This window comes from Leptodactylus fuscus, chromosome 3 (assembly GCF_031893055.1).
Source record: "Leptodactylus fuscus isolate aLepFus1 chromosome 3, aLepFus1.hap2, whole genome shotgun sequence".
Lineage (NCBI taxonomy): Eukaryota > Metazoa > Chordata > Amphibia > Anura > Leptodactylidae > Leptodactylus > Leptodactylus fuscus.
The window spans coordinates 150542719-150614807 of record NC_134267.1 but is presented as its reverse complement, the minus strand read 5'-3'; the positions used below and the strand labels follow the sequence as shown (position 1 = coordinate 150614807).

Genomic DNA, 72089 nt, shown 5'->3' with positions numbered 1-72089 from the left:
CCCTTTCTTCATCATCATTACAGGATGGATCATTAGACAGTGTTTTCAGGATGATCTGACATCCAATTAACTAGCTGACAGTCTTCAAGTATCTCCCACTGGTCCTCACATGCTCTGTTTACAAACACAGGCTGCTGCCTCACTCAGAAAGGGTTTGCTTCATTTGCCCCTACTGAGCCAGTTTGAGACAGTCCCGTGTGGCTTCTTTCAGGAAGCCCTTTGTGTGCAATAGACGATGCATATTGCTTCCAGCAGTATCCAAGCCACCTGAATGACACCTTTTCTATTTGGCGGGAAAGACTCAGCCGTGCCTGAGGGTGAGAACTTAAAAACAACTAAACACATTTATCTTCTGACCATAGTCAAGAAACGTTATTTATTTTTTCTATTATAAAGATGTAGCAACATTTAAGTTATCTCAACTCTTGTAATGGCTTTTCTTGTCTTTTGTTATAAGATATATTGCAGTAAGTCAAGTTCAGCATTAATACAGTGTGTCTAAAGGTCTCATTACAGAGTAATAACACCAGTATTATACATAGCACATAGTAACTGTAGGCTTTTACTGCAAATTTTGCATCAGGGCCCACAAGCCTTTAGTTATGTCAATGTCTGTATTTCAGTAGTTACCGAATATGACAGCAAATAAAATAAGCATAATAGAGGAAAGGAGATATTATTTAATAATATATCATTTAAAAAGGAGCTTTCACGTCCTCACCAATGTGAGGTATGATATACCGCTAGAAAGTGTTCTGTCTGCTTTCCCAGTAAGTGCCCAGTGCTGGAGATATCTTCCCACTGTCAGAAGGGTGGACCTTACAGCTCAGTGTCATCACTGGGCTGTGGGGAACACCCCCACCCCTCCTCCTTACGTTAGGGTAAGTTCAGACGGGTTTTTTGTTGGTCCGGAACCTGAGGCGGAGGCTGCCTCAGGTTCCAGACCAAAAACCAGCTAGCCGCGACTGAAAGCGACTCAGCCTGAAGAATGAGCGCCTTGCTTCTTTTTTCCAGGAGCCGGAAGAAATGGCTCCCGGGAAAAACTTCTTAGCGGCTCCCATTGATTTCAATGGGAGCCGCCTTTTTGGTCAAGATTTGAGGCAGATACGGCCTTAAAATCCTGACCAAAAATCTCCGTGTGAACTTACCCTTACTCTTGTAGAGACTTTTATAGTCAGTGGTGGCATTCCTTACCACCCAGTGAAGACAGAGTGCAATAGACCACCTCTAAGTGCCAAAGTAGCATAGACCACACCATGAAAATACCTGGATGTTGTATTTGATGACTTCTGAAGAATTGAAGAATTATCCACTTTTACAAAAAGAAAGAAAAAACACAAGCAAAGAATGCTTTGAGATAATTAAAGGTATGAACTTTAGGCCAAGAACAGCAAATGACCCATTTATATGTGAGAACAGTAAAAGATGCTGAGAAGATAAGAAGAGAAGATAGGCTGTGAATTACTCACCTGTAGTCGATAAAAAAAAGCATGGAATTGCTTTCAAACCTGTAGGACTAGGTCAGCAAGACCATTAACCTTGTCTTCATTCCACCCAGTGCCTTGGATTCCTCACACAGAATAATGCTCCAATATTAAGCCCCATTAGTGCCCACCACAAGTATCTTGCCTTCCAGGGGTATAACTAGCAAATACTGGGCCTAATAGCAAACCTTGGACTGGACCCCTCTGTCCCTACACAATATAGTGCTCCCTTTCCTGGCCTCCACTCAGTAAATGCCCCCTTTTCTTCTCCCCCACACAGTATACTGCCCGTTTATTGGTCCCCATGCATTTAGTGGCCCCTTTACGGGCCCCAGTATAGTAAGTGCTAGTTTTTTAGGCTGTCACTTGACCCAGGTTCCTCTGGAGTTTATCCTATTCTTGGATAACCCCTTTTAGAATAATATCCTGATAGTGTCCAGAATAATGTTCCATAATGGGCTCTCCACACTGTATAATGTTCCACAATGGCTCCTTCACACAGTATAATGTCCCACAGTGACTTCTTCACACAGTGTAATGTCCCAGAGTGGCCCATTCCCACAGTAAAATGTCCCAAAGCAGCCCTCCACATAGCATAATATTCCATATTGGGTCCTCCACACAGTATTAAGTCACATAGTGGTTCCTATGGTTTTCATTACGAATTTTATAACAATTTTGGCCTTGGCTGAACACTATTATTAGACTTTGAGGTCTCTTCGGACCCCAGAGTATAATGAGCAGAGGCCCAGAGGAGGTTATTAAACATAATTCATAGTGTTACTCACCTTCCCTGGGCTCCAGGACGGGTCTTTGGGACTCCTGAATGACATCATAGTCTGCTGAGCCCCGTGATTCTGCTATGTCAGTATCATTATGTGTTATCAAGTAAGCATGACCTACGTGACCACTGAGGGCCAATCACAGCCCTCAGTGGTCTCTGACATCATACAGGAGGCCTGAAGACCTGTGGCAGAGCCTAGAAGAGGTGAGTAACACTGTTATTTTTACTGAACTCCTCTAGCCTCCACTCATTATATACCGCTTCAGATCTCAGAGTGAAAAATAGCCGTTTGGTCCTAACAAAATAACCATGTAGTGAGATTCGCCCAACAAATACTCTCGGCCCTGCTTAACAATCCCTGATCCTGCCCATGGTCACCTCCGCTTCTCCCTCCAGCCCCAAGGCCCGTGTACCACCCTGAATAGCTTCAGCAACGTCCTGATGCTCTTCAGCATTAGCAATTTGATATGGGATGGACGAGGCCCCCTGGAGGGCTAAAGGGTAAGTGGAGGCTGCTATGGGCCTGATCAAGGCAGTAAGTAAATAGCAGCAGTTACAATTCCTTTTTTATTACATTGTAAAAGTTGTTTTCATTGCCATAGAATCATATACCATCAATAACATCAGTCAACTCTCAGAAAATAGACTCTAGTGTGTAAGGGGTTTAGATCTTTCGATGATCTTTGGAAAACTCAAAGATGATACAATGGCTCAGAAATTTGTTCAGTATTGAGGCAAAGGGCTTGGTAGTTACAGACAGTCTTAAAGCTAGCATGAAATACACAACAGTCACAGAGACAGTGCAAGTGTAATGATAACGGAAGTATAGGGATGCTTTAACAATAGAGTAAATGGTGCACAAGCACTGGGCCTTATGGCAGCCGGGGCCCCCCAACACCTGTCATTATACTGCATGTACTCACTAAGACTATTGCTCTCTTGCCGCTCTTTAGTGCAGTATAGATTAGACAAGTACTTCCAGTCAGATGCAAATAACATGAAAACACCTTTCCCACACTCTGACTCCAGACACTCCAGACCTGCACAGACTGCTGAGCATGGGTAAGAAGCATGGACAGGGAGGACAGAGATAAATGAGGAACATAGGAGCGAGGCTTTAGCACTGTAGTATACTGGGAACATATAGCTAAAGAGAGTTCAATAAAGTGGACAGCTACATCAGCCCAACATGGGTCTCCTTGTTCTTTCACCCATTAGCCTGTTCCCCTATTAGAAGAACATCATGTAAAGTTATTTGATCCATGTCTGGATATAAATCTGCTAGGGTCGTCTCTCTGTTTAATAGCTGATACTGATGCTTTGCTGTGATGTGGCCAAAAAGTGAACATAAACGCTAATACTATTACAACCATGTGACAGTACATGCTTTTGCTTGCAGTTTTTGGCCGCATCTCAGCATAGCATCAAACTAGTCTTATTGACACCACTCTAAAGTTATGTTCTGAGCCCACCACCTTATATTCCACCTATCCCTTTCTTTCTTAATAAGGCAACATACTTTGTGCATGAACTAAGGGGTCCTTATACTGTGTGGAGGCCAGTACGGAGGCATTATACTGTATGAGAGCACATATTGAACTTTATACAGTGTGTGGGTTACTGAGAGCAATATACAGGTGTTGAGCACTAATATTGGAGCATTGTTCTGTGTGAGGACACAAAGACAAGGTTAGTGATCTTGATGACCTAGTCCTACAGGTTTGTAAGATTTTCTATGAACTACAGCTGATTCATTCACAGCTTATCTTCTCTTGTAACTCCTTTATACTATTCTCACATATAAATTGGCCACACAGGATTGTGATCACAAGAATGGGAGTGTTCAGGTAGCAAACCCCACAGATCAGCAAGTTACCCCCCATGTGTTTGATACCCAAATACCCATTAAGAACTACCTTATGAGACACCAAAAATTCTGTTGAGAGGGGTCTTAGGAGGGGAGGTACTGTCACATTCCTTTCCCAACTATATCACTACTACTCTATTTTTTAGAGTGTGGAAAACGCCAGTCTTTAAAAATCACCACCTTTCATATTTTCAGTTGAGTATTGATATCTTCATAAAAACTCAATTCGCACTACTGATTTACTTGGGCAAGTGCTGTCTGTGATCCATGAAAAAGAAGACCATACTCTCCTTTTTTCTGGATTGGAAGCACTGCTTTCCCAGCTTTCACCTTGAAAGTCAATGGATCCATAAAAACAGCATATCACACTGGACAAAATACAGCTGAGAATCTGCACGACTGTGTGAATATAGCCTAATACAGATATATTCTGCGATCCTGTTGCAATATTCAGAGGATATTTTAAGCTTCATTTACTCATTAATGGGTTATTTATTTTACTGCAACCATCCAGCTGTGGGATAAAACTATATTTAAAGCTTACATAATAAAAATTCAGTTTTCAGAGACTGAGTTTAAAATGTTAGTTGATGCTTTACCTGAATGGATAAGGAATGTCTCTTTCATCTCCAAGATTCTCAGAGGAGGTATAACTGCATCAGTGATTTCAGGAGACAGGGTGAATAATATCCTCGCAATTAAAAACTTTCTACTGAGAAACATGTCCAGGAGAATTTTAGAAAGAACATCCAACAAGAAGCGTATTGTTATGACTTCATATCACTGAAGCAGCAAATAATCTTTTTGCTCTGGAAGTAACAATTAAATGCATCAATGGAAAGAGCAATATTGGGGCATCTTGTAGGTTGTGGCTCTAACACTACTGTCTGTGCCACTTAGAAGTTAAAAGATGTTACCAAAGGATACTTACACGTGGACTGATTTTATTTAGTCTGACTTACTTGGTAACTAAAAAGTCACATCTGTCACCAGAACCCATTATATCAACCCAGCTCCACAGATACGGTCAACTGAATGAAATAGAGTTCCCCCATTGAAAATAGGTGTTTTTATTGTCAATATGCAATGAGCTCTTTAGAGCAATCTTCATAGCCATGGCCACGTCTTTGTTGCTCTAAATAACTGATTTGTATATTTACAAAATAAGTGATATCCCGGTAATGGTGGAACCAATTTACATGAGGACAATACTTTTGATTCAGATGACCCTCACCTGTCTATCTGCAGTACTTGGTTGATATGCTGGGCAGTGGTGACAGACAAATATAGTATCTTATATGTTATGAACAGTTACATTGGGACAGATTTACTATTGTGATTATGAATATACTCGGGAGGAAAATGCACCAAAATATGGCACATTTTAGTGTGTGTCTTTGTAGGAAATGAGGAATATTTCAGGCCAGTGCCCCAAGTGGTGTAAACGCTACATTTTGCCCAAGGCAGAATCTCATACACAAATTGCGGGAAAATACGTGCAGCGCATATGCTGCAATTTCTAAAACCATTACGGTTTTGGAAGTTGCAGCATGTAAATTATACCCACAGAAACTCCAATAGTTTCCCTATAGGTATAACGGAGGTAGAAAGTCCGCAGAGGAAAACTCTGTATACTTTTTGTGAGGAGTGCTGTGGAAAAAACTGCAATGCGCTGCCGCAGCGGTCTTTCTCACAACACTTTTTTGCCTACTACATGGGGTCTTATCCTTACTGCACGTGCACGTGCACTCACTAGAAAGAGTAAGAATTTAATCTTGTGTACTTTATTATCTGGCATCATTAACATCTTTCTTTAATTCTCTTCAATGGACCACTGATCCTTCTGTGGTTTGCACTTCCATAGGGTTAACATCTTGTACATTAAAAGAACCCTGGAACCTTTACTTTAGTATAAAAGCGGGTGAAATTGCAAGGCAGAATCATCCTTCTGATGTCACAGACACTTTTGGAGGAAAACATAAGTATTTATCTTTCATTTTACTTTCCACACAGGCATAACAGTCCTAATGGTTACTGTCACTTTTAGTGGTATCCAAAGCTTGGAGGGTACACTCACAATTTAATGGGATGCGACACCACTTTTTCCCCAGGATGGTTATGCCTGTCACTGGAAAAACATGGTTTCAACTCTTTCCAGTGACATTTCGGAGGGCCTAGTGCTCTCTCTTTCTCTCTCAGCTATTTCAGTTATGAGTCAGAGCAATAGTATAGACTGGGCTGGACAACATCTGCTACTTCATATTCACTCCTTTATACCTTAAGAAACTCAAAACTCCAACTACTCTTCCTTCAAGTTGGCATCCAGATAAGCCAATTCCTTGTGTTGGCAACTCTTGCGGGACCTGGTGAAGATGGCACTCTTAGCAGTTTCCTATGCTAATGGGAAGGGCTGGCCTTAGGTCAAGTGATGTCATGTGTGGAATCAACTTAAAATGCCCCTCACCCATCATAAGGAAAGGCCCATAATGAGTCTTTTAGTTTGAATGCCCATTTGCTACTTATTGCCTGTTTAAGTCACTTGCATGCAGACCTAAAGTTTCAGGATTTACCACAAATCCAGTTCAGATCTTGGGTCTAATGACCAGAACTTACTTCATGATAGAGCTCTGTGATGATTAAAGTTCAGGTCATAAAACCAATGGTTTTAACGGGATTTACAACCACAATACAATATGGAAAATCCTGACATATTATGGTAATGTGCAGGATACCTAAATGTAAGTTCACATGGTGGATTTTGCAGTGACTTACCAACATGGATACCTCCTGCCTTTGGCAGAAAGATTTCTAACCCCATTCATTTCAGTGGGGAGTTCAGGCACGATCTGCTGTAGATTGGGCAGGATACTTATTTTTCTGCTGATTTGTTTTTCCCACTAGCAGAAAAAAATATTCGTCTGCCTTCCATTCAAATGAATAAGTGGTAGATTTTTAGCAGCTGATTCCACTGCAAACAATTCTGCCATGTGAGCTTATCTCCAGTATCCATTTGTTCAGCTCCTCCTTGATGTACATTTGCAGCCCCTTTAGCACCCTTTGTCACAGATCGCTAAAGGAGCAATTAATAGAAAATGGGCAACAAGGGGGCATTTACAGAAGGACAGGGGCAATAAGTGGCAAAATGACACCGGGGAGGCACTAAATCCTCTGCCCATTTGCCACTTATTGCCCGTTTTCAAACCGTCAGTGCCCCATTCAAAAGCCTAAATACCTAAAAACCATAGTGTGTGGCTCCTACAAGGTAATAGTGCCCCCAGCAAAATAATCATACCTTCACAGGTAATAATTCCTCCCACATCAGATAATAGTCCCTCTCACATATGTAAAAGTGTCCTGATAGTTCCCCCTGAAAGGTAATAGTCTGCTTCCACATTAGTAATAATGCCCCCACAGGTAATAGTTCACCTTCCACAAAAGCAATAGTCTTGCCTACAACTCCCCTACACCCCCACATAACTAATAGAGTCTCCTGTGCTTCCACCCTCAATCCTACATACTTTTCAGTCCATATTGTCTGCTTTGATGAACTGCACACTATCTACACTGGGCTGATGCAGTGCACGGCAACCTGTATCCATCCTGTATTCTTCTCCGGGAACCCCTAACTCCTATTCTATGGTGCTGCTAGTTATAAGAGCAAGAGCCAATGAAGCCAAGAGTACAATACAAGGTGCACACGTGCTCTCACATGCCACATCAACCCAATGTAGATAGAAGATAATTATGCAATTCAATGCTGCAACTTGGGGCAGGCAATAGTGTATCTTACCCTCTTATTGTGTGGATTATGGTGCCATGTACACAGGTCACACATAGCTAAGGCTGGACATGCTAGGATACAGTACAGTTTAAACACATTTTATCAAATAAGACAGATCCATACACTATGAGATCAACTGATATGATATTGGTGACCTATCCAAAGGATAAATTATAAGGTTGGAGAACCCTTTTAAATTAAATGTCCTTCACAAGTTACTAAAAGGCCAAGGAACTGTGTCTTGGATTATTGAATTTCTTCTAGTGCAAATAATACTCCAATCATAAGCTTGGAAAACTGTGGAAATATTTAATTCCCCAACACTTATAATGATGTCTGTGTTTGGACAGAAAAGAGTGGACAGAAGATCTATGGAGAATTTAGTCAATTTGGCAAAGGACAATGACTTCCTTCCTGGCACTAGTGCAGACAAAAATTCAAAGTTTCAGCCTTGAATCACACTAGTTGTTCTGTGCAAATGTTTTATTTGCACAACTTCTTTGTTCAGACTGATATACACATACAAAATATATGCTGTCAAAAATGAATGTAAGCAGTTCATATACATTAGATATAAATGATATCAAATACACGATCAACTGGATGTTCTTACACAATCTTTAGAACCGTGACCCTGATCCCCTGACAAAGATTAGAATACTTGTTTGTTGCCTGATTTCATTGCTTATACAGGTATACAAATTAAGGCCATTAAACCTCAGATTTCCAGTGATGTCAAAAGTACACACTGTAGTCGATGAAATATATATATATATATATATATATATATATATATATATATATATATATATAGTTTCACTCCGTACTCACTTACCATCTTCCAAGGGCACCCTCTTATTGCTACCTACCAACTTTACTCTGTCCCCAAGAAAGACCAGGACTCTTTTTTGGATTTCAATTTGGCCTGTTCAGGCCGACTTATTAAACATTCTAAACAACAACAGTAACACATCAATTACGGATGGATAAATAAATTGGCATAAAGCTGGCAGTGTATAAAAACATATAAATTACTGTACAGAACAATATACAGAATTAAATATCCCAACTTTAACCAGACTTAAAGTGCAATATAACAAACCAGAACAACAAATGGCCAGAGGCACCGCCACCCGTCTACCTATGCACAAAACACCACCTCGGGTAAACCTTTAACTTGAGTGACGTGAAGCCTTATCCCCCAAGTGACCCTAGCCCAACTAGGGGACTCCACATTCCACACCAGGATCCCTATACCACTGATGAGGTCCTCCAACTGACTGCTAAGCCTCTCACCCCACTAACCCCCTTAAATGCTCCAACAATCCCCCATAAAAAACAGGGCGTGTGGGCCACTCCTGTCTTTGAAATAGTTTAAGTAACCCTGTATTCACCCCTGTACTTCCCTATAACACCTCTGACCCCACCTCTTTTCCCGCTTTAACTCCTGCTCTCTTTAACCCCTTTGTTTCCTAATCCTCCCCACTGTAATGTAAGCCCTATTCCCTAGTGCAGTGATGGCTAATCTTTTAAGCTCTGTGTGTCAAAATTAGTAAAAAACCTAGCTTAACTTGGGTGGCGTTTCGATCTAGACATATCCATAATTTTGTGACATTTGTAGCTCTAGTAAAAAAGAATAAAAAAGTTATATTTTTTATATATTTATTTGCATTATATGTATTTCTGGCCCATCACACAGTATATGACCCCTTTTTCTCACCAATAATACAGTATATGACCTCCATTTTCTGGCTAATCACATGGTATATAGCCCCCTTTTTAGCCCTTACACAGTGACCTAATTTTTTACCCCATTTTCTGCCCTCCCCCACAGTGTATCAACCCCTTTTTTTCTACCTCACCACAGCAAATGATCCCCCTATTTATGGCCCTCACACAGTTTATGGGATCTTTTATACCCCACACACAGTATATGACCCTTTTTTTAAAGCCCATCCACAGTATATGACCCCCTGTTATCTCCCCACCTGCACACAGACTAGTGACCAATACTTTTTACTCACCTGTCCATGCTCCAGGCCTGAGCACCCTGTGCTGCCGCCTCCAGGATGATGTCATAGCAGTGGGCGAGTCAAATCCCACAGCACATGGTGGCACAGGTAGAAGGAGGCAGTGGTCTGAGTGGCACGAGCAGTGCTCCAGGGAGTTAAAGGTCTTCCCCCAGGGCTCTAATTGCCTCATTAAAGACAAATGTTCTGGAGTAAACTGTTGCAAGTCAGAGATTTAATGTGGAGAGTAAAACATACTATTACAAGTTGTGCTACATTCTGACTTCTAGTTAGAGGTCAATAGCTATATGCCCTAATAGGTGATATACACATAACTTGTCTTCATGAGACTCTATTTTAGTCTATAAATATATTATTTCCTGAATTAGTCGCACCAAAATGAAAACTTTTAATTTTATAACATTACAGAAGAAGTAAATCTGTTTTATCCTTTTTTATATAACTGTTTATTATATCTTATATATCATGACTGCAGCATATCTATCTTTGAAATTTAACCTGTATATTTCTAAAAATATTATATTCATTCTCTACTAGTTGTGAACTAGAACAATAATCTGTCATGTACACTTTTATCAGTCAGTGCTGATGTGGTAGGGTGCAGGGACGCTTGTGTGTCTTAGTAGAGCACGTGGATAAAAGTCCCTGCATGAATAACATGTCTGATGTAGTGATACACAAGTATGGCTTCTAATATAAGAGACCAGCACTGACTGTCCCTTTAATTAATTCTGTTCTAGACATTATACATCCACTGATCCCATCATAAGTTCCTCTGTTTTTTCCTCAAGAGGGCTCTCTAATTCCCTTTGTGGTAAATGGGTTGATAAAGAGGACATCTGTGCTGTAAGCCACAGTGTGCAATTTCAGGTATACCATGTGTCGTACCTTTACCTAACATCTCATTTTTGACCAGCGAGGCCAATTAAACAAGGAGCATGAGAAGAGTCAATTGAGTGGCTCGTGCTGGTCATAACCACAAGGACTTAAAGGCTATAAATCTCTGTTATTACCAAGCTGTTCCTGCCAGCAGCATGCTGCCTCAAAACAATGAGAATAGATTAGGATCAATCAGGCCTCCCCAAGGCTTGTCAGTGGGACCTTAAGCCACACCTTCAACCTAAACTTTCCCCTTTTCCAAAATCACCTACCCTGATCCTATCTAACAAGGTGTCTGCTGAGTTTAGTTTTCCTGCTGAACCATATGTTCACAATTAGATAACTTCTTACTTGTCACTAGGGGCATAAGTGTGTGTCATCCCCAAGGGGTGTTAAAGACCCAATAAGGTGCCACTAGCAAGTTCCAGCCCCTCCCTCACACAAGCAGAAGAGGCATATTTAATTCCAGCTGTGAATTAACTTTATCCCCAATTTAAAAAAACAGCATGAAATCAAAGGAACCTCTGAAATAGAGAGAAGAGATCACAGGTCAGCTAAAAATCTGCTCAATGAAAGTACTACTGGCTAACCCCATTTAACCAACCACTTGGACCAAGGCAGGTGGTTGCTGGCGTTGTTATTCCTGGCTTTAATACCCCTGCAATTTCTCACCAAGGGGTTTATGAGCATTATCTGTCCCACCACTGTGTGAGGCAAAGCTTAAGCTAATGATACTCATAAAAACCAATGCCATCTTCTTCTGAATATGCTGCCACAAGGAAATCATGCAAAGGTAAGATCATTTCCTTATACTACATTAACATACAGAATAATGTAAAACAGTCTGGACAAGATAGATAGATAGATAGATAGATAGATAGATAGATAGATAGATAGATAATAGGTAGATGATTGATAGATAGATAGATAGATAGATAGATAGATAGATAGATAGATAGGAGATAGATAGATAGATAGATAGATAATAGATGATTGATAGATAGATAGATAGATAGATAGATAGATAGATAGATAGATAGATAGATAGATGATAGATAGATGATAGATAGATAGATAGATAGATAGATAGATAGATAGATAGATGATAGATAGATAGATAGATAGATAGATAGATAGATAGGAGATGATAGATAGATAGATAGATAGATAGATAGATAGATAGATAGATAGATAGATAGATAGATAATACAGCAGTATGTAACATAATAGATAAACAGTATAAAATTACCCGTACATATTAACACTAAACCAAGTTTGTCTTTAATAACTACTGACATATTTATAAAGGATACTTCGTCAAAACAAACAGATCATTTCTAAGCATTTCACCAACAAATAATATTCTTAAATGTAAAGTTCTCTAGCAGTATAGACATATCAAAAATCTAATCAGATTGTATTTTAAAGTAATTCATACACATACATATATTATAACCTACATAATACACACTATATAGGATATGGAAACACAGCGGGGAGTGAATGCAACTGATTTTATAGGGGTCGATTACAAGGGGGATGAGGGCGTTATCCTTCTAACCTCACATGTTTTACTTGATCCAGCTGTAATAGCAGAGTACATTACTCCTGTCTTCAAAGGGATAAGAGTGCGCTCTTCTGCTGCAAGGACGCTGAAACACAGATGATGACACTATAAGCACCATTACATGCTTATATAATGCAGGCAATTCAACATACAGATGTAGCAGATGCCAAACAAATATTAATATTGTGTTAAGAGATGTTCATAGGGCGCTAATTTTTATAGGCCATCATTCACTTTTATTATTAAGAAGCCATACCATGCATAGCATGAAGCACAGATAATAATAATAACTATTTTTATATAGCGCCAACATATACAGCAGCACTTTACAAGTCAGAAGATACATGAGCAGACAGTATTTGACATTGCAATGTGACAATGAAATGAACAACAGAAGTTAGGGCCCTGTTAGTGAAAGCTTATAGTCATGAATCGAACATTTGTATATACTGGTATATACTGGTATATATCAGTCAATCATTGACTATAGTCACCGTAACATATAAATACTAGTACATGACCAGTATCAGTAGATTGAATAATGATTGCAGATCTTTTTGTTAGACTAAAAACTTCATAAGCTCCGCAAATAATTGTATACAATTGTAATCTCTCAATGATCTGGCAGTTCAAAGCACTCATCTAGACTTTGGCTCCCAACTTCTGTACCATATGACTAGGATAATAAATTCATTGCAATAATCAGAAACTCATAACATATTATCAAGCTTTACAAGACCAGTATAAATAATCATGCAAGTGTAAAAATTGTCAAATTATCCACATTTCGCAAACTACGGAAAGGCACCCATAAACTGACATAGTACTCACTTGGTGAATTTATTATCTCCTTTTATCTCTTTGCATTTGAAATTCATCTATTTGGAAATATTCTCTCCCGATATTTCAACTAGCAAAATAATCTAAAATTAACGTATGTAAATGTTTTTTTCTATAGTTTTCATTTTTTTGTTACAAATTTTTAGTGTTTTAGATATACATATTATGTAGTATAATATGAAAGGTTCTTGTGGCCGCTTACACAGTAAGCTGGTGTAATCGGCCATTTTCTTGTGGTGTGAGCATGCGCAGTCAGCTCTGCCCGAGGCCAGATGGCAGAGCCGACTGTGCATGCCTAGAAGATTGAAACCCAGGAAGGAAAAAGACACAGGGAGAGGTCGTTCCAGAAGAAGATGGAGACAGCGCTGGAGAGTTCTCTTGCAGCATTGGAAATGCCCCCAGTGCAGTTTGAGCGCTGGAGACCGCCCTCAGTGCTGCAAGAGAACTCATTTGCATACTGAAGCAAACCTGGTTTCTACTGAACAGCGGCACGGAGAAGACATCTAAAGGTAGGAGAAGAATAGCCTTTCTTAAGGCTATTCCTACGTGTTAGTCAGAAAAAAAAGGGTATCCAGTGATAGGATCCCTTTAATAGTCATCATAAATATTTCATTGTTTTCTGTAATGTCATTCCCCCCCCACACCCATCCCCTCCAAACCTGTCTGGAGTGCTTGTGATTGACGCCAGTCCCTGCCACATGACATTTAATTTAAACATAAATTTTAGCTGAAGTTCATTTCGGTTCAAAAGGTTGTAAATAGAATTATAATTCTGACGCTAGTTCCACACTAGTGCTATCTATCTGTTGGTCAGGTCAGTTGAGGGACCCAGACAACAGAGGCAGCCCCCTAAAACTGCAATTACATAGGGACCCCATTGACAATAATGAAGTCCGTTGGGCATACACAGTTTTTAATCTGAAAGCAGCAGAGCAAAGTTCTCCATACAGGAATTTTTCCACCACTGATTTTCAGAAGACTCTTCCACAGAGTCTTCAATAGAGACTCCGATGCAGATGTGAACGAAGCCTTACCTGGAAACTCATGGGCTGCATATAAAAAAGAAAATTGAAATTTACAAGTGCTACGTTTGACAGTCTCATTGCAACATAGGACTAATGTCATTTGTCATACAAAGGCCAGAGTTTTTCTTTAAGATGCTTTCATACATTTGCCGCATTGAACTGAATTTTGGAGAGTCAGTGGAGAATAAAGATTCATTCATATATTAAAATGAGGAAAATGTTTGTTTTTGTACAGTGTTAGCCAGTAGGTAGGAAATATATATATATATATATATATATATATATATATATATATATATATACCAAACCTGAGAGTCTTCAGTAGTTGATACCTTTTTTAATGGCTTACTAATAATGATGACAGATTACAAACTTTCCAAGCTCTCGGCTTCTTCCTCAGGTAAATGTACCTGAGGAAGAAGCCGAGAGCTTCGAAAGCTTGTAATCTGTCATCATCATTATTAGTTAGCCATTAAAAAAGGTATCAACTACTGAAGACTCTCAGGTTTTTTGTTTTTTTTATATTAAATTGGTGAGCTTAATTAACCCTATTTGGGATTTGCAGCGACTCATCATGATTCAGGTTTTGGAGGATCACGAAAGTGGATTTTTTTTTATTTTTTTTTAATGCATACAGTGCTATACTACTGATATGAAAATTAATGGAGCTAGAGTATGGATCAGCAAAACAAACTTTCATGGTTTAGATTATTTCTTGTGGATAGCTTAAAACAAACTTCTGTTTGGTCCTGACAGAAAATAGCTAACCAAAAAATCAGTAATAAAGTTTGTATAAAACTATTGGAATATTGCTGAGTTTTAGGGGGCATTCACACTAGTGCCGCGGTCAGTCCAGGGATTTCCACCCTAATTCCCGGAGAAACTGGATAGTAGACAGCTTGTCGGCAGTCAGTTTTAAAATCTATAAATTTGAATGGGTTTTTAAAGCTAACCGTAGGTGTCAGTACAAGACCTCGTCGCAGGGTAACCGTTTTTTTGGTTTTTTTTTGCACAGACACAAAGTCCTGCATGTCCAACTTTGTGTCCATGCAAAAAAAAAAATGGTTTCCAGGTGGAGAGGCTACATATGGAACCTGGCAGTTTGCTTTACAAACACATTCAAATAGGTTTTAGAACTGACCACCAGCAAGCTGTCCCGTATCCAGTTTCTCCAGGGATTAGGGTGGAAACCCCTGAGCGGACAGTGGCGCTAGTGTGAATGCCGTATAAGTATATTCTTGCGTGAGCAAGGGTTTACAAGATTACATATAGCTCTCACTTTACAATTAGGCAATAAACTCTCCCTAATACATGACACATATGATATGCATCATAAGGTCTGGTATATTGATCCTATATTAGTGTATTGTCCATTTTGACTATACCCTATAAGCCCATAATGACACCCTTATACATCATTATTATCTAAACAATATTCAGGAGCATTATCCTTTAATGTTTATTCTATTAGCTTCCTCATTGTCAATGTCAAGTGTTATAGTCTGGCTGATACCTTATTCCTTTTTTGGATAATTCCTTTTTTAGGATTAAATACTTCAGGAATTTGCAAACCATGTCTGAGGAAAATAGGTATATTGCTAAAACCAGCTTACCTCTGTAGGGTTAGCTAGGTCACTTAAAGGTTAGTGATCTAGCTAATAAAATGGAGGTTCATACACTCTGTCTAGTGTTGTGATGTACAGTGTTGGCCAAAAGTATTGGCACCCCTGCAATTCTGTCAGATAATACTCATTTTCTTCCAGAAAATGATTGCAATCACAAATTCTTTGGTATTATTATCTTCATTTAATTTGTCTTCAATGGAAAACCTCAAAAAGAATTGTCAAAAAGCCAAATTGGATATAATTCCACACCAAACATAAAAAAGGGGGTGGATAAAAGTATTGGAACTGTTTGAAAAATCATGTGATGCTTCTCTAATTTGTGTAATTAACAGCACCTGTTACTTACCTGAGGCACCTAACAGGTAGTGGCAATAACTAAATCACACTTGCAGCCAGTTGAAATGGATTAAAGTTGACTCAACCTCTGTCCTGTGTCCTTGTGTGTACCACATTGAGCATGGAGAAAAGAAGAAGACCAAAGAACTGTCTGAGGACTTGAGAAGCAAAACTGTGAGTAAGCATGAGCAATCTCAAGGCTACAAGTCCATCTCCAAAGACCTGAATGTTCCTGTGTCTACCGTGCGCAGTGTCATCAAGAAGTTTAAAGCCCATGGCATTGTGGCTAACCTCCCTAGATGTGGACGGAAAAGAAAAATTGATGAGAGATTTCAACGCAAGATTATGCGGATGGTGGATAAGGAACCTCGACTAACATCCAAACAAGTTCAAGCTGCCCTGCAGTCCGAGAGTACAACAGTATCAACCCGTACTATCCGTTGGCGTCTGAATGAAAAGAGACTGTATGGTAGAATACCCAGGAAGACCCCACTTCTTACCCAGAGACATAAAAAAGCCAGGCTGGGGTTTGCCACAACTTACCTGAGAAAGCCAAAAACGTTTTGGAAGAATATTCTCTGGTCAGTATATAGAACTGCCTGTGCCCAAACCCATGAAAGGTCCTTTTTAGGCTAAGGCCCCACTGCCCGTAATCGCAGCACTAAAGCGTGAACGCATTGCAGTTCTTTCCGCAGTGCTTTCAAGAGAAAGTTCACAGAGTTTTCCCCTGTGGACTTTCTCTTCACATTATATCTACGGGAAAGCCGCCGGCATTTCCGTAGACATAATTGACATGTTGTGATTTGCAAAGCCGCAACAGCTTTGCAAATCGCAGCGTGTCTGCACTGAGATCTTTTCCGCAAAGTGGGGATGGGATTCACATGAATCCCATCCACTTTGCCTGCACTTTACAATGCAGCGATTTTTTCCGCAGCGTCTCCGCTGTGGGCAAATCTCGGCGTTTACGTCCCGTTGGGCCTCGGCCTTAAGGTGATATTTTTTTAGTACCTATTTCCATAACATTGTATAATTTCCCATAATAGTCCTGTGTCTGTGTCCGTTGTAGTTTAAGTAGTTGCGGCTAATTTTAAATTGTTCAATGACTGTGAAGCTTCTTCTTTCGTTTTGCGAGTCCACAAAGGTTTTATCATGCCGCTTGTTCAAAACACGTCCTGATATTTTCATTAAACTGTTCTTCAGGTACAAATTTGGTCAGAGTTTGATTGTTTTTTTATTTTTCTATATCTGAAATCATTTTACGTGTGCATCACTTCAGAAGCCCGGCACGCTGGCCAGTACGGACACCGGAGGGGAGCAGTAAGGTAAAGGAGGACTGGTAACAAGCGAAATATAGAGCCTGTGCGAATCCTGACTTGTGTTATTTCAGGGTTTTTTTTTTCTAGATCTGAACTCATTTTTCTTGTGCTTCATGTCAGAATTGCGGTGCGATGGCCGGCAAGGATACCTGAGGGGAACGGTGAGATAAGCCTGGGTTCACACAGGGTTTTTTGGACTGGATTTTGATGCAGAATCCGCCTCAGAATCCAGCTCAAAAAACCGCCTCCCTTTGACTTCAATGGTAGCTGTCACTTCCTTTTTCTGCAAGCGGTTTCTTCCCGCTCGTGGGAAAAAGAAGCGACCTGCCCTTTCTTGCCACGGATTCCGCGGTGCGACACTCCATTACGACTAGGCCCATTCATCTGGGCCTAATCCAGAGTGGAATACCGCAACTGTTGGAATGGATGGTCGTGGCTAGCCGTGGGAGGCGTTTTTTGGTCCCCGCATCGAAATCCGGTCCAAAATCCGGTCCAAAAAACCCTGTGTGGACCCAGCCTCAAAGGGGGGGGGGGAGTGATAACAAGAGAAACATAGAGCTGTGCGAGTCCTAACTTGTATTATTTCATCATTTTTTTTTTAAACTCGTTTTATTGAAGATTACATAACAAAGCAAGTAATACAATCAAAACAAAAGAAAAACACAGGTACAGTATAAGCACAAGAAACATACAGTTAACCAGAAACAAGCCACAGCACTGGTCCATCCCGACCCCAACCCAACCACCCCGACCACAACACAGTTCTGAACACAATATCACATGACACAACAACAAAGTTACAACAGTCACATATATTCCCCACACGAGGAGTCACAAACCTATCTGGCAGTAGCTCCTATTTATGGAGCAAAGGTGTCTAGGGCCAAACGCATCATGGGAGCAGAGTATTGGGTCACGGGAGAATCACACCACGCACCCCATACCGTAGTAAATTTCTGGGGACAGCCCCTCCCTTTATATATAATCTGATTAAATGGGAGAACCGAGTTAACCATTTTCCGCCATTGGGAGACAGATGGGGATCTAGGGGCCATCCACCGCAAGGCGATGGCTTTCCTAGCATAAAACAAGCACTCTCTAAGAAAAATTCGAGTATGATGCTGCCACAACTCCTCCTCCAAAACGCCAAACAGGCAGACTTCGGGAGAAAACGGGACTGGGCGGCCCAGGACATCTGCCAGAAGGTCTACCACTCCCCTCCAAAAGGTGCGAACCACCGGACAACCCCACATCATGTGCCAAAAATCTGCACGAGGATATGGACACCTGAGACAAGTCGAGCTAGACATAAGGCCCATTCTGTGCAAACGGACAGGGGTCAAATAACATTGGTGTATGATAAAAATTTGGATCAATTTATTATTAGCTGAAGGAGAGACATAAAGAGGAGATTCCAAAACCTCCTGAAACAGCTCATCAGTCAATTCTGGGATATTGGTGCGCCAACGCGTCAGAGCCGGGGACTCAGCCAGAGATACCTTTACATGAATTAGATGGTTATATAGAACCGAAATAAGACCCCCAGGGCCCTGAGAGCGTAGCACACCAATGAGCGGGTATTCGGAAATGGCACACGGTTGGGCAGGAAATATCGAGGAAAGGGCATGACGTATCTGAAGAAACCTAAAGAACTGGTGTCTTGGGATCTCATGTGATGCGGTCAAAGAGTCAAAAGTAACAAACACCCCCTGTGTATATAAATTCGCTAGAGTAGACACCCCATATCGTGACCAAGACCTAGCATCAGGTAACACGAATAGATCAGACAAGCCAGGATTGTCCCACAAGGGGGTCTCTGCAGGGGTGTCCGAATAAGAAGATACTTTCCGGGCCTGCGCCCAAACCTGCGCCGCCAGAGTATGAATGGGCAAAAGCCTACCCCTGAACAACCGAGACTGGTCCAGCACAGGCCACAAGATATTCAGGTCCAGATGGTGAGCCAAATGCCTCTCCGGCCCCGGGAGCCGATCCGAGGAAAGCCAGGGCTTTATAAAGCGGAGTTGACCCGCAAGATAATAAAGAAACAGATCAGGGAGTGACGCCCCCCCGAGCTGTTTCGGCCTCTGGAGAGCAGTCAATCTCAATTTGGATCTAGAATGACCCCACACAAAAGATATCATCAAGGAGTCCATCTGTCTAAAAAATCGGAGGGGCACAGGCACGGCCGAATTACTTAAAGAATATAGACATTTGGGTAATACAATCATTTTAATCAGGTTTATCCTGCCCGCTACGGACAGGGGCAATGCAGCCCAGGTCAGGAATTTAGAGCGGAAGTGCGAGAGAAGGGGGAAAACATTAAGGTCCAGATAACTCTTATAGTCTCTGGGAATGACGATCCCAAGATACTTAAAAGCAGAGACCACCGGCAATCCACATACTACCTCCCCCTCCGCTGTTGCCGGCACCCCACCTATATGCATATAAGAGGACTTAGACCAGTTAGTGCGTAGGCCCGAATAATTGCCAAAAACATTTACCACTTCCATGGCTCGGGGCAAGGATATAGAGGGGTCAGACATAAATAGAAGGAGGTCGTCAGCATAAAGCGCAACCCTCTCCTCACTAGGGCCAATGGAGATACCTTTATAGAGAGGGTCATGCCTCAGGAGTATGGCCAAGGGTTCTATAGCTAAAGCAAATAGCAGCGGAGAGAGAGGGCAACCCTGCCGCGTGCCCCTACCCAAAGTAAAATACGGAGACAGCGAACCATTAATGGACAACGCCGCCCTAGGGGAACAGTACAAAATGGAGATCCAAGTAATAAATCCATCCCCAAACCCATATTTACGCAAAGATTGTAAAAGAAAAGGCCACTCGACAGAGTCGAATGCCTTTGTAGCATCCAACGAGGCTATTGCCCAGTCCGCCGAAGTGGCTGAGCCAATCTGGGTCACCACCTGGACACGTCTAAGATTATCAGACATAGATTTGCCTGGCATAAAACCAGCTTGATCCGAATGAACCAGATCAAGAACCACAGTGTTAAGTCTCCTTGCCAACATTTTAGTCAGTAATTTATAATCGATATTCAACAAAGAAATAGGCCTGTAAGAACCACAGTCCAGCGGATCCTTATCTGGTTTGAGAAGAACAACAATTGTGGCATCATAAAAGGACGCCGGAAGACTGCGGTCCCGAAAGGCACGTTCATAACATTTTAGCAGCACTGGCAGGAGCACATCCCCATACTGAGCATACACCTCTATCGGAATACCGTCAGGACCTGGAGATTTCCCCCTCGCCATGTCCGCCAGCGCCTCCGTCAACTCCTCCAAGGTAAAGGGGGAGTCCAAAAAAGCACGCTGGTCCTCAATTATTTCATCATTTTACTAAAACAGTTCAGGGATTTAATCAAATCACTGACTTTCTTTATGTAAAAATGACACTTGCGGCTATTTTAGTCACAAACTGTATTTAATAAGTCGCAAACCACTTTTTACACTAAGATAGTGATATAAATTCTTAGTTACCTGCACCATTGTGAACATACCTTTGCCTGTTTATGACACCAAAAGTGAGCGCGTAGTGAGGGCATGCTCAGGGCAGAACATTCAACCCTGGCAGTTTTATGTAAATGATGCTAGAAATCTATACCAGCGCACCCTCAGCTGGAACAGGAAATATAAAGACTGGTGTTGAATACACCAGTTTTATTAAATTCTCCTCATGTCTTCCATGTGATAATATAGGACAGAGCCGTGGTATAGTGCATATATCTCAGAAGATCCTAAATATTCCCTACAGTTTATTCATGTCTCTCCAAGCACTTGCTCTTTGGCCAGGCATGTAATGTAGTCTGTTCTTTCATAAATCTGTGCAACAATCTGCAGGGGCAGAAACTGAGAGGATGCAGGGGGTGGATTCGCACCCGGGCCAGGAGCCTTATGGAGCCCATGTGAGGAGACCACTACTATAAAAGATACATTGTAGTTGGGGGCCTGGTACAAATTTTGCATTTGGACCCAGCAGTTTCATATTATGCCTCTTCTAGTCAGGGTGTGAGATAAACATTGTCTTGATCCAGTGAAGCAGCTGCAGGACACGTTGTCTGCAAGGACAAACTCCACAAACCCAGAAGCAAGTTATCATAATGGAAAGTGTATCAGAAGTCTGACTACAGGATCTACCATCCATAGCATACAGGTAGCATTGCATTACCAACTTCCATTACCACCAACTCAACCGCCGGATCACATACACAAGTTCTGTACTGTCCAGAGCAGGGGTCCTCAAACTGCGGCCCAAGGGCCACATGCGGCCCACCAAGCACTTCTGTCTGGCCCCGCCGACATCGCCGGCAGGCGTGCATTTATAATGAAGCTCCTGTGGAGCTCGGGCCAGGCCATGGAGCGCACTTCACTTTAAATTTGGAGGGCACCGCTCCCGATGTCTGTGCGACCTGCTCTGCCTCCGGCCCACTGTTTAAAAAGTTTGAGGACCCCTGGTCCAGAGCATTGCTAGGCTTCAACTGTGCTGTCTTGATATAGAATACAGTGGCATGAGCCCCTTCTCCTCTGGGTGTGCAAAAAAACCAAAAGACATTGCAACTCTTTAATATTGTGTTTTATCTGCTGTTACCAGTGCGACTTTCATGGGAAAACTTTGCACTGGTGTGACAGTCTATATGTAGCTGTAGACCCTAGACCATCATCTGTCAACAATTTAGTGCTCAGTTTCAAACTATGCTGACTACTACTTTAGTAGAAGCCCCCTTTATAGGTAAACCTGTAGTCTCCAAAGTCTGTCTCCATTTGTCATGGCATGCTAGGAGTAGTAGTTTTTTTTACTCCTGGCCAAAGATCGCTGATATAGGCGTATATAACACTTCCATCCTTCCAATACTGTTGTATAGAGGGGATCTCCTACACATGAGATAATTCTCACATGTTTTATACATTAACTGCTTTTCCATTAACCTTCTCCTGCACCATGCTGTCAATGGGGTTTCCCAGGACTTACATATTGATGGCCTATTTTGGGAACAGAATTGAGCTTTAATACTAAGCATAGCCCCTACAATATGTATAGCGCTGTGCTTGGTGTTCAGAGATGATACTGGAGCACTCACCCAAATATTGCCTTTTCAACCAGCTGATCAGCGGCGATCCCTGGTATTAGTCCTCTATGGTCACATGCAGGTATGTACATAAATATAGACACAGACATGTATATCTTTTTCACACACACTTTTTTGTGTTTTAAGACAAATATCCACATTTTTATTGTTTTTTTTATTTAATTAAAATTGGTTGATGCATTTTTTTTTTAGAGCTTTCAGATTTTTTTTTTATTTTTAAAGATCTATTAAATAGTTTACTGTACAGAAACCCCATGTAGAACATTGTAAAAAATAGATGTCACTAACCACAAAAGCCACAAAACGATAAAAACTAAAATTCTATTGATGTAGACTTTAGGATAATTTACTATAGACTTTAGAAGAACATGTTGCGACATATTGTTTCTTAGCAGAAGTACAAATGACCGTTATTGTGACGGACCATTGTCACAGACTATATTGCTCTTACTTGTCATCACCTAATAGTTGTTGGGGATCCATCCTCAAGAATAACAGGGTTGCAGCTCTGGTGCAGTGATGTGTCCATTGTTTAAGCTGCACAGAGGAGCTCGGGCCATCCTTTGTGTTGGGATCCGACCACCTGCTGTGCAGGGAACTGCAGAATGGCCACACTCAAGCGAATGGGGCTGTGCTGCATTTATCTGCACAATTGGGGCAAGGAACCTTTTTGTTTGTGACTTTTTACCATATTAGGCTGAGGCCACACATTGTGAAAACGCTATGTTTTTACATTACCTGTAAAGTAGATGGAATTCTGGCTAATCCCATCCACACATTGCAGAAAAATATCTGCAGTGAAAAAGCTGCATTTTTGTAAGCGTTTTTGCAAATCTCTGCATGTCAATTATATCTACAGAAACGCTGGTGTTTTCTGTATAGGTATAATAGGGGCAGGAAATCGGCAGAGGGAAACTTTGCGAACTTTCTGTGAAAAACGCTTCAAAAAAATAAAAAAACAGTCTTTCTGCATTTTTTGTTTGAGCTGTGGCTCACTCTATGGGGCCTTAACTGGAGGTACGTGACTTTATAAATTTACTATAATTTACTGTAGATGCTGGTGTATATTATAGCTCACATCTGTCTTCTATGTGGGGTAGGGTCTCCTCACCACTGATGCCCTCTTCAGCAGGATCTTATTCATTTGGTATTTTATCAGTTTGCTCATTATTGATCTATTCTTCAATGTTGCATTATTATTGATTGTCTTTTGGGAATCACCTATTACTATTTAAGATTTTTTTATTTTTTTTTTCTCTGCAGCTGGTGTGTTTTTGATAAACCTGTATACCATAATGTGGAGTTCCTGAAATTATTTTGTCAGGAACAAATATTTTTTTGCTTGTTAGGGTAAGACCCCATGTTGCAGAAAAGCTGCTTTTTTGTTGCAGATTTGTGGTTCTGTGGTTTTTTTAAGCCAAACCTGAGGGTGGCTATAGAAGGAATGCTAAATATAAAGGAAGCACTTGCGGAAAAAAAATACTTGTACTTTTTTTTGCCAATATAATAAATAGAGATGAGCGAACAGTGAAATGTTCGATATTCGATATTCGTTTCGAGTAGAGCCTCAATATTCGACTACTCGATCGAATATTGAATCCCATTATAGTCTATGGGAAAAAATGCTCATTTCAGAGGAAACCACTATTCAACTAATGAGAGTCACCAAGTCCACGAATAGCAGGAGGAGAGTGTTTAAAAGGAGCGCTGTGCAGTTAAAGTGCACGGACCCCATTATAGTCTATGGGGTCCGTGCACTTTAACTGCACAGCGCTTGCAGTTGCGCTGATAAAAAGTCAGCTCCCTCATAAGAGCAAGCTGCCAGCTGTCCCGACTAGCAAGGACGAGCCTGCTGCAGAACCAGCGTTGATTTGCCGCAGGCTCGTCCTTGCTATTCAGGAGAGCTGGCAGCTTGCTGTTACGAGGGAGCTGACTTGTTCTCATAGGAATGAATTGACCAGCGTTGATTGGCCAGTGTACAGCATTCGACCAATCAACGCTGGTCCTGCCGGAGGCTCATCTGTGAGGAGGCGGAGTCTAAAATCGAACCACAATGGAGACTGCTGTGGTCCGATCTTAGACCCCGCCTCCTCACAGACGAGCCTGCTGCAGAACCAGCATTGATTTGCTGAATGCTATACACTGCATAGCATTCGGCCAATCAACGCTGGCTCTGAATCGAATATTTACTGCGAATAGCTAGTAGTATTCGATCGAGCACGAATATTTTGAATACCGTAGTATTCGATCGAATACCTACTCGATCGAATACTACTCGCTCATCTCTAATAATAAACACACATTTTTTCACTGTCCAGACAGTAATGCATGTAATTCCTTTTTGCCACTTTTTAGCAATTGTTGGTTACACATGTGGATACTAGCACTCTGATGTACTATGTCTTTATATGTGGTGCCTACTTTGTGGGTCAATTGATTTTAGTTTCTGGCATTATGGGGCAGGGCTTACTTTCAATCTCTGTAATGCTTTGCTAAAGTGCCATTAAAGGGGTTGTCCCATCACAAGGATCCTATCTATACTGCTTGTTAATGTGGATGTAAGACCTTTCCTAAATACACTGCTTCAGCAAAACTGCTTTGTTTGTCCACTATCTTACTTTATTCATTTTTTTTTACACATCCCTTGACTTATCTGGTCATAAGTCAAGTAATGGATCTGCTGCTCTGAGGGGGGAGGGAGGAGGGGCTAAGTGCACAGGAGCGAGCCTGTGTTTCTAGCTATTCCTGTGTCTACACCACATGACCTAGCTTCCTGCTTTCAGATAGGGGAGAGGAGCTGCTTTCATTTCTTCTGTTCTCCCAGTTATCAGGCTAGCTAATTCAGTTGTGTTCATTATGGCAGAGACAGGCAGTCTCTGTATGTAACACAGAATGGAGTTGCTGCTGCCTGTACTTCATAGTCCAATATGGGTGGGCGGAGCTACACACGAATTTGGGGGCAGAGCTAAACGGCAGGTTGCATGTGAAACCCCGCCCACCAAATGATGCAAGAAACCAGGAAGAAAGAAGATTTTACAGCAGTAAAGACTGCTGAGTATGCGACGTGGGAATACCCCTTTAACTGCAATAGACACAGTGTAACTCCAGGGCATGTATTACATTAGGGGGAGGTGAGGATTATATGTGTGTTGTTTTCATCTACTTTGTGCAAATGACCCAGTTTTCCTGAAAGGTTAAACCAGCTATCTGTATTATAACTTGGAAACACAGGGGTTTATATATATGTACATTTTGCTTCAGCAATTGCCATTACAGCACAAACTGGTAAGTTACCCAGCTCTCCTGGGACTATGAAAGGCATATCTGGCAAGTTATGGAACAATTACAGACCTAAATCCTATTACGTACATACTGTACCTAGTCTGCTATTCAGAATACCTATTCTTTGGTTGTTACCCAGCTGTGCTACAAAATAAATGTACAGAATTTTGCAAATAGCTGGAGAATTATAAAAGCATAACTACACATATTTGCCATTCAGCAGTTTGGGAAAGCTGGGTAAGGGTTGGCTCACACTAGCGCTTGAATTCCGTCCGCAAGGAGTCCGCATGGAGACCTCCCGAACGGAATACCAACGCTAATGCAAGCGCTGTGCAGTTAAGTACACAAAGCCCATAGACTATAATGGGCTCCGTGTGCTTGTCGCGCACTGCCCGCACGAATTAATTGTGCGGGCAGTGCGCGGCAAGCACACGGAGCCCATTATAGTCTATGGGCTCCGTGTGCTTAACTGCACAGCGCTTGCATTAGCGTTGGTATTCCGTTCGGGGGGGGTCTCCATGCGGACTCCTTGCGGACGGAATACAAACGCTAGTGTGAACCAACCCTAGCTTTCCCTGTGTAGCTGTACTGGTTGTATGGTTCTCAATTTCAGTTAGGTAAAACTGCTGTTGGTACTATTGGTACTACTGTTGGCACCATTACTACAGCAGGTATTATGGGTGTTACTGTTTGCACTGGTACCATATTTATTTTATGCTGTCAGTTCCTAGGAGGATTCCTTCTAACAACATAGAGCTTAAATACCAGGATAGCACTGGTGGCCGCTTCCACAGGGCCTGGGACATTAAGGGGGCCCAGCGAACTCCTGATGTTTTTTTTAGTTTTTTTATTTTTAATAGGCCATCGGTAAGTAAGGCCATGGGCTCGCGACCCCAACACACACTACTATCATTATACTCTGGGGTCTTTTCAGGCCCCATAGTATACTGGTCGGAATGCCAGGGGAGGTGAGGGAACTTAAAAAACACTATTTCTTACCTCTCCTGTGCTCTGGCAGTCTACAGGCCTGTTTGGTGATGTCCCAGACATCACGTGGGCCAGGCCTACGTTATACTGCGTAGCGACGTCGGCCTGGCTCAGGTGATGTCTGGTCCAACATTGAAGGTGGCCGTAAGTAGCAGGGAATGTGCCAGAGCCAGGGAAAGTTAAGTAACATTGTTTTTTATGTTTGTATACTCCCCTGTGGCTCCAATCATTACACTCTGGGGTCTGAAAAGACCCCAGAGTATAATAATTGTTCATATGTAATCCACTATGGGGCATAATAGTGTGTGCAGGGGCAAAGACCCCAGAGTATAATGATAGCAGTGTGTGTTGGAGTTCTCAGGCCCACGGCCTTACTTACCGATCCCTGCTCCTGCTCACAGCCACCGTTTCTGTAAAAGAGGGCGCATAATAGTGTGTGCAGGGGACACTATGGGGCATAATAGTGTGTGAAGGGCCACTATGGTGTATTATAGTGTGTGCAGGGGCCACTATGTAGCATAATAGTGTGTGCAGGAATGCAGTTTGTGCAGGTGGGTAGGTCGCAGGGGGGGGGGGGGGGAACAGGTCAAGTTCACCTTAGGGCACAGCCATTCCTCATTACGCCACTGAATATAGTCATGCTTACGATATAGACAAAAAGTTTGCCATCAGGATTGAGCCCGCGCCTCCTAAGCTTCCTTGCTCATGTCACTAGCACTAGAGGGGGAGGGGGCAGGAAACATGGCAGCAAAAATAGAAATTAATGCTCTCAGAATATGGTTGCAAAAAAACAAATTATGTTCAAAGTGTTCAAACATTTTAACTACATAGATTTGTTATTGCCATTAACTTAATTTTAAGATGTATTTTGTATTGAACAGGGAACGCCTAAATGAAAAATTTAAAAAAAAATTAAAAGCCTTGTCTTAAGTACCTAGAAAACTTGTCTTTTTCCCACAGAACAAATTAAGAAAGTAGATTATACAATTTGTAATGCTTATATAAATTTCAAGATATTTGTATATTCCCTGCCTAAATATACTATAGGACAATCTTTCCAAGTAGGTTGCAAACACACAGTACAAATCTGCTCAGTAACTAACTCTAGCTCCACCTGCAGGCTATTTAGTATAATGCTACAATCCCACTGGATGGACTACTTTGCCTTTATCGGACATCAGTATATTTGTCTGTTTTCCTTACTTATGACATTTTGAATTATTATACGATAATATAAAATAGAGTCTCTAGTAATATTAGCATTACATTTTTCAAGTTCTCATTTTTACAGTGCATGAAAAGTGTCAGGCTTTAAAAGAAGAGAAAATTGTTGTGTTCTAATATATACTTCTGATGCTAAGTTCATACCTGCATTGGGGTTTCCATTCTTTGGGTCCACTTGGGGAGTCAAAAAAAATGGAAACCCAATCCACTTAGAAGTGGTTACCCGTCGAAACCCACATACCCCATAGGCTATAATATGGACCCGCCATGTTTACGCCTGAAGAATGCAGAGAGAAAAGTCCTGCTTATAGGTCTTTTCTCTCTGCATTTTTCAAGTGGAATGGGGGACAGAACAGTCACACAACCCAATGGTTACCGTAGCCGTAGCCTTAGGATAAAATGCATAGCACTTGTGGTAAAACAATGTTTATACCATCATGGATCTTGTTTATTAAATCACAATTATGGTGAGAAAAACAATGGCAAACAATTAATGCCATGGAGTTTAATAGCACCATATGTGGTTTGGGTCACTTTTGGAGGATATTCCGGATTTTTCTTACACATAATGATTAACCAGCTATAACATTTTTTATGTTATGTTTTGGGTGTTTTTGTGCCTTCTGAAGTTAGAAACTATGCATGCAACTGTGCAATGCTGGTCTATTGTAATATTAAAAAAAAAAAGCCTGGACATACATAATTGTAATATGTGAAGAAGCCCACACAAGTGACAACTGCTAGAGACAGAGCTGTGCTGGGTCTACCACGTGACATATGACCTCAAGGTCAAGTAGAGACAGCAGCATTGAGAATTGTGCAGTCACTGAGCAGGAAGAAACAGTAAAAAAGAGAAACATGTTTCTGCTTTCCCACCTGGGTGCCTCAAGAATATGTCTTGTCAGTGATTGACATCTCTGTATGCATTGTCATATACTGAACTCTGCAAAAGAAGAAAAAGAGACGCCGAGCGCACTAAGTGTAATATACACTGTTGAAATGTGAGAAATCTTTGGATAGTAAAAAATGACCAGTAGGCCTCTCATCTGATGGGGTTGTGATAGGATCACAACACCCGAAGACACAATTGTATGGTAAATGATTCTGGTGAAAGTGGCAGCGGTTCCGTCAGCAAACACTGGAAACCCGGGAGGTAAACAGGACAACAAATGGAGAAGAGGATCCTCTTCTCCATTTGTTGTCCTATATACTGAACTCTGTCAATAACTGATAGGAGAGATTTTAATGTATAACGGCAGTTGACAGAATCTTATCCCACAAAAAAAAATATATATATATATACCGTATATATATATATATATATATATATATATATATATATATATATATATCACTCTGCTCAGCTTTTTCTGCTCTTTAACATGACTGTAGATTGGTATATTCAATGTATATATTGGATTTTTTTTTCATGTGACAAGTTCCTTATAAGCATTTGAAGGCGTATGTTCCACAAAACAACAATAGGTGTCAGGATCTTTTACAAATGACTTGCACTGCTTTTACTTGGCTCTGTACTTCCCTCCAGTTATAAACCTGTCAACATCTTATGCATGCTAACAGGAATTTATATATCAGGAGCTTTTTTCCATACCTGTTGTATCCCAGATGTGACATCCAGTTAAGACAGTAAAACTTTGTGACACAAATGTTGCTACCTTATAACAACCAGTCATACAAGAATCTCTATTAAGCCGTGGCTGCAGTTACTGAAATGGGAATCCCATTCACACGTTGCAGAAAAATACGTGCAACAGAAACACATGCGTGTCAATTTTGCATATGGAAATGCTGCCGGTTTCCCTATATGTATAATGAAAGCAGAAAAGTCGCTGTGGGGAAAAAATGCAATGTGTTTACACTGCAACATGGAGTGGTGGAAACGCATTTGTTTTTTTTCTGCATGCATTTTTTATTGCATTTTCGCAGAGTTTTGGCATCTCACTTTTTTCCACTTCAGCGTTCGCTATATAGGATACATATGTTTATATAGCTTTATATTTTTATAGTCCAGGCATTTTATGATGCAGGGATGCCTAAAAGTAAGATCACGCAGGTACTGACAGTTGCTGTGTTTAAACACGTGACACATTTTGTACTATTACAGCAGATGGCAGGAAGGGACACAAAAATTCATGGTAATGTCAGATTGCTGAATCAGTTTTCCTCTTATTTTGGTTTTTCCTCCATAACTCTTAATTTATCTGGCGCATTTTGAGCATAGATTTCTGCTGTAATTTTATTTTATTTCCTGTCTTTACTGGTAACAAATCTTTACACTAAAAGAAATCATGAATGTAATGCAACACCTCAAAGATTAAAACAAAGGAGACCAAAGTTACAAAACAATGTATCATCGTTATTAAAGCACATAATAAATAAAAAAAGATTTCAAATCTTACACAATTCTTTTCACCCAAGGAAATAAATGGAATCCTAAACCAAAAGACAAAGTCAGAAAACATACACATAGATCAAATCCATATCTGTAGCAGATCACTGCACAGCCCTCAGCAGACAGTGGGCCCAGAGAAAGTGAATAAAAATAACTTATATTCACCTCTCCTAGGCGTCCAGCGACATCCAAATGTCCTCTGGAGACTTCTTCTGGCCTCTGACTTGCATCACGTGCCCCATGCTGGGTCAATGTGTCATGGCATCAATATGTCCCGCATGACTGCTGAAGCCCAATCACATGCTTCAGTGGTGACTCTCAGGGCGCATGATGTCACAAGAGGCTTGAAGAGAACATGGTATGAACTCTGGACACTGCAAGGATGCCCTGGAGAGGTGAGGTAAGGTTAGTATAATTGTTATTTTTCCTCACCTACCCTGGGCCTACACTTATTGGCATCTGAAAAGACCATGCCCTAGTAAACCTGGCCCCAAAACATTTTGAGTCTGTATAAGACATATCGGGATAAGAAAAGAGCAGGATATAACAAGGGGGGGGGGGAAGAGAGACAGGGAGGACAATACTGTGAGAAAGAATAGGTGGAAAATTGAAGGGAGGATGGATAAAGGGGGTGGAAGAAGTTGGCACCCCAAGTGAGGATGTCTTTCAAATACTGACATACACTGTCTACCAATAAATATTTGGACACCAATGCAAATTAAGATATCTGTAATCGTCATGTACATCGCTCCTTCTGCCATTAAATAGGAAACACGATTGGCATTAGTCGCATGCAAGATGCCATGAAGTGCAGAGTTGTCCAATTTCGAGAAAGGGGTAATTGTGGGGTGCCACAGAAATGGTTGATCTTTAAGAGACATAGCAAACAAACTGAATTACCCAAAATAGACAGTGGCCTATGTGATTACGAAGTGGAAGGTGAACAGTGATTGTCGGACTGTGCCCCAAGTAGGCAGACCCCTGAAACTGGGAGATACTAGGGACCGACAAGTGCTGGCCAGAGCAACCTCACCCAACTGATGGCTCACATACACCAGGAGTTTCAACAGGCATCCGGGAGTATTGTGTCAATCAATACCGTCCGTAAGAAAGCATCTGCTGGGCTCTACCAACTATTGAATATGAATAAAACATACAAGGAAAAATAACACAAACAGTAAATATTTAGAAAATGGAAGACCAGTGCCTAAGTGCTATAAGGCATATCTCTATGAGGGCTCGTTCACATCTGCGCCTGGGACTCCGTTATGCAGGTTTCCACTTCCTGCACAAAACAGGGCAGGAAACGGAAACCTGCAGGCATCTTTCAAACCATTCATTTGAATGGGTTTGAAAAGTGTCCGGCCGTCAGCTCCGGTGAGCGTTTTATGCTCTCTGTGGCGAAACCGTTTTTTTTTTGTAAATGGACACACAGTCGGACATGCAGTACTTTGTGTCCGGTTTAAAAAAAAACTGTGTTGCCGCGGAGAGCTCAAAGCGCTCACCGGCGCTCATGGCCGGACTCGGCATGACAGGTTTCCATCTTCTGCCGGCAAAAGACGGAAACCTAATACGGAGTGCCGAACGCTGGTGTGAACCCAGCGTAAGTGGATAAAGTACTTCAGACCAACTAAATAGAAACACAAAAGAAAGGCGAAGCACAGAAAAATGAAAGTTTATAAAATACCATACTTTATTAAGACATAATAAAAAACCAACAGACAAGGGGGGACACAACACATGACAATAAATAAGTGCCAAAGTGGAAGGTACAGGTGTACAATCGCAGTGCAACACCAGGGGTATGGGGATGAAAACATACACACATCAATGTCAATAAGTAGATGTACATCAGAAAAGTACTATAAAAGTATACAATTATATCAAGAATCTAAGCATATAGCATTACATACCCATGGTGCATCTAGACACTGGACCTACAACCAGCAGAGGGCCCACTCCCTGAAAATTTTCATTTTTCTGTGCTTCGCCTTTCTTTTGTGTTTCAAATATTGAATATGAATAAATGTTGTTTTTCTATTCTACCACAGTGTCCAAATATGTATTGGTAGACAGTGTAGACAGAACTGGCATATTCTACTGAGAGTTAGATCTTCTTCCAGTAGTACCAGGTTTTGAAGAATTTATTGTAAGTGTGCTTAAAGAGGACCTTTCATGGTCCGGGGCACAGGTAGTTCTATATACTGCTGGAAAGCTGACAGTGTGCTGAGTACAGCGCACTGTTGGCTTTCCCGATCTGTGCCCCGGGTAAAGCGCTATCGGTCCCGGTCTATGGACGAGCACTGTGAGCATAGGGAGGGGGCGTTCCTCCCCGCTCACACAGCACAGCGCGATAGGCACTGCTGGGCAGAAGGGCATCCCTGGCTAACTGTCTGAAACGCCCTTCTGACTGTAAAGCGCTACGGTACTGGGACTGATAGTGCTTTACCTGGGGCACAGATCGGGAAAGCTGAATTCAGTGCACTGTCAGCATTCCAGCAGTATATAGAACTGCCTGTGCCCAATCTGATGAAAGGTCCTCTTTAAAGAGGACCTTTCATGTCCTCTGATATAGGCAGCGTTACTGGTATGCACCCTGGTGCTAGAGATATCGGTGCTGTTAATTTCGACACAAATATCCTTCAACTGTCAGGGTGGGCGTTCCTCCCAGTCCAGCGATGACACTGAGCTGTAAGGCCCGACCTTCTAACAATGGAGAGATAATGGTGCTGAGATTAACGGCACTGTCATTTCTGGCACCGTGGTGCAGAACAGCAAGGCTGACAGTGCGCTGAATTCATTATCTTTCTAGTGGTATATAAAACCTCCCATGCTAGTCAACATGAGAGGTCCTTTTTAAGGGAAGAGTTTTTGCAACTATGAAACCTATACAAATGAATAATCAGCTTATAACCTGCCTACTGAAATCTAGTACTCGCAGGGAGAAAAAAAAAAACACAGCCCTCCAGCATATAATGAAGAAAATCCAATCTTTAATGCATGACACTTGAATGCAAATGTATAACATTGGAACACTCACTTAACAATGTGTGGGATCCAACGCACGAACTTTCAAAGATTCCTCCGGCTCGGAACGTGAATACACATATGGGCTTGCGGTGAAAGTGAAGTTTAGCAAGATCCACTTGATTAAAAAACTTGAATCTTTATTTCATTGTCCAATTAAAAAATGCAGATATACAGATGGTATAGACATAGACCCTGATGGTAAACCTCAGTAGCAGGTTACACCAAAAGCAGCTGACGCGTTTCAAAACTACTGTTTCTTAGTCATAGCTGAAATACTGAAATCTAGAGCTGATTAATGCTTTGTGCACAAGAAGCATGTGTTGCTTTTCCTCTGATGACAAGTTAAGGCAGAGTTCTGCCCCCTACTGTACAATATACAGGGGGTAGTTGCTCTCATGGGAACATAAGAAGATATGCTGGGAAGAGGGTATGTCAGAATGGAGTCTTTCTGAAATCCCAACCCTCATTGGGTCTCCTCACAGGAGAGGAAGAGGGGAGTCGAGAGAGGTGGCAAGAAATGCCCAAACTGGCGTATTTCCAAGTGCCAATAGGAACTGGCTAAGGGTTACAGGAACTTTGGGTCACCTAGGATTGGAGACAAAGGAAATGGTAAGGGGAGCAAGTGCCCATGTACATGATTGGAAAAGCAGCAGTTTGAGGTCATGCCAATTGTGGAATGGCTTCTAATAGACTGTGCTGAAGGCTAGAACCACAGTATAGCAGAAACAGGAATGGTGTAAAGGTTTGTTCTACCGAGACCCAATGTTTCAAGCTCGATTCCCTGCACCAATTCCCTACTCTCCCCAGGTGCGAGGCCTGTACAGATATATTCACTTTGAGTATCTGGTATCAACTGAGCCAGGTAAATATGTCCTCTTTAGTCTAGAGGGAGCAGTCTGTATGGTTTTCAGCAGAAGTTTTAGCTAAAAAAGGCTGAAAGGTCTAAGGATAGATGTGTACCTGGGTATTTAATGGAAGTTGCAGCCCATTTGCAGAGGAAGGATTCCTTCAGAGTAGTGACAAGTAGTGGTGGCAGTGTAAGATTGTTCAAATAAATCTTGAAGTTTCAAATTCTCACATCAAATTATGGAGACAGATTGTGAGTTTGATCATGAAGAACAGGAGGTTGTCAGCATAAGTTACCACCTTATGTTTTACCTAGTGCAATGGGATCCAATTGGTATCAGCACTGGCCTGAACCTGTCGCAGGAAGGGCTCTAGAGTAAGTCTTAAAGATTGGGGGATAAAGGGATCTCCTGGTGGGTTCAATCTGTAATTGACAAATCTGTGGAGAGGATTGTATCTGACTGGTGGAAAAAGAGTACAAGGTTGTTATGCAGGACATCATATTGTTTCTAAGGCCAATGGCTCTCAGTGTCTGCACCAGAAATGTCCAAGTGACACAGTCAAAGGCCTTTTCCATGTCCATAGACTGCGACAAGGTATTATGTTCAGCTTGACCCTGTGAATGAGATTGTTCTTCATAGTGTTCTCACAGGCCTGCTCTGTTAGAAATAGGCAATTCAAAGTCTTTAAAAGTATCTGGGGGCAATTTAGGCAATCTGAATTGTTGAATGCATTGTTCAATAAGGGTGCTGACGTCGGGGCTTGGTGTTGCAACATTGAAGTTGTCTGTTGCATAAAGGGAGGTGTAGTGATCTGTGAAATCTTCAGTAATGTCCTCAGAGAAGGTTTTTCTACTCATAGCATCAAGTATTGTGGGGAAGTAGATTCAGGTCTGCTGGACCCAAAGGGCCTAAGCCAAGCCAGGCTACTACATAAAATGAGCACTTATACCTATCCAGCTTATTCTTTTCATGAGCAACAAGGGATCTGAGAGCGTTACATTTTTCAGCAGAACTATATATCATGAAAAATAATGTACCCATACTTTCCAGTGATTTTCCAGCCTTATGATTTTTAAAGCATGGGGTACATTATTTATCTCATATACATAAGACAAATATATATGGAAAAAATACAGAGAGAGAGGGGCACCGAGCCGACCAATGTGTAGAAATGATGGGTAAAAAGTAGGTAAGCAAAAAATTTGTCCGCTCACCTGGAAGAGTTGTGTGTGACACAACAACTCTATGACGTATAATATTGGAAGCAATAGGGACACGGGCAGCCGCTGGAAAGAACGCCTGCAAGACGTCAAGGCAATGAAGCGAAAGAGGGACCGTCCTCCTTGTGGAAGATGAAAGGAAAACCGCGCTCGCCCAGGTACAATGAAAAGACTTTATTTTGCACAACGCGTTTCGAGCATACTGCTCTTTCTCAAGTGCATATGATCAACCTTCCCTAGTTGAGGGTTAGTGCTAACCCTCAACTAGGGAAGGTTGATCATATGCACTTGAGAAAGAGCAGTATGCTCGAAACGCGTTGTGCAAAATAAAGTCTTTTCATTGTACCTGGGCGAGCGCGGTTTTCCTTTCATCTTCCACAAGGAGGACGGTCCCTCTTTCACTTCAAATATATATGGAAGACGTGTTTAAAATTACATTTGGTAATTCAATCAGTTAATTTGAACTCTTACTTCACTCTTTGTAATTCTAGCCTTGTATAAAATGTACTGTGTCATAGGTTTTAGGGATAAGCCATTTACATGGCTTGAAAAAGCGCTGTTTGCGCGAAACGGCTGTTGCCTTTTTTCTTCGCCCCGATGTTACGTCGTTCTCTCCCTATGTTTTTAAAGAATGTGGAATAAAGAAATTCTTTTATGAAAAGTGCCCTGGTGAGTGCCCCCATTTTTTCTTCTTTTATAAATAAAATTAATTAACTTCTCCATAAATTAAGGGGGGCTAATTCATTGCAGCATAACTTCTGTCCTACAGGTGGCGACACTAAACCATTATTCTGTGGAAATGCTTCATTAGAATAGAAGATACCCTGGAGCAATTCTGTGGAGGTTATGAAAGGGATTTTCCTATAACAAATTTATCTCATTTCCACAAAAGAGAAAAAGAGTATGTGATCGCTGGAGATCCAACCATGTGGATCCTGGGTCCCCTGTGTAAATGGAGCAGTAGTGCTCTTATGTGGCCTCCTCATTATTTTCTTCTATGGGGCTGACAGAAATTGAGTACAGCACTCTGTCAGTACCATGAAAGTGAAGTGAGCAGTGGCCACAAATGCTCACTACTGTTCCATTTACACAAGGGAATTGACGATCAGGATTCCCATGACCAAAGGGGCCCTAATGATTGGACTCCAGGGTTCAGACACTTATTCCCTGTGGATAAGGGAGAAGTCTTAAAAAGTTGAAAAGCTGTTTAATTTCCAGCAAATTATATACTAATACAATACTAATACAATTTCCAGCAAACTACATACAACATACTAATTCATTTCTTTACACAAACTGAGTTAAAGGGATTTTCCGGGTTTTCTTTTGTTTTTGTTTTTTTTTTAAAAAAAGGTCTGTTAGTGCTATTAGTGGGTAAATAAATATACCCATATACCTTTAGCAGTGTTTTGAGTGATTTCTGGGTGCCTCTGGGAGCTCCTGCATTTGTTTACTTGTTTCAGCTTCCTGCTTTGTAACTTCGACACTAAGGGAGCCTTCACACTGAGTTACGCTCCGCTCATTCTGAACGTAAAACTCGTTCAGAATGAGTGCGTAAAAACCAGCTCCCATTGACTTGAATGGGTGCCGGCACATGAGCGCTAACCATTGAAATCAATGGGAGACTTTTTTCCCCTATTGCTTTCAATGTGATACGCGTGTTCAGAATGAGCGGAACGTAACTCTGTGTGAAGGCTCCCTAAGCGTATGTTCACACGGCGGAATGCAGTGCACTGGCATCCCGTCGTGGCATTCCGCTCCGTATTAGGCCCGAATGAATGGGCCTAATTGGGAGGGAGCCTCATGCCATGGATGCTGCGGCTGAGTCAGCCGCGCAATCCATGGCAAGATAGGGCAGCTCTCTTCTTTTTTCCGCTACTAGCTAGTGGAAAAAAGAAGCGAGCGGTTCCCATTGAAGTCAACGGGAGACTTTTTTTGGCAACGGATTTTGAGGCAGATGCCACCTCAAAATCCGCTCCAAAATACTCTGTGTGTGCATACCCTAACCCCACTCACCTCACCAGTAGTAGTGACGTTCTGTTCCTGTTAACGGGGAGGTAGATCATCACCGGATAACCAGCAAATGTATGGGTAAACATAGATTTTTGATAAATTAAAGTAGTGTGTGTGTGGGGGGTGGGGGGGAGTTTAGATTAGTGTAGGGATTAGTTTTTATCCAAGACAACCCTTTTAACGTCATTCTTGCTTGTAGGTGGATCAAAATAACACCAATTGCAAACACTGCCTCTAGTGGTTTAGGGCAATGCAAAACAATAGGAACTTTAGTGACCTTCTGTTTTTTTATGTACACAGACTCTACAATTACTTTGTGTTGGATTTTGTAAGAAAGTAATATGTACCAATAAAGGGGTGTTCACACACAGGAATTTGACGCTGAATTTGTCAAGCAGAAAATGTATGCATCAGGAATTTGATGTAGATTCTTTCTGCTTGACAAAAACTGATGCAGATTTTGACGCTGAATTTGGAGAAGAGTTCCACATTATTTTGCCTTTATTGGGCAGGGCCAAATTCCGCATCAAATTCTGTGGCAACAGAAAAGGTGTATTTTCCACCTCCCTTCTATTTCTCAGACGGAATCCACTAGTACATAAAAATCAGCTACTGCCTCGCATTGAAAAGACTTGAAGGCAGATTTCAAGCGAAACAACAGGCAGATTTTGAGGCGGATTCCGCTTTAAATTCAGGATCAAGCTCTTTCATACAAACACCCCCTAAGTGTTGTATTAGATATTAGAGTAGTTCTACAAACCATTTTTTAGATTTTTACTACTTCCAGACATTTGCTGCAAAAATGCTGCAAAATATATATATATATATATATATATATATATATATATATATATTAATGTTTGTTTCTGGAGCAACACATTAACAATATATGCTAAATACACACACAATACATTTTAATGGATAGGTAGATGGACTCAATACATTGTACTTGTTATATAACTGATAATTTCATACATTCCCTAGGAATTTGATCCGCCTCTAGAGGGCAGTATTATAAGATGTACAATAGTCAGCACGATGTCACCGATCTTACAACATTGTAGCTTGTAGTCACGATGTCTACATGTCTGGGATAAATGTGCAGTATAGCAGATACAAATCCCCAATATTATAATGCAATAGACGGGATTTACTCCTCTTACCTCTAGTGTAACATCCACAACATCTGGATCAAAGTGTTCACAAAACTAATAAAATAAATGAGAGCTTTAGGCAGCAATACCAATATCAACACTTTTATTGTCATTCTGTAAATCAGCCATTAGTTTACTGTAGAATTGCTTACGCCTACAGTATGTTACAGGCTTGACACGAAACCTTTCACAATAAACTCAATCTAATAACTTCAGGTAAACAGTTATGTCCTATAGGCCGATTAGATTGATATATATTAGATGATAGATAGATAGATAGATAGATAGATAGATAGATAGATAGATAGATAGATGATAGGAGATAGATAGATAGATAGATAGATAGATAGATAGATAGATAGATAGATAGATAATGACATAGCTATGTAAATAAGTAGACTAGCTAGATCTATAGATTGATTAATTAAATAATGACATAGATACGTAAATACGTAAATAAGTAGGATAGATCGATAGATAGATAGATAGATAGATAGATAGATAGATAGATGATAGATAGATGGATAGATAATGACATAGCTATGTAAATAGATTGATTTTTTTTTTAGATAGGTAAATTGGGTAGGTAAATAAGTAGGATAGATAGATAGATAGATAGATAGATAGATAGATAGATAGATAGATAGATAGAGTAAACCCTGTCTTTTTATCAATGTGATATAACTACAATATTGGCCTGCACTATTAGGCTCATTTTATTTATACATGCTTCGTTCCCTAATATACTTGATTTTCTCTGTGTTTTACAACTATAAAATTCATGAGAACGGAAAATGAAGCTTTGCCATTGCCGTGTAGAGATGATACTAATAGTATTTATTGAAGCAAGGGGCAGCTTTTCTCACATTTACACCATTACCACAACAAAAGCTCAAAAATACCTAGCGGTAGGTGCAATTGTAGTGAATGGGGCATTCAACACTAGCATTTAACCCTAAGCAAATGTTTCGTTTTATATAGCTATACCATATAGTTACTTCTACTGAAAAACAGAGGGTATGGCAGATAGACAGATTGATAGACATGGCCAATGATAGATAGAATAAGATAGATAGACATTGTAATTACCACCGGTGTCCTTAAAAGAAGGTGCACTGTGGTGAAACAATAAGGATACATTTCTCAGGAGTCATAATTTAGTCTCCCTAGAAATGGTGCAAATATGTTTGTAACGAGAGAATGGGTGCAAATTGTTCTATTAACGAGACATTGAGCCTCTATAATGGGTTAACAGAATAAAATGTTCTCTTGGGTGAAATAAAATAACATATCCATATGTCATTCTGTCTCTTCCCTCATTAGCCAGCACTGTCCACAGGTTGCTATATTAGGCAGGTCAGGTTACTTCATCAAACTTTGTGGATGCCTCATATCACAGGCTTAGTGAGTCAGAAATTATACAGTAATAGTGAGGTATAATGAAGCACACTTCTTCTTTCCTTATTGAATGGCTGGGGCTTATTACACTACAATTCCAAGTCAATTATTTACACATAAATAAGTTCCTAACACGATGTAGTAGTCAAAGCATTGGATTCTGAATTGATTTAGAAAATTCCGAATTATTTGGTTTTTTTTTCTTTATTGTTTGTTGTATGTGTAGTATACTGCATATTATTTTATTATTGCATATCATTTACATGTTGATTGTATTGCCTAGTATAAAGTTACCTGTATGATGGGTATTAATTGAACATGATAATACAGACGTGAATTGCATTTATTGATAAATAAATGAATAAGTACACATCTCCTCCCCTTATGTATGCATCGTATATTATACAGTTTATTAGGAACAAAGCCCTTTATGAGGCACAATGTAGGAGTGAAATGTTGGGTGGGTTTACTTAGCATATTCATGTGTGGGAGTGGAAGGCTTTGCTATGTGTATTATGAGTTAGCTGAAGTCCTACATTTGACAGATTGGCACCAGATCAGATTGGTGGCTTTAGAAAATCCCAGGGGCGTTGATGGGAGCTTCCAAAGATTAGGACTGCCTCTTTTTCTACTACCTCACTCCCTTTTAAAGCTCAGTGGGGCTTTAATGAAAACGTGTCTGCAAATAGCCATTCAAGGAACAAGATGGTAAGTGACTGCTCTGCTGCTGGCTGTGCAGGGGATTCCCTGGCAATTGGATTGTGAATTGCTTTTAAGTGAGAGAAGCCTTGAGAAGAAGCTGAGGTGCTGCTGCTTGTCGTGTGAGCAGTAATAACTTTTACTTAACTACCTGAGATTTAGCAGGCTGTGATCTTTCCTTGTCTTATCTTGTAATACTCATGTGAGATGAGATTAGAGCTCAGATCATGTTTTTAGGACATGTCAGTAATTACTTGTTTGCAGTCCCCTAAATGTAGTGACAGCTTGTGTCTTGCTTCAGGGACAGCTTTGCCTGCCGAGGATCATATAGATCTATACTGATAGGTGCTCTATGTTTTGGCATGTACTCTCTGTACTTGAAGTGGAAGTGAATTGTCAGCTGATCTCAATCTCCATTCACACAGCTGAGCCTTCACTTCCAGCAGGGCAATATCTGCTCAATAGCCGCAGAGAATCTGGCTTTACCTCCCCTAAAGACTGTAGTCTTTGTTGCTGCACAAAAGTCTGCTTCTGCCATATCTAATAGAGTTCTCCTCCTGTGTTACTTCTACAGAACACTATTCTGGCTTGCCAAGACCAGTACTTTGCAGGGGGTCAGGGCTATGATTGCCCATACTTCTCCTCCACGTCAGCGGCCAGTGTTGATGTTTCCAAGGATACTTGGGTCTCTCTCTGGGCTTCTGGTCTCCTGGACAACAGATCAAGCAACCAAGGTCCACAATCCCACGGTAAGTCCACACTTTACAATCATGCCTCTTATGTGGGCAGCTTCCTTCCAAATGTTCTTTGCTTTCTACTCTCTTTTGCACCTGAATAATGTGAATGAAATATTATAATCTGCTTTGTCATTGCAGGGCAGTCATATGATGGATGCAGTCTTCAGGATGACTACCTCTGGGGGGATCAGCTGTCGACTCAGATCTTCACAAATAAGCAGGTAAGCTTTAGTAACACAATAGTGGATACAATGCTCGTGAATTACCTGCAATGTAACAATCCAGCAGCGATCATTAGAAACTGAAAGCTCTCAGTAAGGGGTCGTGTCAGATACTTTCTATAGCTGTCAGTGCCTTGTTTGTGCAAGTTTTATTGCTATTGTGGAAAGAAACCTGTGTAGTCTTACCTGCTCTCTCTCACATACAGCTCCAGGATACTCTTGTCCAAAGGGAAGAGGAACTGGCAAGGTTACACGAGGAGAACAACAAGTTAAAGCAATATCTGAACTCTACCTTTGTAAAATGCTTGGAAGAAAAGGCCAAGGTGTGTAACTGTGTCCTTCTATTCTAAGTGCTGATATTCTGTGAATGGGACCAACTGGTTATTGGCTAAATAAAGTGATCAGCAATGTACTAATGGTTCGATCTGGATCTCTTCAGATGTGGCATGACCACGTGCACTGGTGGACAATCTCTTAATGTTTCTAATTGTTTGTTTGTGTAAATTACCCCCTGCCTCCTCCAGGACCCCTGCGGTGCCTGGCTCTAGGTATAAGCTCTCCAGCCATATTGTACATCGTTGTCGTGTGTAGGAATGTCCTTACAAATGAATGACTTCTCATAGCAGCCATGACCCTGCCAAAGTCACGCTAGGACTTGTAGTTCCATGAGCTATCTGCTATGATCTCATACACAACCTTCGATTGCTGTGTGTAATGTTAAAACTTTTGTTTTCTTTCTTTTACAGAAATTGCTGTCTAAAAGCGGTCTTGATCTTCCTTTAAAGAGAAAATGCGGAGTTAGCACCGTTACTTCTCCTGAGACCTCAGCTAAGAAAGCAAAGAGAAATCTTTTAAGCAACTTCACTGCCTGCGAAGAGCAAGCCAACCCTTCAATAGAAAAATGGGTTCTGCAAACTCTTGGACTGAAAGATGCCAACACCATCGATGACTCTGCTACAGCTAACTACAGTGCCTTATCTACAGACCTTCTTAAGACCCTGCCAGGATCAGATAGTGTCAATACTCAAGGATCTCCATCATCTGGATACAGCACAGTCCACATGACCCCTGCACATAGCCACACTGGAAGTTCCTGCAGCCATAACTCTCAATGTCTGCCAAACTACTCTCCTTCCTCCAGCTCCAGCAGTGAGACACTGAGTCCCTTTGGCTCTCCCATCTACTACACTCCTGAGATTTCTCCTAACAAAACTGAAGTTGCCTTCTCCACATCCCTGAACCCTCATTGTAATGTGAAGACCCACAGCTTCTCTAATGGCCAGGCATTCGTTCGAAGGGACAGTGAAGGAGGTTGGAAGTTTACATGGGTGCCCAAGCAATCTGAATAAGACTCTGCCCTGACCATGATGTCCTGTCCTGGAAGTTTACAGAACGTTTTGCACTTGACTTGCTCATGAAGAACCTATGAAGATCTCCTTAGGATTCAAGCGTGATACAATCTTTGTATTCAGTCTCGGACTGGGTGCTGCTGTATACTACTGTGGCTGTATACTACTGTGGGGATCTTCCTTCGTTTACATGTAAATGTATATATGTATTATATTTTTTTCCATGAAAAAGATAATATTTGCTAACAGTATTTATTTCTGTTGGGTTTCAAGTGCAATTAATGCCAGTACAGTTCTACAGTTCTTGGTTTGCTGCCTATATGTGATCACTGCCTTGTTTTTGTGGTACTATCAATATGACTTAGAAGAGTAACAATAAACACTGACTCCTCCAATTGTGCCAGTATATAGACTCTCTCACTGCCAGAAGGAATGTACATGAAGACAGATGACTAGGTTTTGTACCAAGGTTATTTATGTACTGTTCATTGCATTAATAAGGACAATCACTGTCAGGTTTCACTGTGTTCAATAGTATATGAATAAATCATTACAAAAATATTATCTAAAGAGATGGCCTTGTGTCCAATCTGAATGCCTTTTACATAAGAAGGAAAGTCTGTATTGCATGTGTTACTTAAAATCACATTCTTAAAAGGTCTATTTGATAAGAATGGGGGATTACAAAGTGATCAGACTGAGTCCTTACGTTTCTTTTACAATCTGCATACTGGGATGTGTAGTTTTATCAAACAAATGGTATGTTTGACAAACTTTCATAATAAAGGTATAACTAAAAATCGACTAAAGCACTGACTTCTTCTTTAACTTTATATCTCGGATGTGTTATGTCATCCATTAATGTGAGAAGGCTGAAACCTAACACTAAGTCCTGTGGTCACTGCCCAGAAGCCATAATTATACGGCATGGTGTAAGGTTTCTGCAATTCCCATCTTACATAGTTATGTTACATTGTTCAAGTCTGTTTGTGTTTGTTTGCTATTCCTGATCTCAAGTATATTGTTAAATTATGAATAATGGTAATATTGGGAAGATCACCAGAATAACTGTAGTATTAACAGAGATTCACCCATTACACCCCGTATTAGGATCTAGTTCATAATTGTATTGAAGCCAGTGAACATGATGATGTCTATAGAGTAGCTCTGTACTTCTAGCTATGGTGATAGTCTATAGGGCTGTACTGTAAATCACAGACAATAAAATATATCAGTTAATAGCAGCTCTTCCTAGAGGTTTACAGGTTATTTCCTATCTGTTCCGATCGTCTCTGCACTTCTATCCACCCGAGGAGCCCCGACTAGAGCTGGGTGTCTGGGACAAAACCTAGAGGATATGCAGCATTAGTAGAAATTCACCAAATTATTCCTTCCTTTTGCCCATCAACATGCAATAAATTGATACATAGACGATTTATGAATGTACGTGGAAACAGAAAACCTTCTGTCTGCAACGAGATATGTTTAGTATTTTCAAGAAAAAAACTAAATACGTCTTTATAGGTAATTAATGAGGAACTTTGCTGCAAATAATCCTCTGATCTAGTACAAACACGTCCGATAAGATCACATTGGTGCGATCCGGCATCTATTACCACGGATCGCCTGACTGAAAAGGCTCTTTGGAACGACTGAACCCTTTAATACTGTTACAGATTATTATGTCTGGAATCCTTACTTAAAGGCAATTGTTTTATGTTATGATAATATTTCATTGTGCAAGTTTTATCGGGATAAAGCTATTAGCTCCTGCCTTGGCAATACGTTTGGACAAGATACTAATCTGATAGCACAGATAAAGGACTCCATACTACCTGGCCTGTATTCAGGGCACTGGCTTCCCTGGGGGCCTGGTGGATCTAGGTCCCAGCTGAACTGTTCCCTAAAAGTAGGCACCAGACACTTCCAACAGATGTTTTAACAGATTGGAAATGTGACCTATGTCTGGTTACCTAAAGCCCAACTGCAGCCAAAATAATTATTGTTGCTGCTCTTGTGTTGTAGAGTTTGATTGAAATTAGTATTTTATATTCTGTAATAAACACAGAGGATTGTTAGGTAACACTGTACTAAAATACTAAATGACAAAAGTGTTTGTATTGTACATGGGAGGAATCACTGCATCTGTATGGGGTATATGGACAACTATTTTGACAAGTTAATTTCCATTCATGTAAATCAAGTTGTTTTAGTGGCAAGTCGAGTAAGATCAATTAAACAATTGCTGACATTTGTGAATTTACACTATTTTGGATCCAGGGGATTACAAAACCCAGAGTTACATAAAATTACATAAAATACATCACAGGAAAATATCAGAAGTTGTATTATGTAGATGTCTGGACTGTGAGACCCCTACTGTTTGCTAGAATGAAGCTGCTAAATTGTCTGTTGGAGTACATAGCAGCTTGACTCTTGTTGACCTCTGTAGAGTTAAAAGACCACTGATAGACTTGCATTACAGTCTGCTGGTCATCTTCAGCTCTCTCAAGTATAGCTGGGAGAAGCCAACAGGAGCCAAAGCTGCTATGTGCTCTAATGAATGCTTTAGCAGCTTCATTTTAGCTAACAGTAGGGGTCTCCGAACCCAAATTACCATTAATGACAACCCCTAATATTTCCCTGCAAATATTTTAGTTCAGAATATTTTACTAACAATCACTAATTTTACATGTTTTAGAATTAGAAAATGTTATGCATGAATGTAAACATGGATACTATGATCTGTATACGTATATTATGGATCCAGATTGAGTAGATACAGCAATATGTTTGAACTAGGCCTGAGACCTTATTCATATGGCAGTATTTGCTTAGTATTTTGCTTCAGCATTTATAAGCCAAAATCAGTAGTAGGTACAAGGCATAGAAGAAGTTCAACTCTTTGGCTATGGCTCCACACTGCAGAAATGTTTTGTTTTTTTTTGTTGCAGATTTTGTTGCGTTTTTTTGAGCCAAAGCCAAGAATGGCTACAAAAGGAATGGGAAATATCTATGAAGTTCTTATGCTTCTCCCTTCTGCTCCATCCAGTCCTGACTTTGGCTCGAAAAACCGCAACAAAATCTACAACAAAAAAAGCTGTGTTTTTGCAATGTGGGGCTTTAGCCTTTGGGTTATAATTTCTCAGTTTTGATCACTTTCCTGGCATAAAAATACTTTGCAAAATACCAGCATATGAACATATGCTTAAAAAACCCCTCCTAACATCTGGATACTGTCCTTTTGGGCAAAAGTGTATGTAAAAAACCTCCAGGACTTTTCACACAACTGGACAGATTTATTAAGACTTGTGTTTCATCTTAATAAAGGCCATAACAGGCACAAGGCACACCTGATTTATCAAGAGGCTCTTAGTAAATTGGGTGTGTGTCTATGTGCTTGAATGGAGATCTACACCATCGAGGAACTGATGTAGACAGGTGGCTTGAGCGAGATGCAGAAAGTGGCAAGTGAGAAGCAGAATGGGGGATGTGGAGCATCTGTGGCACAAAAAAGAGCCTTGCATGAAAAATACATCAGAAAACTTGGGTAGATGATGAATTCCCCCAATTGTGAATGAACAAATAATATAATGTTTACATATAATGTAAACAAAGCATATTAGACACATAATATATACTTTATGTAATATATATATATATATATATATATATATATATATATATATATATATATATATATACACTGTGTAAACTCAAGGTACAGATCTAAAGTTACTAGACTCTTCTAGTGCAATTGAACAATTATTAGTAAGATACACAATTGTTGATATGGTAATTTTGTTTTAGAAATAGGCCCCTCAGGCTTGTGTTTTCACAAGAACTATTATCTTAAGATCAGCCTGATTTACATGCAGATGAGGCTGCTCAGTTGATTCTAGAGTTGCAGACATGTTTCTTTGAAATTGTACAGCGCTTATACTATACATGTTACCAATTATTTTTCTACCAAAATATACAGCTTTTACAACTATTTACACTTTTTCCATTTAAAGGGATTGTGCCACTTTGGACGCTTATCCTTTACCCACTGGACAACAGATAATTGTCCGATCACTGATTGCCAGGTCCTTCAGTGATCAGGGGAATGGGGAACTGAAAGTCCTCCTAAAATCCTCATTGTGACTGGGGCACCAGTGTGCTCATGTCTTCTGCGCTCCAATCAATTCTATGAGGCTGCCAGGAGTGTAATCTTTGTCAGTGCTCTCCCTATAGAAGTAAATGGAGTTAAAAAAAAAAAGCCCTAATGGCCAGACTCAGACTCAGTGATCATGCCCTAGAGATTGGACACTTTTGCCATATTCTGTGGATATAGGATAAGTGTTTATAATGGCACAACCCCTTCAATGTTAGGCATATATGCTTTCATCCTTAGCCATCAATATTAGAAAGGTGGATAAACCCTTTAAAGGGGTTGTCCAGGAATTGGAGCAACCCATGTGGCAGGCAAAGAGCCGTAAAATAAAAAAAAAGCATATTCACCTGTCTCTAGTGCTCTGCCCATTCAGTCTCACACTGATGACTTCTTGAATGGAGTCCTGTGCCTCATGCGACCACTGAGACAACTAGTTGCTGTAAGTAACTGGTGACGTATGTTATTGATGTCACCAGTCCCTTTCCATCGGCCCTCGAGGCCACTGATTGCTTTCTGTGACCACATGGGGTACGGGATTTCAGCAATGAGGCACCAGTATGAGACCAAACAGACACTTCTCTGGGAACTGGTGACAGGTGAGTATACCTTTTTAGATGATACATCTCTAATTTATGGAAACCTCTTTAAAGAGGTTTATGGTTAACTTTTTTATGGCCCAGGATAGGCCATAAGTACCTGACCAGTAGGGGCTGACACCCAGCCCCAGGCCTGATCAGCTGTATATAGCCATATCCGGTGTTTGTCCTGTACACAATACGGGATTGAAAGCAAAAACCTCCATTCGCTAAATAGTGACTGGGTGATGAGATGCATTTAAGTTGCTTCCGTTTCCGTCTTGTGTACTGGACAGGTGCCAGAAGTGGCTCTGTACAGCTGATCAGTAAGGGGCCGCATGTCAGCACCTACCAATCAGGTATTTACTGTATGGCCTATCCTGAGGATAGGTCATAAAAAATTAAGCTTAGACAACCCCTTTAAAAATTCCCTCTAATTTCCTACACACTTTAATGTCCCCCACACAGTATATTGGCCCCTATCACTACCCACCCACAGTATAATAGCCTCATTACTGTTCTCTCATACAGTGGCTCCATCACTGGTCCCACCCATGAGGGCCACTGGGGATTCACCAGTATGCCAGTAAGCCAGTCCGAGCCTGAAGAAAACCACTTGGAAAATGTATGCACATAATGTACCAGATGACTCACAAACAAACTGAAAAATAGAAAGAGTTTTCTGGGCAAATCATATTGATGTTTAGGACCTTACCTGTTTTCAGCAGCCGCTACATGGAGGACACAGCTGGCTGGGTATAAATTTGATCCCATTGTAGTGGTCATGCTGAGCTACTGCAGTTCAATTCCTATGCAAGTGAACAGGAGGTGAGTCATTGTACCTCAGCATGGTTGTTACACAGAGAACAAATGAATACAGATGATTGCTGAGGGTTCTGATGTCGGACCCCTTCCAGTCTGATACTGATGACTTATTGTATGGATGGGTTATCAATATCATATGCTCAGAAAATGTGGTTGTCCAGGATGGACAATGGCTGGAAATTGTATACAATAATAAAAGAAGCAGTCTTGAAGGGGTTGTTCAGGATAATTTATTATTATTATTCAAAAAAGAAAAGCTTGTTAAGGCTGCTGATTGGCCTCAGCGGTCACATGATCACTGAGGCCAATCGGCAGTCTAAGGAAAGGGATGCAGGAAGCCACAGCCGGCGAGGACTTCCACCACATGAAATCATCGGAGCAGCAGTGAGTATGTTTGACAATCTTGGACCCTTTTGGCCATCTATATTGTCACGGTACTAGTGGCATAGGATCACGAGTCCAATCGTTGGGTAATGCAGAGGGGGCTGGAGACAGCACGTGGGTAGCCCACAGGGGCTGAGGTAATAGTCCAAGAGCAGATGAGCAAATGTCAGGTAAAAGTCTTGCAATAATTCAGGAGCTGTATTAAAGCTACGGTGAGCTTGTAGCCAGCAAGTGACGTTCCAAGGAACTAAAGAAGATCTCCAGCAAGGAGGTCTCCTGGGTGTCCAGGCTGTATTCGAAATAAACAGAACACGATACCAACACAACAGGAAGTGTCAGAGCCTCCTATATATATGCAACCCAATCAGGGTTAATACAGGGTGGGTTCCAATCATTAGAAGCAGCTGATGAGCCTCAGGAGTAGGCTCCACACAGAAGTCCAACAGGTAGTTATTCAACAAGCCCAATAGCTCAGGAAGCAAGGAGACAGCAGGTCACAGGTTCAAATCCTGACATATATGCTCTATTTTTGTCCATTTTCATGGATCCCTCCATATAATGTAATGTATGAGGCAGTGGAGTAACTAGGAATGGCAGGGCCCCGTGGCGAACTTTTGACATGGGCCAGGATCGGTAAGTAAGTAGGGCCCGTTACCGGCTGGAGTAACTCCAGCCAGTAATGGCCTACTAAAAAAATAAATGGCAGCGGTAGCAGCTGTCGCCGGGCCCCTAATGTCCCGGGCCCTGTGGCAGCTGCTACTGCTGCTACCCTGGTAGTTACGCCACTGGTATGAGGGATTGGTGAAAGCAGCCAATTCCAGTAATTTTTCAATAGACCATGAATATCAATGCCACACGTTTTTCTAGATCTCTGCTTGCTGTCATTCATACTGCTTACTTCCAATCAGTGGCATAAGTACCGCCATAGCAGTTGTAGTGATTGCCACAAGGCCTGTGACCTTAGGGGGCCCAGTGGATCGCTGCTGCTGCTTTTTTTTTTTTTAAATTAACAGGTCATTACGTGCTGGACTAATCCAACAGACATCACATGGATCCGGCCGGTGCTGCAGCGTATATGATGTTGGTGTAACCCACGTTAATGACTTCATTAAAGAGAGCTGAAACAGCATGGGATCGCTTGACACCTCCCCTGGGCCTCTGATCATTGGACTCTGGGTTCCCAAAATTTTGGCAATGTTTGCAATGAACATCGTTGGGGGCATGATGGGACATAAATTTGTGTGGAGGGACCACTGTGGGACATAATACTGTTCGGAGGAGCCTCTACGGAACATAATATTGTGTGGAGGAACCACTATGGGACACTACAGTGTATGAAGGCTGCTATAGAACCTTATACCGTGTACCGGAGCCACTCTGGGGCATACTGTGTGGAGGAGCTACTATTGGACATAATACTGCGCATAGAGGCCACTATGGAACATTATACTGTGTGGAGGGTGCGCTATATGACATTATCAGAGATGAGCGAATAGTGAAATATTCGAGATTTGATATTCGATTCGAGTAGAGCCTCAATATTTGACTACTCAATCGAATATCGAATTCCATTATAGTCTATGGGAAAAAATGCTTGTTTCAGGGGAAACCACTATTCGACTAAAGTAGAGTCAACAAGTCCACGAGTAGCAGGAGGAGAGTGTTTAAGTGTTTATAGTCTATGGGGTCCGTGCGCTTTAACTGCACAGCGCTTGCAGTTGCGCTGATAAAAAGTAAGCTCCCTCGTAACCGCAAGCTGCCAGCTCTCCCTCCCTCCCTGGAGATTGCTGTGGTCTGATCTTAGACTCCGCCTCCTCACAGACGAGCATCCAGCAGAACCAGCGTTGATTGGCCGAATGCTGTACACTGGCCAATCAACGCTGGTCAATTAATTCCTATGAGAAAAAGTCAGCTCCCTCGTAACAGCAACCTGCCAGCTCTCCCGACTAGCAAGGACGAGCCTGCTGCGGAACCTACATTGGTTTGCCGAATGCTATACACTGTGCAGCATTCGGCCAATCAACGCTGGTTCTGAATTGAATATTTACTGCGAATAGCTAGTAATATTCGATCGATCGAGTACGAATATTTCGAATATCGTAGTATTCGATCGAATACCACTCGCTCATCTCTAGACATTATATTGTGTTCAGGGACGAGTATAGGACATAATACTGTGTATAGGTGTTGCTATGGAACATTATACTGTGTGCAGGGGCCGCTATGAGTCATTATACTGTGAGGAGGTCACTATGGGACCTTATACCGTGTGCAGGTTATGCTATGGAACAGTATACTGTGTGGAGGCCACTTTGGGACATTATAGTATGTGTAAATGGGGCGTTATACTGTGTGTGTGCCAGGAAAGGGGGTGCTGTGTTGTGAGGGGGGGGGGGGGGTATATGAAAAGTTTGCTATGGGGCCCAGTCTTTGCTAGTTAAGCCCCTAGTTCCAGTGTTTAAAAATCAGCCCGAGCTAATGCAATAGTCCATGGTCAGGTGATGGACATACAGGTACACAGCTCATTATAGTCACAGCTCAGTAATCAAACATCTGCCTGGTAACAGGCTGTGCACCTGTGTGTCCATCACATGACCATGGACCATACAGTTATGGCTGTAAGTGTTAGCAACCTGAGATTTGTCCAGAAAATGAAATATTTCTCCCAAAAAGTATTGCAGTTACATGTTTTGTTATATACATGTTTATTTCCTTTGCCAAAAATGGGCCAGACTAAATTACTGGCACTCTCAACTTAATATTGGGTTGCACACCCTTTGGAAAAAATACCTGAAATCAATTGCTTCCTATAAACATCAACCAGCTTTTTACACCTCTCAACTGGAATTTTGGACCTCTCTTTTTTTGCAAACTGCTCCAGGTCTCTCATATATAAAGGGTGTCTTCGTCCAACAGAAATTTTAAGATCTCTCCACAGGTGTTCAATGGGATTTAGATACTCGAATACCACGCGGTAAACGCAGTAAAAATTCGTATGCCCTCCCACCTTCCCTGGCGCTTTTTTTGCACAAATAACTGTGTAGTAAAGGTGGCACACGAAGCAGGAAAACATAGGCATCAATCAAAAAGTAGGAAAAAGTAATTGGCTGGCTAAATCAGGTGACTTCGGATTTATAAGAATAGTGTCAGCCATATTCGTGTCAGATGCGGTTTGGATTTAGTTAGGGTGAGACATTGTGTTGAGGGTAAGAAAGATTGTAGCTTCTGCTAGGCAGGAAAACATTGTAATCAACAGCTCTTTTCAGAGCTACACTGCAGGAACAGTGTACATACACTAAACCTGCCAATGATACAACAGGGTAGCATCAAGGAATGTGGCGGGCACGTGGACTTGGAAATCCAGCTGGGGATCCAGTCCACAGTCCAGGTACTGGAGAGGGGCTGCCAGGAGTGCCCTTCGTCAGTAGCACAAGGGGACGAGGACGTGGAATTCAAGCTGGAGATCCAGTCCACAGTCCAGCTACTGGAGAGGGGCTGCCAGCAGTGCCCCTCGTCAGTAGCACAAGAGGACAGGGACGTGGAAATCCAGCTCGGGATCCAGTCCACAGTCCAGGAACTGGAGAGGGGCTGCCAGCAGTGCCCCTCGTCAGTAGCATAAGGGGACGAAGACTGGGACGTGGATGAGGAAATCTAGCTGGGGATCAAGGCCGCAGAAGTTTGACTCCAATTATATACTGGAGAGGGGCAGCCAGCAGTGCCACAACATCAAGCGGGGTGCAGGGTGTAGTACTGATGAGGCCTGAGCACCAGGAACCTATGCTAGGGTGGATAGCAGATACTGTGGACTTGCAACCAGCATGTCCCGTCCACAGTACTGACGAGACAAAGTTCCATGTGTCTGTGCCAGCACACAAGTTCCTCGTTCTCCTCCTCCAGCACCACCACCTTCACTGTCAACAAATGGTTAACCCCCCCCCCCATTAATAATTTAGGGCTCCCCCTAAGGGCCTGAAAATTAATATTTTAGGGCTCCCCCAAGGGCCTGAAAATTAATGTTTTAGGGCTCACCCCAAGCGCCAAAAACTAAAACTCTGCTGGGTAAAGGCTCTACTCACCCCAAGGGCCAAAATATAAAACACTGCTGGTGCAAGGCTCTAGTCACCCCAAGGGCCAAAAAGTAAAACACTGCTGGTGCAAGGCTCTAGTCACCCCAAGGAACAAAAAATAAAACACTGCTGGTGCTAGGCATTACTCACCCCAAGGGCCAAAAAATAAAACACTGCTGGTTAAAGGCTCTAGTCACCCCAAGGGCCAAAAACTATGCTGGTTAGAGGCTCAGTTCACCCAAGGGACAAAAACTATGCTGGTTAGAGGCTCAATTCACCCAAAGGGCCTAACATTCTGCTGGTGCAATGCTCAACTCAATTAAAGGTGCAACGTTTACATGGCTTCTTTCCAAACCGAGGGTGATTCCTGCCCTGATTATCCTGGTTGATCTTCTTCAGTAAAGAGGCCAGCTCAGCATGAGGATCCTCTACGTTAGGTTGTCCATGCCCACTAATGTGCATGAAGACTCGATCACAGTAAATGTTCTTATTTTTCTCCAATTCAATCTCTGAATGAACTGCTCTGAAAGATGGCCTAGGCACTGCTGCAATGGCAATCACTGGCTTTTCCTATTCTGGTTCCAAAGAATCTTGTGCCTTACTTGAAGAAGAGACAATCTTAGTCTGACTGCTGGTTGCTTGTGCTTCAGCATTTGGAGTTGGGTCTGTCAGCCTTGTGATGAACTCCTCATTCTGGATCCCAATACCTTCAACAGTCTCTAAAGTCTTTTGACACTTTGAATTTTGTTCGGTTCCAAAGGACTCTGTGTTTAGATTTGGCTCAGTCACAGCTCCAGAACATGCCTTGGAAGGCAAGGTTTCCTTTAGTGGCTCCATCTCAGCAGGATGTTGATGAACCTTGGTTAAATCTTGTGTCGGAAGGGAAAGTGGTTTCTGATCTACATCTAAAATACTGGAGCTTGTTGTTTGGACTATTAACACCTGATCAGAACCCTGTAGAGGTAATGTAGAGTCCGATATTAGAGTACCATTACCGGTAGTAGTGGTTGCAGCCAATTCTCCACCTTTGTGGTCCTCTAAATAAAAGTTACCCCCAGGACTTGATGCCAAAATGTTATCAATTTCACAATCAAAATCAAGGTCAATGTCTAGGTCCTCACTCCAATCCACTGCATCAATCCCACACAATGAGAGTGATGGTTTTGGAACCACCATTTTAGGAGCTAACAATTTTAAAGGGCAAAAAACTCTGCTGGTGCAAGGCTGAAGTAAATTAAAGGGCCTAAAACTATGCTGGTAAAGGGCTGAAGTCACCTCAAGAGCCTCAATCTCTGCTGGTAGCTCAGCTTAAGAGACTCTAACTTAATTTGAAAGGGTTAACGTTAAGGGCCAGAAAAGTTAATTTTTGAAGGTCTTAGCATATCACACACACACACACACACACACACACAATAACAGTTAAGGGTAGGTGCTGTTTGATTTCCCCCTTGCCTATGCCATCTGTGGTTGTCATGGGCAATGTGATTTAAAGGGGTGCATGCTAATGTTTCTTTAGCTTTAAATTTTTGTTTCTGTCCATACTATATGGAGGAAAGAAGGTTTCCAAGTATTTTTCAACTTTCATAGAGGTTCTATTGAGTGTAGAAAGTGTCTAGTTGATAGGCTGTGATAGTAGGGTAATCCTGGGACTTGGGCGTGTTAGATGCCCCAGGCATGCTTCCCCTGCTGTCACAGTTGCATTCCAGAGGTGTTGGCATCATTTCCTGGGGTGTCATTGTGGACTTGGTTACTCTACTTAATCGAATTGTGGTTTCCCCTGAAACGAGCATTTTTTCCCCATAGACTATAATGGGATTCGATATTTGGTCGAATAGTCGAATATTAAGGGGCTACTCGAAACGAATATCGAATATCAAATATTTCACTCACTCACCCATTAGCCTCTTTAACAGGCATGTCCTGTAGGAACTTTTGGGAGGATTTATTAAGACTGGTGCGTTATGTGCTAGTCTTAACCCCTTGGTGTGCTGGTGCAAGATGCACCAGAATTTTTAAGAGACTCCAGCCTCTTAATAATTCACGTGCATTGTGGGAGGTCTCATGAGGTTTCAGCTATAACTTGCATGAATTATTGGATAAGTTACATTAGGTATACAGAGCTGAGATGTCCAAGACCTAGACCGCCATCATGCCCACCTCACTCCAGCTTTTTTTTTTTTTTTAGAAAAAGTTCTGTGAATGGCACATCATAAACAAAAATCTATTTTTTTGCACAAAAAATTGTACATGCAACATAAATTGTGACTTTCCATGCCTTTATTGCCAGAAAACTGGTGTACAAATCATGATACAAGCAATATTTTTAGCCACACTTTTTTCTCACAAAATTTATATGAATCAGTGAGAAAAAATCTTTGTAAAGTTTAGCCTACAGTCTAAAAAGCATGGGTTTCTTATGCTTTCAACTTATTGTTCTATGTTAATGTGTTACATGTTTGAACCAAAGACAGATTTTTAGATTTTTTCACATCATACATATTGTAGTGTCAATTTAGCCATACATTTTATTCAACTTAAATCGTCCCAGTTGCCTATCAGGTAAGTTTCCACCTGTCTGTCTTGAAGCATTCATCAATTGTTCATCCCACATGCTGTTCCTTTCAAGAAGCAGTTTAAAAGGTCTACATTTTTACAGACGGCACGTGCCACAAAATTCCATCACCTCTTGACCTTTATAGAAATTTCACTTCATTTACAATGCTGCTGCTCAGCCTGCTTGAGTCTTGGACAGCTCACCAGTCAGTTGCTGACATCTCACTAGATATAATCAGACGTACACTTATTTAGTAATTTACCATGTCCTTACATACACCCCTTTTTGGCACATCTTGTCTATTCTTCCATTGTATGTTAAACTTTCAATGCAGAATAAGTAGAAAGGTTATTTTCTTGCTCTGGATGACCAAAATCTGTTCAACTGACCAAAGCTTTCATCTGTAAAAGCCTATTGTAAGCAACTGACGTGTGGTTAACTTCTTGTACTTCTTTTTTTTATTTTGATCTTTTACCTTAAATCACTCGTCAGTTAAAAGTACAATTGCTTTCTAAGTTATATTCTATCTATAACATTCAGCAATGATCTCCATCCTGTGGCTCTCCAGCAAAGTTACAAGTGGATAGCTACAGATATATAACTTGAAAAGTTAAGACTCTTCTTTTCCACAGGTTAAAGATTGGGAGAATGAACATTTGTATGAATAGTCACTTCCAGTTATTGAACATGTAAACATGCCCCTGCAAAAATGCTGACAACAAGGTAAGTTTATAAGAGGATGGGTTCGACCAAACATTCAAACATTTTATAAACCAACATCTTATAAAATGGCTGGTCAGTCAAGCTAAGAATGAAGGATTTGTGAGCTTCTATTGGTTAATATGGGTCATCTGTGAAGACCCTTGATGTAGAAGCCATCAGTGCCATATTTGTTTTTGTGAATATGCTACTGAGTGGTTATGGAAAGCCAGTCTAAAACAAAAATGGTTGACTTTTATGGAAATGTGGTGTAAAGCTGTTTGCAAGTCAGTGAGGCTCAGAATGAAGGACTAGAGATTGGGGAATTCCCACGATTTATTTCATATTTGTTTGGCACGTGTCCCTGATTTGTTTCAGGCTGAACAAATTTGGTACGAACCAGAAGTGAAATGATCTTTTCAGACCTCAGAGTATAATTGGTAAAGATCAAGGGGAGGTATAAGAAAATAAAAATAATCTCACCTTCTTTCGCAGCGTTTGCCATTCTCTTTTGGTGCCTCGGCGATGTCATGCGCCTGGGGTCAAAGCTGAAGCTTGTAATTGGGCCTTAGAGGAGACATGGGCATGCCAAGTGCCATGATGTAATGAGTCTTGGAGTGTGGCCTAATCACAGGCTTCAGTAGTGACCCTAGGTGCATAACATCACGAGGAGAGCACCAGATGTTGTGAGGAAGCCAAAAAGTTTTGATGAAATTTTTTTTATTTTTTATATTTTACACTTTCCCTGGGCATCCGCTTAATATATACAATATATATATATATATATATATATATATATATATATATATAATATATTTACATGTGTGTGGGATGATAATTGGTGCAAGACGCATGGGGAATATCATTTTGGATATTACCCGGAAATTTGGGTTTCCGAGGTCAACAGTGTCTCAGGTGGACCTGTAATATCGCAGAGACAACATTGGCATCCGCGTAAACTGGCGCAACGGTCGACCACGTGTGTTCGATGAACGACATCACATCATCTCCACAGAGTCATACAGAGCTCTTGATGGTCTACTGTTGGTCAAATCACAGAGCTCGAAGACTGGCTTGGGCCCACGACCATCGTCATTGGACCATGGAACAGTGGCGGCATGCAGCATGGTCTGATGAATCACAGTTTCAGTAGTACAGAGCTGATGGGCATGTAAGAGTGTAGTGTATGCCTCATGAAGCCATGGATCCTGCTTGCCAACAGGGATGTGTCCAGGCGGGAGGTGGCCCCGTCATGATCTGTGCCATGTTCACATGGTCGCAATTGGGCCCCATTGTCCGAGTGCAGTGATCAATGACTGGTGCTTGATATGCGCAACTTATGGCAGACCATCTGCACCCCTTTCTGGTTGTGGAGTTCCTTGATGGGGATGCTGTGTACCAACAGGACAACGCAACATGTCATCGCTCGTTGGTGGCACAGGACTGGCTTAATGAACACACCAATGACCTCACGACCCTCGATTGGTCTGCCCGCTCACCCGACTTCAACCCCATAGAACATTTATAAGGAGGTGCTATAATAACTGATGACTGGGTGCAAAAATCTATTATGCGGTACAAAGGTTGTCATTTGAATTGTGTGTGGGAAAATGGGAGTTGTTATTACCATTTTGGGGACAGAAAAGAGGCATTATTAAAGGGATTTCCACTGGAAGATGATGGTTTTGTTTATCAGAGGATGATGTTTGTATATCAGCATTTTGCGGCCCCGCTTTTAATTTTGCCCAGGCACACATTTTGTCTAAAACCAGCCATGCAAACAGGTCTCCAAGAGCCCCAATGATTAAATTTGTGGAGCCAAGTGGGAAAGAATCAAAGTCTCAATACTCGATGTTTCCTGCTGATGTTCTGGCTTTTAGTCACATGACTGACTGGAGGTGGAGTAGGGCAGAGCCAGTGATATCACAGAGAGTCAGAGCAGCAGCAGAGAAAGCAGCGGGCAGAAACTTAGCTGCCATGCTCTGCAACTTTAATCATTGGGGCTCAGCCAACCAGTAATAAGTAGAACATGTTAGGGCGGGTTCACACCTGCGCCCCGGTCTCCGTTATGCAGGTTTCTGTTTCCTGCCCGAAACTGGGCAGGAGACGGAAACCTGCAGTCATTTTTCGAACCCATTCATTTGAATGGGTTTGAAAAGTGTCCGGCCGTGAGAGCCTGTGAGCATTTAACTGGACACAAAGTCGGACACGCAGGACTTTATGTCCGTTTAAAAAAAAAACAAAAAAAAAAACAAAACAGTTTTGCCACGGAGAGCACATAGCGCTCACTTGCACTCACGGCCGGACACGGTCTTCCAGGTTTCCATCTTCTGCTGGCAGAAAACGGAAACCTGGATAAGAGAACGGGCGCTGGTGTTAACCCGCCCTTACTGTGCATTACACCTGTATGCTAAGGCATTAAATTGAAAGCCTCTGGTTTACTGTCATTAGACATGTACTACTTATAACTGCAATTAAAATCTACATGTAGTTCTTAATGAAGTTATCCAGTTTCTAAGATTGATGGCCTATTTTTAGAGTAGGCCAAAAAATATTAGATCTGCCGGGTTCTGACAGCCGCACAATATTGGTACCAAAGCAGTACACGAGATTGAAGTCTATGGGGCAGTGCTGAAGTACCTACACTCATCGCTACAAATTGTATGGCAAATGAGCAGTGCAGTCTCTTGCACTGGCTTGGTATCAGTGATCTGTGAAGGTGTTGGACTCCCATAGATCTAATATTAATGATCTATCCTAAAAATAAGCCAACAATCTTAGAAACCGAATTACCCCTTTAAATGAAAAAAAAAACAAAAAAAACACTGTGTAAACTCAAACTAATAATTTCTTATCCTTGGCCATTGGGGTGATTTTTTAGGACTAATTAGTGTTGCTTCTAACTGTGCCTTTAGCTTAATGAAATTGATTGTGAAAGACTACAGTTAGCAGGGGCAGGGGGTTGGACTTGTAACAGTAGTCGGGCTTGTGATAAGAGAGTGAATGCTGGTGCCAGTAGGTCTGTCTGCTGCTTGATTTAGCAATCTTTAATGTGCTTTTCAAAAATTACAGTTCTACAAAGAATATAAAACTAATCCATATTAACAGAGTTACTTATAAAATAGCCATAACATTTCCATCTTTTCAATTTGTTGAGCCATTGAGGAAAAAACTGAATTGTAGATTACTTTTCCAATGAAATTTATAATAGTATGAAGCATGAAAATAAATATCTATCTATATTTATTATAAACTTTGTCATTAATTAATGTCAGCCTTTTATATTGATATTTAGGAATCATAATGATACACTGGCAAAGGGTAATGCTGTAATGCTGGTTCCCCCACAGATTAAAACTGCTTGTCAAACAGCAGGATGTCCAATGCTTAATTTATCATCACAAATCCTTCCAATAATAAAGTGATTGCCATAGTGGAAACCACCTTAAATAAATACTAGGTTATTCAATAAAATTTGTATGGATACAAAACATAAAAATAATATTATGTAGATGATGGTGTAGAGATGAAAAGTGCATAATATGAGTTATTTCACAGAAAAATAAACTGTATTTCACAAAAAATGTAGACTGTCTTGTTCAAATCAGCCATGAATTTAGATTCTATTGACATACAGAACTGGAAGCGTCATATGACATATCACAAAATTAAACATATACTTGAAAACATACAATGAGAGATTGTTACATAATTCAGTTTAATGTCATTATAGTTATCTTGCTTTATGCCTGCCAGTATTTCAGCAAAATTGTAACAGATCCTTGGCAATTCCGATTTTATTGGAAATGTATTATTTTTTTTATATACGTAAAATATTATATTTTCTCCGTTTATATATATTATACATGCATTTAATGCATCAATGCTATATTAAAGTAACCAAAGTTGTATTATTTATTAATGAGTAATGTCTTATAAGTGCTCACAAACTATGGTCATAATGTGGGCACCAGAAACTATTACCATTATGTACCACATCTGTCCTTTAAATACAGTATTAAACTTTTAAGAAAGTATATAATATAAAACCAGCATACTATTGCACTTTTGCAGCCATATAGTACAGTTACAGAGCATCCTTTCTTGTACAGTGATGGCTGCTCATGATGCTGAGTCTTCATTCATTCACAAAGGTCTTCAAGGCTTTTGTCTCTTTCAGTCAAATAACAATAGAGGAGGTCCTCTTAATTGTCTCCTTTTGTGCTCTGGCCAAGGTGCTGAAGAGAGAAGGCATCATTCTAGAATGGCTCAGTTAGAAGACAGGCAGAAATGAAGAAGAAGAAGAAGAAGAAGTTTAGAAATAAAAAGGGAATATTTTAAAGACTTTCATGATTATTATCAAGATGTTATCTATCCTGTAAAGCATTATAACACAGAAACGCTGTGCCATGAAGGAATAAACTTCAAAGGTCCATCGTGTTGATGTTCAAGCTCCATCATCTAAAAGAAGTATCTGTAGTGAAGCTTCATTATGAGGGTTTGCCAATTGTTATCCCAAAGATGGTTCACTCATGAAATATATACATTTACATAATGAGACAGGGTGGTGCAGCTAAACAGGACCTAATGGAATGACCTTAATGACATCAGGCCTAGGCATTGTGTTTAGGCCTCAATATTACTTCTAAGCCAGGGTGGGGGTCCTTATTTCATTGTAAAAGTGTCTTTCCAAACAAAAGTGTAGTTCATTTAAAATAGCAGTCCCTTTTTGATGTAGAATGGTGTCTTTGCTCTCTAGGGCCAGCCGCAGACGCGTAATCAGCAGTATTTCAGCTGGGTTGCATACCTCGCTTTAAAGTGTAAGAACAAGACCCCTGCTACCACCCAGGCTTTAAAATATCATTGTTTTTGAACAATCTAAGTGTTTACATCTGCCTAAGGCCACCTTGAGAAACAAAACCTCCAGAAGTCTTCCAAACGAAGATAAAGACGGCTCAACCCTATATCTAAGACCATGCATAAGAACAGTCTAGACAGAACTGCTTAGGCCATATTTTAAAAGGACAAGGCCCAAAACATCATTAACCTGGCTAAATAATGCCCCTCTAGCTACAATTTATAACATTGCATTCCCAAATCCTTTTAAATTTGAGAAACTCTGATAAAACCCATTAAAATGGCAGCAGCCATGAGCAGTGGCCACAGATGCATAGCAGGACAGGAGACAGATGTGGGAGGGGCAAGTGTCATCCTGCTGCACTGGCTGTAGGGTTTACATCTCTTTCATTAAAGGCTGGTCCCCTGTAGAATGTGCCTGTACATGTCTCTTGTCAAGCCCATGATGAACAAATGGCCATTGGAGTTCACCAGATAGCAATTCATGAACTATAATGATCAATTTTATAATTTGGTTGAATTATATAGTTAAAAGCATACAAAAAACTAGAACTATGAAGTCACAAGCGTCAAAGAACTAGCTTGTGATGTTTTATTTTATACTTTGTATATTCTCCTATCAGAATTATATCTTAAATATATAATAAATATAATTCATATAATGTTTGTTTTAAGCATATTGCCAACCCCAAAATGGATCATAGAAATTACAATTTATATATTTTCCCATTAGACTTAAGTCATAACCAAAATAGTGCTTATGCTGTCTGATGTATCACCCATATTACCAATACTTCATGTAATAGACAACCTTGTCATTTGATTTTAGTGGAAAAACGAACTGTGACTGTGACATACGACCAAGAATGTTGTCCTAGAAATGTTCCGTACATATCTGTGCCCCAGTTTATCTTCTGCAGAGGTTTGAACAGGCTTCATATGACCATAATCATACATTGCTCAACTGGGTGTCATATGGATACTCTGTACTGATAGGAGTACCATACAGGTATCAAATGAGTCAATTTCTGCTGCCAAGGATGGTGCTGAATTAGAAAACAGATTCAAACTCATATGTTACTGTACATATAACTATATTGGAACTCACACAGTATTATATGTACCCTGTAAAAAACACATATAGAAAAGTTTAAGGTAAGACATGGTAAAAAATACAGTACCATCTGTAATTTATATATTTATACATAGTGCTGCATGGTACCAGTTTTCCACATGATACTTGGACGAGTATATTCCTTTTGGCAAGATAATCCTGAAATCCCAGTATCAGCTGCATATGGGTGCAAATAACAAATAGACACATACTTACAGTACCTTTCACATCCTTGCCAATCCATATCAAATCTTATGGTTCATGTGCAGACAAAATCAGATATTACAGCTTGATAAACCAAACAATAGAAATGCAGGCCCCATTCACAAAAATATTCAATCTGTGAGCCCCACATGCTCTACTAAGCCTTAGTTCATATCTGCGTTAGTATTCTGTCCAGGGGAGTCTGCATGGGGACTCCCCTCGAACGGAATACCAAACGCAATTGCAAGCTCTGTGCAGTAAAAGCACATGGATCCTCATAGAATATAATGGGGTCCGCGTGCTTGCCGCCAGATCTCCGCACTGAACATGTGGACAGGAAAGTAGTTCACAATCTACTTTCCTGTTTGCATTATTCCTTCGGGCAGCACGCGGCACGCACACGGACCCCATTATAGTCTAGGGGGTCTGTGTGCTTTTACTGCATTGCGCTTGCAATTGCGTTTGGCATTCCATTCGGGGGGTCCCCATGCAGACTCCCCTGGATGGAATACCAATGCAGGTGTGAACGAGGGGTAACTGAGAGAACAAGGCAAGAGCTTGGCCTGGAAATTGAAATCTGGTCTCTTGTGTAACAGGTGGAGAGATTTACAACCCTACTAACTCAGCATCTACAATTTTCTTTTTTTTTTTCATTGGAAATATTTGTGAAGAGAGAGCTATAGGTTACATGCAACAAACAAAACTACTCATAGGTTTATCATGTGTATTAAACCTATAAGCTATTCATGTGAACATTGTAGCACTGGCAGGGCTATGTTAGTACACTGTGAATATAAAAGCTGGTGAATATATAAAACATATGTAAGCAATGTTCAAAGCCTTTGTAAAATCAAATAAGATTTTGTAAAACTCGGCTTTGACATGGATTTTTCCTGTATTGGAGCCATTGTCACTGCTATTCCCATAACAACCATTAAGCCAGCATAATCTTTTGATGTAATAACCTCTTATTTCTACAGGTGTATTTAAAATACTTAGTCTCCAATCTCTTGTAAGAACTGTAGTGTTCCAGCTAAAGCCTCAAAGCTTCAGCTCAGGAATTCCTGGCGCATATTATATCTTTGGTTCCTTTTCAGTTCATAATTGCTGCGCCTTGTTAAAAAAAAATTAAAATATTTAAAAGTGCTTTTCTTGTCTTTAACCTAGATTTATAGGCATGTAGTGGGTTCCAGTTTATGATGTGGATAGAAATCTATGTGTGATGCCAGCATTTACAGGTATGGCATCCATAGTATACAGTAAGGCTAGAAACACGGCAGCATTCATTTCACTGTCAGAGAATACAGTAAGGGCTATTCACATGACTGTCCTATTTTTGTCCGTTTTCACAGATTTCTCCCCATACATTTTGGGTGCCCCTCAGATGTAAGATAGCCTTGAAAAATGGATGTGTTTTTTATAGCCGTTTTGCACCTCTTTGTGTGAATGTGGCATAATGCATAGACCAGGGGTCCTCAAACTGCGGCCCCTGGGCCACATGCGGCCCACCAAGCACTAATGTCCGGCCCGCTGACAACACTGGCAGGCGTGCATTTATAATGAAGCTCCTGGGGAGCTCAGGCCAGGCCACGAAGCGCACTTCACTTTACCTATTGGAGAGCATCACTCCTGATGTCTGAGAGACCTGCGCTGCCTCCGGTGTCCACCTGTGTCTTCCTGCCACATCGCTTGTATGCGATGTAAGGAGGATACAGGAGGCACCGCTTCCGATGTCTGTGCGACCTGCTCTGCCTCCGATGTCCGCCTGTCACATCGCATGTATGCAATGTAAGGAGGATACCGGAGGCAGATCAGGCCACGCAGATATCGGAAGCGGTGCCTCCTGTATCCTCTTTACATCACATACAAGCGAGGTGACAGGAGGACAAAGGCGGGCACCGGAGGAAGAGCAGGTCGCACAGACATCGGGAGCGGTGCCCTCCAATAGGTAAAGTGAAGCGCGCTGTCTCCATGGCCTGGCCCAATATAGTCAACTGTGCCCCTCCGTCACTTCGTCAGTCAGGTCACCCTAGCAATGTGACCTGACCTGACGCAGCCCAAATTACAGTAAGCAAAGCCACTACCGTACTACAGTTTTCTGTGCCGCTCAGCAGTGGTCTCACTGGTCAGGTTTAGTGCCTGCTGCCTTCCTGGACGGACCCTACCTGTGCCCCCTGAAGTAAGCAGTAAAATATCTTACTGTAGGATAAATAACACCTCAGAGGGCGTTCACACTTGTGCTCGATGTCTGGTGTGTGCATTCCGTCGGGTTTCCATCTTCAGTCCCAGCGAAACTGGACAGGGGACAGAAATCCGTCAGTCACCTTTAAAACCCATTCAACTGAATGGGTTTGTAAAGGTGACCACCAGTGTCCACCTGTGGCCTGTCTGCGGGGAAACAGTTTTCTTTTTTAGCCGGACACAAAGTCCTGCATGTCTGACTTTGTGTCCGGCTAAAAAAAAAACGGTTTCCCCACAACAGGCCACAGGTGGACACTGGTGGTCACCTTTACAAACCCATTCAATTGAATGGGTTTTAAAGGTGACTGACGGGTTTCCGTCCCCTGTCCAGTTTCGCTGGGACTGAAGATGGAAACCCGACGGAATGCATACACCAGACACTGAGCACAAGTGTGAACGCCCCCTGAGATTGAAAACTGAGTGTCCCCCTCCACCCCATGGTTGCATTCATCTCCATTTTTTTCTCAATAACAAATAGGAATAGCCTTAAGAAAGACATCTAAAGGTAGGAGAAGAATAGCCTTTCTTAAGGCTATTCCTACGTGTTATGGAGAAAAAAATGTGATTTTAATGGTAGAATCCCTTTAAACTATTTCGGCCCTCCAATCGTCCGAGGTACAGTGAACTGGCCCTCTGTTTAAAAAGTTTGAGGACCCCTGGCATAGACTATTAAGCAGACTGGCAGGTAAGATACTTTTCACATAGATCTTTAGTTGATTATTAAATGCTTGCCATTAATAAATGCGAAATAATTTTTATGTATGTATATGCACTACTCTCATATTAAATGTCTAGCTGTGGTATGTTGGCAAATGCTAATATGCCAATAGCTATTCCTCCTGATTTATACAGATACTACATGTCCAGTTTGACCAACATGTACAGTAAGTGTTTTCAATAGTGAGAGAAGAGTAAGTCACTGCCAGACATCTCAGTCATATCAGCTTATGTCCCGGAAGAACAAAAAAATTTGGCCATTGAAATTCAAAATGTCAGAACCTTCTTTCCCCTGACATAATTTGATGGGGGAGGGTTGAGAAGGCCCCCTTAAACACATACATATAAATTGACCTAGCCTGCCAAAATTATCATATATCATATTTTCATAATGTCATTATAGTTTGATAAAAAAGTGATCTTTCAAATCACTATAAGGGAAGACTGGTGCTATGTAGTGCACTGGTGAGCGCACAGTGCCCATTGCACAAGAATAGACTTTCATTGTCTGATTTCACTGGCTGCAATCAGAAGGTTCCAATAACAAACCATGGATGACAGCCCGGGGAGCCTTCACAAGATTCTCCGTTGTCATGGCAATGGGATCCCAGACCCGGCGCTTGCTCCGGGTTCCAGCGATCGCTGGGAAAATGTCGCCTTATTCAGCTTTGACCAAGGCGCCAAAGGGATTAATGTCCACGATCGGTGCGGTCACTGTATAAAACAGTAGACACCCAGAGGCTATAACGGCTGCCCAGCTCCCAAGTGGCCGCCATGATTAGACACTGGACATCCGCCATAATAGTATGGTGGATGTCGGGAAGGGGTTAAATCATGGTGCTCAGCATGGTTCCCCTCCGTTTCCTAATCCCCAGCATGGTATGCCTTTAAATTGTGACCCTTATCATGATTACCCTGTCATTCCTAATACCCAGGACAATATCTCTTTTAGCTTGGCTACTCATCTCATTCCAAGTCACTGGCATATCTCCCTCCGCCCATCCCCCTCATTCCTGGTGCCCAGCACAGTATCCCTTTAAATCATGGTCCTCGCAGGATTCTGCCCTCATTATTAGTCACCACTAGGGTATCCCTTTAAATTGTGGTCCTTAGCATGGTTCTGCTTTCATTCATAGTCCCCACCATGCTATCCCTTTAAATTGTGGCTCCCACCCCAACATGGCATTCCCAGACCCCAGTACCAACATTGTTCATGCAAAATTGTTCCACTTGGCACGTATGCTCAGCACGTAAGTGTCAGATTGCATTGACTATGACATGGAATCTACTCTCTGCTCCAGTGTGAATTGATGACTTTTTTTTTTAATGTATATTCAATCAATGACTTTTCTCCTCTAATGTCCATTACTTGCGGACTTGCTACAGTCCATTATCACAGTGCGGCACAAAGTTGTGACCATATTGGTCTCAGAGTGTATATAAGATCAATATTTGGTCTTTAAAATGGATTCCCACTGAAAAATGTACTCAAAAAGTGGTCTTTGATTTGATAAGAGGGCGTTCTGCTTATATAGACGTAGCTTCCACAGTAGATAATGGGACAAAAATTGGTAATTGACAAAATTGGTCTAATAAGGGGGAATCATCTCAATGGGGTGGTCTTGTAGAGTGGTTTCACTATATATATTTATACCCAGCATATATATACCTATATATTATCATATCATATTGAGTATTCTGGCACAAAAGCCTGCCTACAGTTACTGTCTTCGTGTGGGGTAGCTTGTTCTTCCTCAACCTCTGAACAATTGTACAAGATTTAAGTGGCTGGTACTGGTCTTCTGCATACTATATGACCCCTGGTGCCTGCAGCATATACATCAGCAGGTAGACTGAACATTTATGGTATTTATATTTCGGTGTGCGTAAAAGATATGGAAATGTATAGATAAAGGTATGGTTGGTTTGTGCACTGTGTAAGCCATGTTCATAAGACACCAATCACCCAGTTATCAATTTTTTTTAAGGAACTAGACAAAAGTCCACTGTTTTTATGGACTCTGCATAAATGTATGGATGATTGGTTTACTCTGGTGCTATGGATGACATATACCATTGTAAGTCTATGTAGTAGCAAACACAGTACCTTCTGTCAGAGGTATACATCTGGAAATCTTCCCAATGTATATCTCAGACATATGTCATATAGTATCATATGGTTTTCATAAAAAAATGGGTAACCATGTAATATGTAGGTGCTCCATGTCCACTAAATTGTAAGCAGCTCTCACCTCTGATTTATAAAGAGAAAGCCTACTCTGTGAAAGCTACAATATGACCTATGGATTGAGGTTGTCTAAATAGGGCAGCTCTTTCAATATTTGGGAAGTACATTATGGGTAATCCCTAATTCCTTTTACAAGCAGGATCAATGAGTACACAGACAGCCAACATGCGGTGATTTATAGCTTACTAACTATGGCAGAGGAACTCTTCAGCTACACGACTGTTCAGCCACTAGAGATGAGCGAACAGTGTTCTATCGAACACATGTTCGATCGGATATCAGGCTGTTCGATGTGTTCGATGTGTTCGAATCGAACATCACGTGGCAAACTCCAAAAAAATTTGATTCCCCTCCCACCTTCCCTGGCGCTTTTTTTGCACCAATAACAGCGCAGGGGAGGTGGGACAGGAACTACGACACCGGAGGCATCGAAAAAAAATCGGAAAAAGTCATTGGCTGCCGAAATCAGGTGACCTCCATTTTAGACGAATAGTGGATTTCAAATCTGGGTCATATGAGAATGTGAACTTTGTGACTAAGAGACAGGGATAGCTGTACAGGCAGGGATAGCTAGGGATAAGCTTTATTTAGGTAGGAATGTTATTAAAAATAACTTTTTTGGGCTCTATCGGGTGTGTAATTGTGATTTTTGTGACATAAACTTTTGACCCATAGGAATGCATTGGACAGCGCTGATTGGCCAGAGTACAGAATTCGACCAATCAGCGCTGGCTCTGCTGGAGGAGGCGGAGTCTAAGATCGCTCCACACCAGTCTCCATTCAGGTCCGACCTTAGACTCCGCCTCCTCCGGAAGAGCCAGCGCTGATTGGCCGAAGGCTGGCCAATGCAGGGGCCACTGAGGGACATAATACTGTGTGCAGGGGCCACTAAGGGACATAATACTGTGTGCAGGGGCCACTGAGGGACATAATACTGTGTGCAGGGGCCACTGAGGGACATAATACTGTGTGCAGGGGCCACTGAGGGACATAATACTGTGTGCAGGGGCCACTATGGGACATAATACTATGTGCAGGGGCCACTATGGGATATAACAGTGCGCGCAGGAATGCGGGGGAGGGGTCGGTTGAGGTCTTTGGCGTTGGTGTCGGTCGGTTGGTCGGGGGGGGCCCCATGTCAAAAGTTCGCTACGGGGCCCCGCCATTCCTAGTTACGCCACTGCATACACATGCACACTCATCGTGACCCTTTTATCACAAAGTAATTGTACAAAGTAAACATACTCTTTCATTCAAATGTTTGTATATATTGCCAAAGCATGTTATATTCTATGGTTAATGCTAAATTATCAGTCGTTTCGGCCTTCAGAAAAAAATGAATATTACCGTATTTTTCGGACTATAAGACGCACTCTCTTACGCATCCGCTGTAAGAGAGGCGGAAGCCGGTAAGTGATAGACGCCATTACAGGTGCCGGGGCCTGCGACATCGCTGCGCTCCTCTGCCCCGCATGAAGCCAGCAGCGGCAGGGGCTCCTCCGTCCCCCCGCCGCTGGCTTCATGAAGGGGAGAGGATCGTAGCGATGTCTCAGGCCCCGGCGTCTATCCCTCCCCGACATCCGCCTCTCTAGTACAGCGGATGCCGGGTCAGTATCCGTGGCCCCTTCTCCCCCGGGACCGGTCCCCACCGGCCCCGTACCTGTAGAGTTGCAGGCCGGCTCCTGCGCGGCGATATCGCAGGAGCCGACCTGTTCGGGTGACAGCCGGGAGCCTAATGAGGCTACCGGGCCTGTCACTGCTGTATTAGTATTGCGGCTGGTCTCTATGACCAGCCGTAATACTAATACACAGAATGTCCCATAGACGGCAATACAGTTGTATTGCCGTCTATGGGACTTGCGATCAAGTGACCGCAGGTTCAAGCCCCGGGGGGGGGGGGAATAAAATAGTAAAAAAAAAAATAAAAAAGAAAAGCTTTAAAAATATGAAATAAATAAAAGTTCTAAATCACCTTCTCTTTTTTTTCAATACAAGGTGATCTAAGCAATAGATATCCCCCAAAATGGTATAACTAAAAAGTACAGCTGGCCCCGCAAAAAAAACGCTCTATGCATCCCCGTACAGCTGCAGGGTCACCCCATATATTAAATATTTTACCAGTTTTTGCTTCAAAATTTTTTTTCCCTATTTTCCTCCTCTAAAACCTTATAGTCCAGTGCGTCTTATAGTCCGAAAAATACGGTACTTTTTATGGGCTTACAAAATAGCAAGTATGGTGCATAGAAAAATATTCAATGCCAGATGCATCTCCAATATATACTTAGTCATGATCAGGGCTTGATTTATACTGCTGGAATATACAGGCACCCCATCCAATAGCCACATATCACTTGTACTGAAAATTTTTCTAGCAGAGTTAGACAGCAAAATATAGTCCTGTCCTATATAATTCATTCCATCTATTATGAATTCACAGGAGCAGCACATCAAAGCGCAGAAGTCTCCTAAATGTACTATACTGTTACGGGAATTGTGGCTGGTATTTGTATTAGCTCACCGTGGCTCATAAATATAACTGTGTAGTATGTAACATATAAGGAACATTGCAACATTATATTAATATAGTGAAGAATAAAGAGAGACCCCAACAACATAGTTGTTACTTTGATTTGAAACAAGCAAAAGGGGTTGTCCCATTATGAAAATGTATCCCCCTATACAAAGGACAGAGGATAAATGTCAGATGCCTGGGTGTATGATTGTTGGGTCCCCCAGCAACCGGGAGGACGAGGACCAAAAGACGCCCTAAGACCTATTTATGAATATAGCACCAGTGCACTTGCACAACCGGCGCTCCATTCACTTCTACGCGGCTACCAGGACTATGATGCACCCACAGCCCCAAAGAAGTGAATTTCCTAGTGAGTACAGGGGTTGAAATCAGCTCTTTGTGTCTAATGTACCTAGGGAAACTTTTTTAGATAAATTTAAATATTATTAAGAAAAATCTAAAATAATATTTTAAAAATATTTTCTGAATGTATAGTACCTCTGTTTTGCTGGATAACATTTTTAAAGTTAAAAAAATCCTGCTAGTTCCCTCTCTGAGCACGCATGTGCCACCTAGTGGCTGACTATGGATGTGCACAAAAAATTGATAAAAATAAAAATAGTAATTGATTTGTCAAGTTTAAAATACCCAGCAACTTGGAGAATCCATCGAGAATATAACTTACCTTTCAGCAACTCATTTTTAACTAGATGTTTTTAGAGGATAATATCAGAATTCCAACGATTTACAATAAGAAAAAAAACATGGTAATGGCCAAACTGTATTCAGTTATTCTAAACCTCCTTATATTGGGGACAAAACTGACAAAGTTCTCCTCTGAGTAAACCACTAACAGTAAACCTTCTCTTCTTTGTAGTTGATGGCTTTCCTTGTCTTTCAGAGAAACAACAATTTCAGGGTAAGTCAATTTGCCTACTGACCATAAAAAGATCAGTCCACTGCATTTCAAGTATAACTAAACTATTACATATCATGTGCAGTCTAGTGTTCACGTGAATGTCAGATCTGCAGTATAGCACTATGTGAGCTATTTTCACCTGCACCACAAAATACTCACTGGTATTGCTGATCTGAAACACACAGGGTTTAGTTGACCCAGATCTGGTTAAAAGCCGCTAACAACATAATGAATTTAATAAATCAATCAATCAATCATACGGTAGAATGTACAGATTTTTACTGGGAAATGTCTACCAGGGCGAACCAGCTGACTACTGCTAAAATCAAGCTAGAGTATATGGTGTGTTCATGTATATACTGAGACAGGTTCTCCACTGAGCACTTAGTATAGTACTGTATATCACGGTGCCTGTTCCCGTTTTATTGCCTCAGTATGTTTCATGGATCCAGTCACTAAAGAAACTTCTGCAACTTTTTTTTCCAAAAAGTTTTCATTAACAGTTTTATAATTCCGAAATGCAAATAAATACAAACACATGCACCGATCCAATATAGATACAAATCCCGTTCCCTCGCATCCATAACACCCCCCTACAGAAAGCACCATGTATACCAAGCTACTACACTTTTATCACCCTCTCATCAGATTCTGAAACTTTTGAAACAAGGGATGTTGTGAGGGTATGTTTACACAGAGGAAAAGGTGGTGGAAACCTTTTCCGCCTTGTGAACATTCCGCGCAGCTAGCCAAGACAAGATGCCATGCAACATCGGCATTCCGTCGCGGCATCCCGCTCCTGATTAG

General features: G+C 41.4%; 1 protein-coding gene across 1 annotated transcript; it reads left to right on the top strand.

Moving 5' to 3' along the window:
• The first annotated feature begins 40878 nt into the window (after positions 1–40878).
• On the top strand, positions 40879–43306 carry GMNC (geminin coiled-coil domain containing). The gene is made up of 5 exons (XM_075266692.1): positions 40879–40912; positions 41478–41652; positions 41779–41861; positions 42068–42184; positions 42608–43306. The coding sequence occupies exons 1-5, from the start codon at positions 40910–40912 to the stop codon at positions 43208–43210; spliced, it is 981 nt and encodes a 326-aa protein (XP_075122793.1). The 5' UTR covers positions 40879–40909; the 3' UTR covers positions 43211–43306.
• The last annotated feature ends 28783 nt before the right edge of the window (positions 43307–72089 follow it).

Coding starts and splice junctions, on each gene's coding strand:
- GMNC (XM_075266692.1), top strand. Junction 41,653..41,778: donor CCAAGGTCCACAATCCCACG/GTAAGTCCACAC, acceptor TTGTCATTGCAG/GGCAGTCATATGATGGATGC. Junction 41,862..42,067: donor AGATCTTCACAAATAAGCAG/GTAAGCTTTAGT, acceptor TCTCACATACAG/CTCCAGGATACTCTTGTCCA.